The sequence below is a fragment of the Mercenaria mercenaria genome, chromosome 12, assembly GCF_021730395.1.
Source record: "Mercenaria mercenaria strain notata chromosome 12, MADL_Memer_1, whole genome shotgun sequence".
Classification (NCBI taxonomy): domain Eukaryota; kingdom Metazoa; phylum Mollusca; class Bivalvia; order Venerida; family Veneridae; genus Mercenaria; species Mercenaria mercenaria.
In genome coordinates, this window is record NC_069372.1 from 78,078,848 (window position 1) to 78,139,795 (window position 60,948).

Sequence of the window (60,948 nt, forward strand, 5' to 3'; positions counted from 1 at the left end):
TACAATATATGCAAAGGTGTGCATACAATGAGTGCTGACACTGTGGTCAGAAAAGTCATATCCATATAAGGTGCCCTCATTTACTAAACACAAATTGACAAGCAAGGCAAAAGACACAACCGCAGCAATACACACAAAATACGCAACAAACTACATCACCTTTAAACTAGCATGCTCCTCGTGCTATGAAGAAAGCTTGGGGAGCTCTGAACAACATAATTCAAAAATTACCTATCAAGTAAATATTGCAGGAAATCCAAATTCATGTTAAGTTAGTAAGTAAAGGCAAAAAACGCTTATTTTTAAACGAGTTTACGACTTGGTACCTTTTGAAACAAAATTATCTAGAAGATAAATATAAATTTGCAGTTAGTCAATGGAGGTCAATTAAAAGTTCTACGACAAGTAAACATTCCATTTTACCTTGGTGGAATAAAATTAAATAACACTTTCTATGTAGTAACTGATTATTTTAGGAAAAGACTGGATGTTTAAATTTTAGCGTTTGTATTTACTGCAACTTACACCCTCTCCGTATTGGTAAATTTTACGTGCCTCTAGAATCTAATATATATTCATTCAATTGCTAGGTTACACAAAAAGGTAACAGGCCAACCGTTCGGGTAAGGAAAATGTCCTGATCTACAATCCAAAATCGACGAAGGCTTCCGCTCCGGCACTGGGAAAGGATTATGTCAAATTAAATCCAGATGTGGAAGAGATGTGGAAGAGAAATGATATGATGTTTATAGGCCTGAAATATATACTGTACACAATGACATTTCAATTAATTTTGGAACATTACGTATATGTTAAATGAACTTGTATTATTATAAGTAGTGTATAAAATACCACAATCAAAACAGTTTGACCTAATTTAACTTTTAGTCCTTGGTCCGGACTGACCAATGCTGGACAATTAAAAAACATAGATTTTTAACTTTACTTTCGTTTTTCCGTATTTTCGTAAAACCTGGTTATAAATAACTGACATATTTACTTTACTTTTGGTTTCTCGTATTTTCGGAAAACCTGGTTATGAAAATGTTATATGGGATTTACGTGACATTTTCTGAAAAATGGTCATGAACGATTGTTATGCTACGTGTAAACAAATATAACGCATTTTGCAACACAAACCTAACTGATTAACACCAGAACCTTCTTTACTAGTATAAAAATCCGCATAGAAGCAAATAACTTTATACTGCTAACTTATAATACATACAACGATAGAACAGAAACAAGGAAAATGATTACAATGTAAGTTACTTTTTTAAACACATTCACGCCACTATGTACAAGCTTTAGCAGATCTTTGACGGATCTCATTCACTAACTTCAGAAATATTATTTTGTGTTTTTAGAGATAAATTTATTTTTACCTGCTTATACTTATGTAATTCTTTAAATTGTTTTTCTTTTTAAGAATTAAAAACACAACAACAGACCTTTTAAGAGATTTGACGAATTAACAACCCATTTAAAAGATAATTACAAAGAAGATTTCGTATGTCAAGAATGGGCTACAACATTCAGTTCAAAATATTACAAGAAATTGGTTGATGCATGTAAACCAACAAAGCGGCAAACAAGGAGTACGTTAAAAGAAAAACTTAAAGAAGAAATTACAAAATCATTCGGACAAGAGGAGGTTTTAGAAAATTTTAATGTGGATACTTCAAACGAGGACAAATGTTTTGAAAGCATTAAAAAATTAGACAAGCAGATATACAGGAACAGACGGAATATTGAAGTGTACCTTAAATATTGGAACTTTAATCAAAAACAGGAAACTAATCGAAGAAATATGTATAGAGTTGAATTGGTAACAAAATCAGCTTTTAACACTAGGAATCTATGTAAGGATTCCATGTATAATGTTCACGTTTATTTATAGTAACGTTTACGCTGTAAACACACGTCACTTCCATTCAAGTTTATTTTTAACATTAGTGGAATTTCCATGTACAATGTTCACATTTATTTATAGTAACGGTTACACTGTAAACGCACGTCACTTCCGTATACCATGTTCAATTTTATTTTTAACATTAGTGGAATTTCAATATATCTATACTTTTATTTACAGTAACGTTTACACTGTAAACGCACGTCACTTCCGTATATGCTTTTGGGAGTAGTATGGAATATAACGTTTATGAGTACATTTTTTGATAGTAGTAAAGAATATTGTGTTCTTAATACATTTTAACTCATTTTATTAAAATAATTTACAATTGTTTGTTCATTAGTAGTAATATATATAGCGTTTTTGAGCCAATTTGACCTCATTTGACCCCTTGCCCAATTTTATAAGACCTTTGGTCTTACCCTAAAGTTTCTGTCTTAAAATACTAACTTGGTACCCTTGGTACCCTGAAAATCTTTGGTCAACCAGGTGGTTTAGTGGTGGTAGAAACGCAGCTTATACGTTTATTTATTGATGGGCTCGCCAATGATTATCTAAAATTCAAGCGTTACAGGCAGCCGTTCAGTCGGCAAATCAAGAACAAAATTTAAGGAGGTTCTCGCTAAGATCTGGTAAAGATTATGGTCATATTGATAGGCGACCCTCACAAACGGCCCAAAGGCATGAAGAACCAATGGGAATTGATCATCAAAATTGCAAGGCAGAATATTGTCGAGTAAGAGCTCCGAGTAATACTGTTAACGCAGTACAATATATGCAAAGGTGTGCATACAATGAGTGCTGACACTGTGGTCAGAAAGGTCATATCCATATAAGGTGCCCTCATTTACTAAACACAAATTGACAAGCAAGGCAAAAGACACAACCGCAGCAATACACACAAAATACGCAACAAACTACATCACCTTTAAACTAGCATGCTCCTCGTGCTATGAAGAAAGCTTGGGGAGCTCTGAACAACATAATTCAAAAATTACCTATCAAGTAAATATTGCAGGAAATCCAAATTCATGTTAAGTTAGTAAGTAAAGGCAAAAAACGCTTATTTTTAAACGAGTTTACGACTTGGTACCTTTTGAAACAAAATTATCTAGAAGATAAATATAAATTTGCAGTTAGTCAATGGAGGTCAATTAAAAGTTCTAAGACAAGTAAACATTCCATTTTACCTTGGTGGAATAAAATTAAATAACACTTTCTATGTAGTAACTGATTATTTTAGGAAAAGACTGGATGTTTAAATTTTAGCGTTTGTATTTACTGCAACTTACACCCTCTCCGTATTGGTAAATTTTACGTGCCTCTAGAATCTAATATATATTCATTCAATTGCTAGGTTACACAAAAAGGTAACAGGCCAACCGTTCGGGTAAGGAAAATGTCCTGATCTACAATCCAAAATCGACGAAGGCTTCCGCTCCGGCACTGGGAAAGGATTATGTCAAATTAAATCCAGATGTGGAAGAGATGTGGAAGAGAAATGATATGATGTTTATAGGCCTGAAATATATACTGTACCCTGTATACTGTTAAACCAAACGAAAACCTCCGATTTAACCAAATGAAAACGTTTGATTTGATGGACGTCAGGTTGAAGGGTCAATTTGACCTCATTTAACCTTTAATCCTTGGTCTGGACTAACCAATGCCGGACAATAAAAAAAAACCATCTGGTTTTATGAACATAAGTGGGTTGAAACGTCATCTACCCACACAATTAAAAACCCCTGCAAGTTTAAATCCATCGAAAAAACATATATTTTATATAAAATATATTTCATTTAAAACACTGAGAAACAATTTTCAATAGTAGTGTCCTTATTGGTAAACACAACGCATTAGATTTTTACTACGTTTATTCATTCATAAAACGCAGTAAATATTGATCAGGTCGGCATGACGCTGCATGTATTTTTAAAAACCAACCAATGAAAACGCATTTGATTTTCACTTCCGCACCTAGAACATTCCTTTAACGCCCGGATGAATGTGTATGACATTGTACGTAAATAAACAAATAAGTTTGTATTGTTGGATATACAACGGAAACAAGTGGAATTAAACATCTAAAATGTAAGTTTAACTTGTTTTAGATGTGTCTAACTATTTACCCACCGCTTGAATATTTTATACATTGCATAATACAGTCCGTTTACTAGGTCATGCGTGTTTTCTACTTTTTGATTATGTTTTGTTTTAGCTTGAGTTCACGTTTTTCTTTTATAAGACACGCTAAAATATAAAACCCTGAGTTAAGATTATTAATAACAAACATGATGTTTACTAAAACGAACTGTACATGAGTTGAGATGATTTTTTAAAAGTTATTTTCTTTATTTTATTTCAGGAGTATTCAAGAATTCTTGCGTGCTATTGATCACATTACTAAATATTTGAGTAACACTTACCCCGGCGACCCCGAAATAAAGAAATGGAACGAACTATACTGTAAAAATTATCATCAGCTTATTCAACAGCATATCAAACTTCAGGAAGACAACGAACGTTTAGAACAAAATATATTAGCATTACAACTTCAACTGACAACACTTCAAGAAGAGAACAATGAACCAAAACAAAATACATCGAACACAACAAAGAAAGCACACAGATATCAGGAAATAAAAACAAAAATTGAAAAATCATTTTCAGAAGATAGAAGAATAACCGGAGAAATTACTCCTGGCGAACTGCCAACCGTGGATAAATGTGTCGAAACTTTAACAAACATAGATAAATTAATCAGCTCAGACAAGAGAAACATAATTTTTAATTCTTGCAACAAAGGATACGCCTTGAAAAAGTTAAAAGTGCTGGCAAAAGAAAGAAGAAAAGGGCTTATGGAGACACTAAAGAACTACGACTTCAATTATCCACTGTCGCACTGTAACTTTTTAATACGTTTCTATGTTTTTACAATGGAACATAATATCTTAAAATGTGCTCTTTCTGTTGAATATATTCGCCGCAATTTTACAATTATACAACAAGTGTTTAACGATAAAGGTTGGTAAACAAAACAACCAAATCACTCAAGCGTAGGATTGTCTCACAATTTTCTGCAGGATATTGATCTGTGAAACTAGACTTGTTCACCCAAGCGTAGGATTGTCTCACAATTTTCGGCAGGATAATGATCTATCAATTAATGAGACTTGTTCACTCAAGCGTAGGATTGTTTTACAATTTTCTGCAGATATGTTAATGGGACATGAAATAGGAAGTGATTGTTTGTTCATTTTGTTTTATATTGTTAACTTTTAGTGTTTTTTTTGGATTTAACGTCGCACCGACACATGATAGGTCATATGGCGACTTTCCAGCTTTAATGGTGGAGGAAGACCCCAGGTGCCCATCCGTGCATTATTTCATCACAAGCGGGCACCTGGGTAGAACCACCGACCTTCCGTAAGCCAGCTGGATGGCTTCCTCACATGAAGAATTCAACGCCCCGAGTGAGGCTGGAACTTTTAGTATTTTATACAATAACTCATAAATATTTATACCATCTTGTAACATTTTAATGAAAAATAAACAATAATAACCACAGAGTGTACTTGTTTTATCCTGATATTGTATGTTATTATACTTTACCTTAGGGATATAATCAATTACTTCTTTTGGTGGATTTATTTATTTATTTTGTTGGGTTTAACGTCGCACCGACACAATTTTAGGTCATATGGCGACTTTCCAGCTTTAATGGTGGAGGAAGACCCCAGATGCCCCTCCGTGCACTATTTCATCACGAGCGGGCACCTGGGTAGAACCACCGACCTTCCGTAAGCCAGCTGGATGGCTTCCTCACGTGAAGAATTCTACGCCCCAAATGAGGTTTCGAACCCACATCGATGAGGGGCAAATGGTTTGAAGTCAACGACTCTAACCACTCGGCCACGGAGGCCCCTCTTTTGGTGGAGGAAGTCCAAATGGATCCAAGTACAAAGTATTTAAGTAACAAACCCAATGTGTTCCAGGTCCAACAGAGTCGTCCATATTTATAATTTCACATTCATTATTCAACTTTGTTTTCGGTAAATTATTTTTACTAAATACACCCCTAAAGTTTTTAGTATCAAGTTGTTTAACTCATTGTTCAATTTCAAAGTTAGAAATTGGTTTGTTTATAATTTTTTTTTTTTTTACTATAGGAATTCGTCTGTAAGGCCTCCTCTGAGAATCAACCTGTATACCCCGACCATGTCCCTTACCACTTAACAAAAATGTAATCAAAGGTATCCCTAGACTAGCGAAAAGTGTACCCAGGAACCCACCGTTTTGTTTTTGTTTTTGTGTTAATTTAATTACTCCAGTTCCCCTTAATTGTTTTCTTTGATTAGGTGTAAGATATGGTGATATCATATTTCTCTTATCATTAGCTATGAAATCATACCATTTCCAAGTAACTTACTGACACCAGTACTGGCGAGCCCCGACAAAGCGCCGATGCCTAGAGGAGCTAATATTTTTGGAGCTATTTTTGCTGCCATTGGAAGAATTGTTTTTCCTATTAAACCAGTCAAAGCTCCTAAAAATCCACCATTTTGACCTTGACTGGACATTTGTTTTTTGGAAATTGTAATTTCTAATCCCTTATTATTTCTAATAGACTTTTCAATTTGATTAATTTGTGTTTTTGTTAAAAGTAAAGGGAAGTTTCCACGTAATTGTTCATGTTTTAATCTAAAAGTATATGGAATTTTATTATTATAAGCTTGTGCTAAATTTTTTTTCTGTCCACCTGTAAGGTTAACCTTATATTCAATATAATTTGATGACTTTATATACTTTATATTTATTTTAATTTTTACTTTTATTTTAATTTTATTTTATTTAAACAAAAACAAGTTCATTTCCAATAGTATTTATTTCAACTGTTTCTTCATACAATACAATTGCGTAAACACGAATATTAGCTGCTGGTTGAACATTTAATTTAGCTGTTAATGTAATATGCTTAGGATCTTCTGTTATTACTTCCTTTTTATATTCCATGTTAAAATGAACAATTCCAAAATAATTATAACAAGAGGGCCAAGATGGCCCTAGGTCGCTCACCTAAGAAACACTCCATAACAGTGTAAAACATGTTTGACCTAGTGATTTCATGGAAACAAATATTCTGACCAATTTTCATTAAGATTGGACCAAAAAATTGTGGGTCTCTTGCGATCAAACAAGCATTTTCTTAGATATGACCTAGTTTTTGACCCTAGATGACCCATGTTCAAACTCGACCTAGATTTTATCAAAGCAATCATTCTGACCAAAATTCATGAAGATCAACTGAAAAATACAGCCTCTATCACACACAGAAGTTTTTTCTTTGATTTGACCAAGTGACCTAGTTTTTGACCTCAGATGACCCATATGCAAATTCGACCTAGATTTCATTAAGGCAATCAACCTGACCAAATTTCATAAAAATCAATTGAAAAAAACAGTCTCTATCGCATACACAAGATTTTTCTTAAATTTGACCTAGTGACCTAGTTTTTGACCTCAGATAACCCATATTCAAAATCGACCTAGAGTTCATCAAGGCAATCACTCTGACCAAATTTCATGAAGATCAATTGAAAAATACATCCTATATTGCATACACAATGTTTTTATTCGATTTGACCTAGTGACCTAGTTTTTGACCCCAGATGACCCATTTTCGAACTCGGCCTAGATTTTATCAAGGTAATCATTCTGGCTAAATTTCATGAAGATCAGTTGAAAAATACAGCCTCTATTGCATACACAATGTTTTTCTTTGATTTGACCTAGTGACCTAGTTTTTGACCCCAGATGACCCATTTTCGAATTTGGTCTAAATATCATCAAGGTAATTATTCTGACCAAAATTCATGAAGATCAATTGAAAATTACAGCCTCTATCGCATACACAAGGTTTTTACGTGATATGACCTAGTGACCTAGTTTTTGACCCCAGATGACCCATTTTCGATCTTGGCCTAGATTTCATCAAGGTAATCATTCTGACCAAAATTCATGAAGATCAACTGAAAAATACAGCCTCTATCGCATACACAAGGTTTTTCTTTGATTTGACCTAGTGACCTAGTTTTTGACCCGAGATGACCCATTTTCGAACTCGGCTTAGATTTCATCAAGGTTATCATTCTGACCAATATTCATGAAGATTAATTGAAAAATACCGCCTCTATCGCATACACAAGGTTTTTCTTTGATTTGACCTAGTGACCTAGTTTTTGACCCGAGATGACCCATTTTCGAACTCGGCCTAGATTTCATCAAGGTTAACATTCTGACCAATACTCATGAAGATTAATTGAAAAATACAGCCTCTATCGCATACACACGCTAAATGTTGACAGACGACAGACGACGGACGCCGGACATCGAGCGATCAGAAAAACTCACCTGAGCATTGCTCAGGTGAGCTTAAAATTTGATCTATTTAGCAGACTTTCAGTAGTCTTATTATTTTGTTTATAATAATAATTAATTACATCGTCATATATTCTTGATATACTTGTGTATTCTGTTTCTGGATAAAAAACACCATTACCAACTTCAAGACGACAGGAGCTCAAAGTGCAATTATCATTTGCTGCATTAACTTTAAATGTATCTAATAAATGTGGGTTATGTTCTTGTGAATTACTTTTGTCAGGTCGTTGTAAATAAACAAACACATGTTGTGGTTTTGTTATACCAGCTGTTATTCTAAAGGTTATATTATTTTGTTGTGTATCAGTTGATTGTGTCACCATTTCCCGAAGGTATGACCATCTTGCTTTTGTAAATCTTTCAGCAATTAGATTAAGTCCAAATTCATTGAAAATTAAACGCGGAACCCATAGAATTAATTTTGTTACAATTACTCTACCAGCATCAGCAGCATTAGCTCTAAAAATTCATTCATCATCATCCGTCAGCTGCAGTGTTATTTGAATTTGACTTGGGGGTAAAATATTAGTTTCTAAACCCTGAAAAAATGAATAATTATTTAATGGAATTTTAACATTTGTTTCTTTACCACCTTGGATTAATTTCTTTCTAATAGCAAACCCTTTAGTATATCCAGCTTGATCATCCCTACTTTCAGCAACAGCATCAGTATCTAAAGAGATAAATTCATTTGTTCCAGTTGTTTCTGCATAATCCTTAGACAATTCAACCAAATTCTTTACATTTACTACCTTATATAAATTATTACAATCATATACAATTTTTCCATTTTGTATAACCACTAACTGATCAATTAATGAAGCCAACTATTAAATTTTTCACTATAACCTTTCCATTTTACTAAAGCTTGTTTTTTCTTATAGTCTCGTCTATTCTAAAAACCTCTTGTTTAGTATGCAAAAGTTCTTTTTCATAAAATGAACCCTGAATTATTTCATTATTTAAATCTTTTATGGGGTATGTTCTGGGATTTGTATTATTAATTTTATAAATTATAAATATTTCCTCTGTCCAGTTTGGTGTATATCCTTTTTCAAAATGCCGTTTAAGTTTACTTAAGCGAACTCTATCACCAATTTTAAATTTTGCTTTACTCTTTGGTATCTTTAAATTACCGTATAAATTAAAGTAAACAGTACCTTTATTTAAGTTTTTACTGGCTTCGGTTGGTGTCATTTTTATACTAGAATGTTTTGTTTTGTTATATTTATCAACCATATCCTGCAAATTATCTAAATAAGTATAAGTAATATTTGTTGTAAAATATTTCCACATTATTCTTTTTAAACTTCTATTAAATCTTTCTATTACTACAGCCTTTCTTTCATTATATGTATGATACATGTTAATCTTATTTTCATTCAAAAATTATTCTTTTTATTATAAAATTCTTTTCCTTCATCTACCCATACATTTGTAGGTGTTCTACCTTCTGAAACTATTTTATTAAATGCTTCAGTAACAGATTCTCCAGTTTTATTCTTTAATGGAATAACCCAAGCATATTTACTGAATATATCAATAACGGTTAACAAATACTTTACTCCTTTATTATATTTTGAAAAAGATTGCATATAAACTAAATCAGCAGACCAAGTATCATCAATGTCATGGACAATCACTCTTCGTTTCCTAATTTTTCTTTTAATTGGTTTGTGTAATTCTTCTGCTAATTCATCACTCCATGTTATTCCAGGGGTATACTCTACCCCCTTTTCCCGTTTTTTGACTTTCGTTTTTGTCCTAGTGAGCTTCCAGCTCCCGGGGACTTATGTCCCTGCCCAAGTTTGTATTTCGTTTTAGTTATAGGTTTCACAACTAAATGTTTTGCAATCTTTTCCCCGAATGTTTTTGATTTAGTGTTATTTAAATTGGAAAGCGTTTGCTTATCACATGTACCCTTTTTTACACCGCTGTCATAGCAAAAGTCATGGTCCGTACATACTGCATCCAGTTCATTGACGGGGGGTCCATTATCTAAAGGATTTCCTGGCCCACAATAGTTATATCCTGGAAGTGTTAAACCTTTTTTAGGTAATAAAGGTAACATTGCTTTATGGATATCTAAATTACCCCCTGTACTTTTAACAAACTTTGATTTCATTTTTCCACAAGATGAACAGGTAGCCATTATCATTCTTTTCCCGTTTTTTTGCTGTAACATAATGAGGATTTATATTATCAGTAAATCTTTCTTTCAAACAATATATTTTATTCTGTAAACTCATCTATATCATATGTATTTAAAACTTTTTAGTGGGTTTGAAACCTGTGAGTTTTAAATTGTCCAGCATTGGTCAGTTTGGACCAAGAACTAAAGGTTAAATGAGGTCAAACTGTTTTGATTGCGGTATTTTATACACTACTATTATATGATTTGAATTACTTTAACAAGTGAAATACTTCTACATTTATATAATGGACATGCCATGTAAATAACGTTAGTTGGCGATGTCTAATTATGAAGCATGGCGAACATGTATCCCTCTCTTGCAGTTTACCTTATTTTCAACGAAGTGCGTTTTCATCATACGACGTTATCTGGAATGTGGACAATATATGCAAGTTGTATTTACATAGCTCTAATTTTATTAGCTTTAAAACGATAACATCTCCAAGCAGACACAAATTACTATTGAACTTTGGTTAACTTTTTTTATAAGATGTCTCCATGCAAACATGTTATGACGATATGTTATAACACCAAAAATAGTTCGTTATACACAATATAACTACGGTGCGAGTATTTTAAACCCTTGTGACGGATATATGGCAGAATCGCCAGAGCATAATCCCGTAGTTCTGGTCAGGTTTAAGCTCAAACTGATCACCGCTAAACCTAGTCGCCGCTTCAACTGGTCACCACTATCAAGACGGAACAGGGATACAGATGAAAAAAAAAACAAAAAAAAACGTGAGGATTATTTTGTAAAATGAATAAAAAGTAACTCGCGCGGATTGTACTTTTATTCAAATACTCTCATTTTTTGTAAGCTTAACAGTATTATTTATTAGCATAGATATTTAAGCATATTTCAATCTTGATAATCAACCCCCGGCAAAACTTTGTCGAAAAGTACTGTTAAATATTCTCTTTCCGCTTTAATTGCAATATGCGCACTGAGTGTTAAGATTTCCTTAGACCAACATGTGTTCATGACTTAAGGAAAATTCTTTTATGTTTACTGTTTGTTTATTTTTGTTGTTATTGTTTTAGCATTTAAATTTTTGATCTGATTTTTATTGTTCTCCGCAATTTAAGTTAAAAGTATTAAATCAAGTAAATATGATTTAATCCTTTCTCTAGAAAGAGGCGAGTGCTATACTAAAGTGGTTAGCCCTAATCGCTATGGTAACTAGCCTTCCAACTTCCATGTATTATTTTGTACAATTTAGTTTATACATGAAATACCTTAACCGGTCAAACATGTATACATGCACCATCGCGTGACATGTAGTTGACCCGATCAAAGGAAAATTACTTTGAGGAAAAACAATGGGTTATATTCCCAATTCCTTATTAATTCAAAAACAAACACAACGGAAAGTTATCTCATGATCAACGGATACTCTGAGTTCTGCTTTACAGCCCATCGACACAAAGATGTGAACAAGTGAGAGTGGTACTCAAAAACATTACTGAACAAATCACAGAAAGAAGTGATGTTGGTTTTCATGTGTTACAGTTTGCACAGCGATATCCGCCAGTTTATAAACAGAAAAGATATTCCAGACACCATAAAGGAGGATGTGCCTTGCATGCCAGCCATGATACTATATCGTTGTCATACATGTCACCTCGCTAGCATGTATGACATATGTCTCTGATGGCGGCAATATTCTCTGATGGCGGCAATATACAACCTTGGTCATACTAAAACGACATTTCCGTACCTGCTCCATCGATCTGGAAATACAACGATCTAGGGTAGGAACTGTTCCAGTCCATTGACTCAAACTCATATACACCAATGCAGAACAGTGATGCTGGTTTCGAGGAAGTGGAATAAAAGACCAAAGAACTTTAATTACGGGAAATACTGACGTACATTCTTTTACTCAACTTTCGACATTTTTTTTTTAATTCAGTTTGAAAATGAAAGTATGTTCTTTTTTTCAGACGGGGCAACTATTTCAACCAGAACCGAGTCAGTATCAATGCCACCTATGTGAAGGCACTTAAGTCTGTTGTTGACAAAATCGCCAACAGAATTGAAAACCTGTAAAAGAGGCTTCCGAGGTTATCAAACAAGACGGCCATGAAGGCCCTGTACCGCTCACCTGACCTACTGACCTAAAGATCATCAAGATTAACATTCTGACTAACCTTCATTAAGATATAGTCATAAATGTGGCCTCTACAGTGTTAACAAGCTTTTCCTTTGATCTGACCTTGTGACTTAGTTTTTGACCCCAATGACCCAATATCGATTTCGTCCACGATTTTATTGAATGTAACATTCTGACCAAGTTTCATTAAGATTGGGTCAAAATTGTGACTTCTAGAATGTTAACAAGTTTTTCCTTTGATTTGACCTGGTGACCTAGTTTTTGACCCAAGATAACCTTAATATGGAACCCGTCCAAGATTTTATTGAGAGTAACATTCTGACCAAGTTTCATTAAGATTGGACCAAAATTGTGACCTCTGGAATGTTAACAAGCTTTTCCTTTGATCTGACCTGCTGACCTAGTTTTTGATTCCAGATGAACCAATATCAAATTCGTCCTAGACTTTAAGGGTAACCAAGTTTCATAAAGTTTCGGCTAAAATTGTGACCTCTAGAGAGTAAACAACCTTTTCCTTTGACTTGACCTTGTGACCTACTTTTTGATCCCAGATGACCCAATATCAAACTCGTCCAAGACTTTATTGAGGGTAACATTCTGACCAAATCTTTAAGAGTGTGAACAAGCTTTTCCTTTGATTCGTTATTATTATTATTATACCAGATTTATACAGCGCCCTTTTCATGATCAATTTCACGTTCAAAGGCGCTTTACATAGTTCAAATGCAGCCACAAAGGGCGCATAATTCATCCTCTACTAGTACAGACACAGAGCGATCTGACCAGAGGGACAGAGTGAGACAAAGCCCCCACGACAGAGAGATCAGAAATCAGATACAGGCTTGTCCGGCTAACTTAGCCTAGCTCGTTGCGAATAGACAGCCTGGTTCTTTAACGTGCCCAGTGTATAGCACTGATACACGCAAGGATTGCCTGGGTTCCTGACCAGTACACCTCTAGTTGGGTGGGAAACACTGAAAAGCGTTTCTGAAAATTCCCAAGTAGCTGCCGGGGATCAAACCCCCGACCTCAGGATTGGAAGGCCAGTGTGCAAACCACTTTGCACCTGGTGACCTAGTTTTTGACCCCAAAGAACCCAATATCGAACTCGTCAGGTATTTTATTGAGGGTAACATTCTGACGAGGTTTCATTAAGACTGGGCCAAAATTGTGACCTCAAGAATGTTAACAGTCAAATTGTTGACGACGACAGACGGACGACGGACACAGGGCAATCACAAAAGCTCACCTTTGAGCACTTCGTGCTCAGGTGAGCTAAAAAGCAGGTATGTGCTTATTGGAAAAGATATCGAACTACTACAAAGTTTCCAAAAAAAACATTCTGTGAGGGATGCAAAATAAACCATCCCTATCTAAAGGAGCACATGCTCCTGAATGTTTGCATGTAAGAAGACCCCCCTCACTGGGAAGAACTGCCACTTTTTTTTTCACTGAGGCATGTGAGGGAATTAGCTTCAGCGAATGGAAGAGCTTGCGGAGAAGTATGTAAACAAGAGGGCCATGAAGGCCCTGTATCGCTCACCTGACCTATTGACCTAAAGATCATCAAGATTAACATTCTGACAAAGTTTCATTAAGATATGGTCATAAATGTGGCCTCTAGAGTGTTAACTAGCTTTTCCTTTGACCCGGTGACCTAGTTTTTGACCCCACATGACCCAGATTCAAACTTGACCTTAAAATTATCAAGGTTGACATTCTGACCAAGTTTCATGAAGATATAGTCTTTAATGTGGCTTCCAGAGTGTTAACAAACTTTTTCTTTGATTTGACCTGGTGACCTAGTTTTTGACCCCACCTGACCTAGATTTAAACATGACCTAAAGATCATCAACATTAACATTCTGACCAAGTTTCATTAAGATACGGTCATAAATGTGGCTTATACAGTGTTAACTTGTTTTTCCTTTAATTTGACCTGGTGCCCTACTTTTTGGCCAGATTTGACCTAGATTCAAACTTGACCTAAAGATCATCAAGATTAACATTCTGACTAAGATTTATGAAAATAAAGTCATAAATGTGGCCTCTAGAGTGTTAACAAGCTTTTCCTTTGATTTGACCAAGTGACCTAGTTTTTGACCCCATCTGACCCAGATTTGAACTTGACCTAAAATTCATCAAGATTAACATTCTGACCAAGTTTCATTAAGATATGGTCATAAATGTGACCTCTAGAGTGTTAACTAGCTTTTCCTTTGATTTGACCTGGTGACCTAGTTTTTGACCCCAGATGAACCAATATCAAGCTCGTCCAAGATTTTATTGAGGGCAACATTCTGACGAAGTTTCATTAAGATTGGACCAAAATTGTGACCTCTAGAGTGTTAACAGTCAAATTGTTGACGACGGACACAGGGCGATCACAAAAGCTCACCTTGAGCACTTCGTGAAATTCAAGTTGTGCATTAATGTACTATTTACCTTTTTATTTTATTACCCATTGTATTTACTGTTGTATTTACTCTCTCAAACATATTAATGTATGTGTGTTTTAGTATTTTTTATTTGGTTTTGATCTACCCCTCCCCCGTTCACTGATTGATTGTATGATTCATTGATTAATACAGCTTGGAAGGTGCTACTTGTCCTTAGTTCCAAATAAGGTACCAATGATTATAAAAGGTTTTGCACCAAGAAAAAACGTTGCAGAAACTATATGCATATATCACTTTCAGTTCTTTGTCAGTAAAAAGTCCTTTTTGTGACTAATCGGATGAAAGGCAATAGTTGCTTTATAATAAGGTAAGATGGAAGTGTTAGCTAAATCATATACTATATTAGAACAAGAGGGCCATGATGGCCCTATATCGCTCACCTGTTATCATTGCACTTGAGGACAAGAAGTTCCTACGAAAAAATATCCAAAGGACAGGAACAACAAAGGGAAGAAATTAAACCAAAAGGAAAAAAAAATTCTTATAAGGTACAGATATGTCAAAATACACCTAAAAATTGGAGGTACCATCCATGTTGTACCACAGAAAAGTGGTCTCGATTTTTCCGTACGGCCAATAATAAAAAGGTTCTAAAACCAAGCTTTTTATAGTAACATAAAAGGGAAGTAATTAAAAAAAAATGATTGTAAGTTAACAAAAGAAGGATCTGCCAAATAAATCTGTTGACATAAATGAAATTTCAGATCAGTATCTTCATTAGTTATGGAGATATACCCATTTTAATTTGAAATAAAGGGAGGTAATTTGACACAAAGTCAGTCCATAGTTATCTACCCTCATTGGCTCAGTCCAACTACTGACAATAATAAAATTTCAAATAAGTCCTATAAGTACTTACTGATATAAATCCATTTTGATTACAATCAGGGGAGGTAATCATATATAAAATAACTCTGGAACCTACGAATGGATCTGATTTGTCATGGAATCCAAGATTTATTGTGGCTGCAGATATTTTGGAAGTTTGTATCAAATAAAACCATAAATGAAGGCTATATGGCTGCAAAAGCCGAAATAGCCAATTTTGGACCTTTAAGGGGCCATAACTCGCAAACCCATGATGGAATCTGGCCAGTTCAAGAAAGGAACCAAGATCTTGTGGTGATACAAGTTTTATGCAAGTTTGGTTAAAATCAAATCATAAATGAAGCTGCTATTGTGCAAACAAGGTCAAAATAGCTAATTTTGGCCCTTTCAGGGGCCATAACTCTGAATTCAATTATGGGATCTGGCTGGTTCAAGAAAGGAACCGAGATCTTATGGTGACACAAGTTTTGTGCAAGTTTGATTAAATTCAAATCATAAATGAAGCTGCTATTGTGCAGACAAGGTCAAAACAGCTAATTTTGGCCCTTTCAAGGGCCATCACTCTGGAACCCATAATGGAATCTGGCCAGTTCAAGAAAGGAACCAAGATCATATGGTGATACAAGTTGTGTGCAAGTTTGGTTAAAATAAAATCATAAATGAAGCTGCTATTGTGCAGACAAGGTCAAAATAGCTAATTCTGGCCCTTTCAGGGGCCATAACTCTGGAACCCATAATGGAATCTGACCAGTTCAAGAAAGGAACCAAGATCTTATGGTGATACAAGTTGTGTGCCAGTTTGGTTAAAATAAAATTATAAAAAAAGCTGCTATTGTGCAGACAAGGTCAAAATAGCTAATTTTGGCCCTTTCAGGGGCCATTACTCTGGAACCTGTAATGGGATCTGGCCAGTTCAAGAAAGGAATCGAGATCTTATGGTGATACAAGTTGTGTGCAAGTTTGGTTAAAATAAAATCATAAATGAAACCACTATCGTGTAGACAAGAAATTGTTGACGCACGAGATGCACGGACGGACTGACAACGGACGATGGACAAAGGGTGATCACAAAAGCTCACCTTGTCACTATGTGACAGGTGAGCTAAAAATGACACATTTTGATACTTTTAGATAAGGACAAAGTTTTCCTGCAAGTTTAATTTGGTCAGAGGGGCTGTATCAACAGCAGTCTTTCACAATCAACAAGTGACATCCTAATTTCTTTGAAGACATCAAGGATAGGAAGCAAACAAAAATTGGAAACTTGAAAACTTTCTTCCTAAGAAAGTCAACAAGAATGTCAGAAAAAAAATAGGAAAAGCTGCAATGTAAACAAGAGGGCCATGATAGCCCTATATCGCTCACCTGTTATCATTGCACTTGAGGACAAGAAGGTCCTCAGAAAAAATATCTAAGTCCAAAGGACAGGAACAACAAAGGGAAGAAATTTAACCAAAAAGAAAAAAAAATTCTTACAAGGTACAGATATGTCAAAATACACCTAAAAATTGGAGGTAACATCCATGTTGTACCACAGAAAAGTGGTCTCGGTTTTTCCCTACGGCCCATAATAAAAAAGTTACTAAAAATAAACTATTTATAGTAATGTAAAAGGGAAGTAATTAAAAAAAAATGATTGTAAGTGAACAAAAGAAGGATCTGCCCAATAAATCTGTTGACATAAATGAAATTTCAGATCAGTATCTTCATTAGTTATGGAGATATACCCATTTTAATTTGAAATAAAGGGAGGTAATTTGCAATAAAATCAGTCCATAGTTATCTACCCTGATTGGCTCAGTCCAACTAAAGACAATAATTAAATTTCAAATAAGTCCTATAAGTACTTACTGATATAAATCCATTTTGATAACAATCAGGGGAGGTAATCAGATATAAAATAACTCTGGAACCTACGATTGGATCTGATTTGTCATGGAATCCAAGATTTATTGTTGTTAAGATATTTTGGAAGTTTGTATATGGCTGCAAAAGCCGAAATAGCCAATTTTGGACCTTTAAGGTGCCATAACTTGCGAACCCATGATGGAATCTGGCCAGTTCAAGAAAGGAACCAAGATCTTTTGGTAATACAAGTTGTGTGCAAGTTTGGTTAAAATCAAATCAAAAATGAAGCTGCTATTGTGCAGACAAGGTCAAAATAGCTAATTTTGGCCCTTTCAGGGGCCATAACTCTGGAACCCATTAAGGGATCTTGCCGGTTTAAAAAAGGAACCAAGATCTTATGGTGACAAGTTTTGTGCAAGTTTGATTAAATTCAAATCATAAATGAAGCTGCTATTGTGCAGACAAGGTCAAAATAGCTAATTCTGGCCCTTTCAGGGGCCATAACTCTGAAACCCATAATGGAATTTCGCCAGTTGAAGAAAGGAACCAAGATCTTATGGTGATACAAGTTGTGTGCAAGTTTGGTTAAAATAAAATCATAAATGAAGCTGCTATTGTGCAGACAAGGTCAAAATAGCTAATTCCGGCCCTTTCAAGGGGCCATAACTCTGGAACCCATATAGGAATCTGGCCAGTTCAAGAAAGCAATCAAGATCTTATGGTGATACAAATTGTGTGCCAGTTTTGTAAAAATCAATTTATAAATAAAGCTGCTATTGTGCAGACAAGGTCAAAATAGCTGATTTTGGCCCTTTCAGGGGCCATAACTCTGGAACCCATAATGGGATCTGGCCAGTTCAAGAAAGGAACCGAGATCTTATGGTGATACAAGTTGTGTGCAAGTTTGGTTAAAATAAAATCATAAATGAAACCACTATCGTGCAGACAAGAAATTGTTGACGCACGGACGGACGGACTGACGGCGGACGACGGATGAAGGGTGATCATAAAAGCTCACCTTGTCACTATGTGACAGGTGAGCTAATAAAATCATAAATGAAGCTGCTATTGTGCAGACAAGGTCAAAATAGCTAATTCTGGCCCTTTTAAGGGGCCATAACTCTGGAACCCATATTGGAATCTGGCCAGTTCAAGAAAGGAACCGAGATCTTATGGTGATACAAGTTGTGTGCAAGTTTGGTTAAAATAAAATCATAAATGAAACTACTATCGTGCAGACAAGAAATTGTTGATGCACGAACGGATGGACTGACGACTGACGACGGACGAAGGGTGAGCACAAAAGCTCACCTACAGGTGAGCTAAAAAAAAGCACAAAGTGACGGATAAAAATCTTGGCTGAAAGATGTGACACATAAAAATTATCACTGCAAACATAATGAACTTCTTGTGAAAATGGGAAAACTTTGTCCTTAAATATAACAGCTTCTACTATGTCTGAACACGTAAAATAAGGTATTTTTCCATTTTGCAATATTTTACCAGTGACCTGAACTTTCTTTCTTAGACTTCCCATCCAACATCTCTTGAATATCCATCAATGTGAGGAGTTTTCCAGTCTGTATCAGGGTATTTTTCTTTCCTTCGATGTACATTGTCATAAAAAATTGAACAAAGCTTTCACCGAAGCAGCAGTCACAGCTGTATAATTCTTTCCATAAAGCCATGACACCAGAGTCTGCTTGTAAAATCCAGCTGTCTAGGGGACGTTTTCATTGTCTTCTTGCTCAATCACTGTCTAGCAAGTTTTTCTGCAACCTACCTAGACACAAGCCTGAATTTCTTGTACAGAGTTAAATGATTGTACTCAAGTCAAATACATGTTGTCTACCCATGTAAAAACACCACGTCAAAAGCCATTTTTAAGACATGAGCCTTGAGCAGTAGCACACTATTTCACAATAAATGTATTTTAAGTCACTATGTCAGTAACTTAGGGTATCATAAGGCACTGCTAAGGATATGTTGTATTTAGAAGCATCCGGCTGATCATAGGAGGATAAGCAAATCTCCGGAACATCTTTGGTAGTGAGATCTTCAAGGAAGTTGTATACATTCAATGTGCCTCTGAACCTGCAATATGTAAAAGGTTTAACTCTTACCCTGCTGAATTTCTATAATGAACTTGTACACCTTTCAATTTGGACAGTACCACTGACTGTCAAAATGGGTGATTACCAAACAGATACTGACTGAATGGTGAGTAGTGCAGATCTTGATCAGACTGCACAGACATGCTGGCTGATCAAGATCTACACTGGTCACAAAGACAGATTTTGTCGTGTCCAGCATGATAAGTGTTAAATTCACAAACCTCACCAATAGGAAACTATCCTCTTAACAGTAATTATAAACTAAAAGACAAATCACTTAATGATACATAGAGGATATTACATGAGTGTCTTTTCATATTGAATTTATTAAACGAGTTGAATAAAATTATAAAATGCGAGGCTCTGCCGAGCATTTTAACAATTTTATTCAACGAGTTTAATGAATTTAATATGGAAAGTCACAAATGTAATATTCTTTTTATCACATGTTAACCTTTGTTAACAAAACATAAAAAAAATAGACTTTCTTTTACTATATAAACAAGACAATTTGACCGACGTCGCCATTACTATAAATGACGTCGACGTCAAAGCTTTATTACACTAGTGTATTATCATTTTTATTTAATGGCTTAATACACTCCCGCAACATCAAACATGTGATAAATGTCTATGACTTAGGGTTAAATTGTGACAAAGGTTCTTTTAAAATCCCATATTATATACTGCTGATTTTGTGCAGTCTTATAAGACAATAAGTTGTTGGCAGAAACCATTTTGAATCTCTGGAGTCATCATCATGACCATATTATACTTATATTTGATTTGTGTTTGCAATGACAAACCTTAATGATGTGTATATAAAACCTTAATGATGTGTATATACATGTATATTTACAATAGCCAATGAACATACATGGGTATGGTGTTAAAACGCAATATCTAGGGATTTTTCTAGACCTCTAAAAAGGGCAGGGTGCTGCTAAAAAGGGGCAGGGTGCATTTTGCGCGTTGCGTACCTTTGTCTACGAAAATCATAAGGTAGATTTCCTTGGTTTTTGTTGTAATGTCTACATTGTAAGGTACTACAGAAAGATTTGCAATGAATCTGAATGTCTGGAAAAACATTAATACCTGTATGTCTATATAACATGCTTATCATTTATAAATACAGCAGTTTGTTTTATGTTTGCATACATTATTTTTGTCTTGATTAGAAATATACCATAAAGATACTATTGAATAATTCTGGTGCAAATCTGTCTTTATACATTCATACTCGTGTATAAATGCACAGTTTTTTTGGACCCCGCCCCCCTCAACCCCGAATTGTGGGTGCATATTATACAAAAGTGTAGACAATTTTCCAACTACAAATTTAACAAAATAACTCTGTTTACGATTTTCGCCATTTTGGTAAAGGGAAACTACTCTACGCGCTGACTGTCTAAGTTAAATTCTGAGATTGCCGTTACGTTCTGTAAAAGATCGAGTGGTTTATTTTCTTTTAAAAAAAATTAATATCATAGAAATTTAATAGTATTTTGATGAAATAAATATAACAAAATCATATACATTCTGATAGGGAGTGATACTAATTAAAGATCGACTGTTACCTTCAACCGAGATCAAACTGTGAACAACAAAATTGACACAAGGTGCCACGCTAATTGCAGATAATTACTGGCCATTTATCGGCATTTAATAAGCAGCAGACTTTGTTTTAAGATGTTTTTTCTCCTTTTTTAATCTGTTTTGCAGTTTGCTTTAATTGCTGACCTATCTAACTGTTGTTTGTTACGATTCGGTCGGTCGTCGTCGTCTGCATACCGATACTGCATACATGCCACGGGCAAATACACAGCACCTGTGTATAGTCGGTGCGTGTCATGACTTCGTATCGATTGACAATTATCTGGGATAGTATTTTGACAGATGATTGATTGGCAGTTCATTTAGAAATACTTAATTAATGGTCAAAGGGGCGGTGCTAAAAGGGCAAAGGGGCGCTGAAGAAAGGCAAAAGGGCGGCGCTAAAAATGGGCAGGGCGCTGAAAATCCCTAAATATCATTTACTTTGATTAATCACAACAGATGGACTCGAGATATATATGTGTAACCATTCATTATGCCACAATATAGGTGGACGGATAGCTCAGTGGTTTGCACACTGGCCTTCCAATCCTGAGGTCTAGGTTCGATCCCCGGCAGCTACTCGGGAATTTTCAGAAACGCTTTTCAGTGTTTCCCACCCAGCTAGAGGTGTACTGGTCAGGAACCCAGGCAATCCTTGCGTGTATCAGTGCTATACACTGGGCACGTTAAAGAACCAGGCTGTCTATTCGCAACGAGCTAGGCTAAGTTAGCCGGACAAGCCTGTATCTGATTTCTGATCTCTCTGTGGGGGCTTTGTCTCACTCTGTCCCTCTGGTCAGATCGCTCTGTGTCTGTACTAGTAGAGGATGATTTCGCGCCCTGTGTGGCTGCAGTTGCTGTAAAGCGCCTTTGAACGTGTTTATCATGAAAAGGGCGCTATATAAATCTGGTATAATATAATAATATTAAGACTGTCTGCTCTTCCAGAGCTACTCATGAAATTTTTAAAGAAATAAATTTACCTCCGATGCGTCATGTTGTCAAAATCATCCACCTCTGGGAACTTATTGGAGGAAATATTGGCAACAATGAGTGTCTTGTCATTGAAATGACTATACCTAACAGGGTGTCTGAAAGAATATAAGCTCATAATTAATAAAAGTTTCTATTTTTGTTTCTTTCAAATCTGTATTTTGCATGTATATTAAACCAGTTTTACAATTATTGTGTTTTGTAAATTCAGAATTTTTTTTTTAAGGATTTGTTTTCATGACTTTTATCTAATTGTTCATCTGCGTGAAAATTATGTCATGTGAATAGTCCCATATAGTAAACAAGCTGGCTATACAACACAGGCCATAATAGCACACTCAAAACCTTTGCAAAACTATCTGAGTTTATGGCAGCAGGACAGCAGGCTCTCAACTCGTATCTATGTCAAGTTTGTTCACTTTAAACACTTTTGATAATGACAAATCAAACAGTAGTATTAAGTATGTGATGTTTAAGCTGTGTGTATGTGTCACTGTCTTGCACTATAGACTGTAGTTTGAACAATAAAAATCCCATGAATAAGTAGTTGCTTCACATTTCCAAGAAATGTCCATGACTTGACATGATTATGACAGCATAAATTATAAATATATTTTTGTGTTTAACGTCTTTTTCAAAACAATTCCAGACATATAAACATCGGCATCTACTTGTACCAGTGAGCACATTACCCAACTATATTGCTGCCTCACTGGAATATCATGCCATAGACATGTGACATGATACAGCACCCCGTCACATTATACTGACATAGGACTACTGTAGCACTATCCTCTTAATGCTGAGCGTCATGCCAGGGTGTTTTTAACTTAATAATGCAATAACCGTATTCATAATTTCTAAAACTCATAAAAAACTCTTCAGTAAGAGAAAACGACATGCTGTTTGTTTTAAGTTTACCAAAATCATACCAAAAATTGACCTGAAAGAAGTTATTGAAGATTTTATAACGTAAACAAACCACACTAACATTTTTCTATTAATATCTTAAGTCTGCTTACATTGATTACAACAATAAATAAAACATCTCATAGTTTAAGGTAGTGCACCCGTGACAAAAATTATCAACAATTTTTATTTTTTTGCTGAAAGCAATGATAGCATTCAGCTATAATTACATCCAGAGAATGTCAAACTGCTTACAAAAACATGTAAATATATGTAAATAATTACACAGAAATTTCAGAGCATCATTACAGATCCATTACCTAAAATTGTTATATGTAATTACATTTGATGACAGTGACTTTTTGTGTTACACTGTTTGAAGGAAAGTACTCCTGAACAGTCAAAGAAATGCTTCAAAATGAGTGCATGAAGTAGAGTGGTGATCTAGTGGTTAAGGTGTTGGCTGCTCAACCCGGGGGTCATGGGTTCACGCAGCACGGGGTCTAGACTGTGATATCTCGTATGATTTTCTAGGAAGTGGACTCAAGTGTGGTTCAGATCCGCTTTAAATCTTTCATCACAATCAAGCTAAAATAAATTAGTATAAACTAAATGAGTAAAACATCAGAAACACTTTCAAAATGATAACTAATAAAACAACAGTTTACCAATGTTGTGACACATAATTATGTGATACCATAAACTAGCAGATTTAGTAGTGCATCAAAATAAAAAACAAGAGGACCATGATGGTCCTGAATCGCTCACCTCTTCCCACATGACCCAGTTTTGAGTATGACATCGTTTTTTTCTATTATTTGACATAGTGACCTAGTTTTTGAGCTCATGTGACCCAGTTCTGAACCTAACCTAGATATTATCAAGATAAAAATTCTGACCAATTTTCATGAAAATCCATTGAAAAATATGGTCTCTAGAGAGGTCGCAAGGTTTTTCTATTATTTGACCTATTGACCTAGTTTTCGAAGGTACGTGACCCTGTTTTGAATTTTATCTAGATATCATCAAGGTGAACATTCTCACTAATTTTCATGAAGATCTCATGAAAAATATGGCCTCGAGAGAGGTCACAAGGTTTTTCTATTTTAATACCTACTGGCCTAGTTTTTGACCGCACGTGACCCAGTTTTGAAAATGACCTAGATATCATCAAGGTGAACATTCAGATCAATTTTCATGAAGATCCATTGAAAAATATGGCCTCTAGAGAGGTCAAAAGATTTTAATAATTTTAGACCTACTGACCTAGTTTTTGACCGCAGTTGACCCAGTTTCGAACTTGACCTAGATATCATCAAGACGAACATTCAGACCAACTTTCATACAGATCCCATGAAAAGTATGGCCTCAAGAGAGGTCACAAGGTTTTTTTATTATTTGATCTACTGATCTAGTTTTTTTAAGGCACGTGACCCAGTTTCAAACTTGACCTAGATATCATCAAGGTGAACATTCTGACCAATTTTTATGGAGATCCATTCATAAGTATGGCCTCTAGAGAGGTCACAAGGTTTTTCTATTTTTAGACCTACTGACCTAGTTTTTGATCGCACATGACCCTGTTTCGAACTTGACCTAGATATCATCAAGATGAACATTCAGACCAATTTTCATACAGATCCCATGAAAAATATGGCCTTCAGAGAGGTCACAAGGTTTTTCTATTATTTGACCTACTGACCTAGTTTTTGAAGGCACGTGACCCACTTTCGAACTTGACCTAGATATCATCAAGATGAACATTCAGACCAACTTTCATACAGATCCCATGAAAAATATGGCCTCTAGAGAGGTCACAAGGTTTTTCTATTATTTGACCTACTGACCTAGTTTTTGAAAGCACATGACCCATTTTCGAACTTGACCTAGATATCATCAAGGTGACCATTCTGACCAATTTTCATGAAGATCTCATGAAATATATGGCCTCTAGAGAGGTCACAAGGTTTTTCTATTTTTAGACCTACTGACCTAGTTTTTGACCGCACGTGACCCAGTATCAAACTTGACCTAGATATCATCAAGATGAACATTCAGACCAACTTTCATACAGATCCCATGAAAAATATGGCCTTTAGAGAGGTCACAAGGTTTTTCTATTATTTGACCTCCTGACCTAGTTTTTGAAGGCATGTGACCCACTTTCGAACTTGACCTAGATATCATCAAGGTGAACGTTTTGACCAATTTTCATGAAGATCTTATGAAATATATGGCCTCTAGAGAGGTCACAAGGTTTTTCTATTTTTAGACCTACTGACCTAGTTTTTGATGGCACGTGACCCAGTTTCAAACTTGGCCTAGATATCATCAAGGTGAACATTCTGACCAATTTTCATGAAGATCTTGTGAAATATATGGCCTCTAGAGAGGTCACAAGGTTTTTCTATTTTTAGACCTACTGACCTAGTTTTTGATGGCACGTGACCCAGTTTCGAACTTGACCTAGATATCATCAAGATGAACATTCTGACCAACTTTCATAAAGATCCCATGAAAAATGTGACCTCTAGAGTGGTCACAAGCAAAAGTTAACGGACGGACGCACGGACTGACTGACGGACGGACGACGGACACCGCGCATCACAAAAGCTCACCTTGTCACTTTGTGACAGGTGAGCTAAAAAACAAGTAATGCAAATCTGTTCAAGAAATTGTGCAAATACAGTTGAACTTCAATGGCTCGAACTCGGATCTTTCGAACACCCAGGATCTCTCGAACTCTCGCCCGGTCCCAAATTTATTCCTTCTTTATTCTTTGTAGTTCTACCTCGGATCACTCGAACTTCGAAAATTCGAACTCTCGAACTCATTTGGTGGTTCCCTCAGCTTAATTACAGTGATAATTACACATATTCAGTCGAACAGACAATTTGTCGCCGGAATGTCTTGTATAAACAAAGTTTTTCACAGCTCTGCCTGACATTCGCCAAGCTGCACTTTTAACCGGCGCGTACGTAATTATCACACGCTTACATAATTAGCATCGGTATACGACAAACAAACTAAGGCGACTTCTTTCACTGCAATGCTTTAATGGGCTTTGATTAATACGAATAAAATTATTTATTTATTTATTTATTTTGTTGGGTTTAACGTCGCACCGACACAGTTATAGGCCATATGGCGACTTTCCAGCTTTGATGGTGGAGGAAGACCCCAGGTGCCCCTCCGTGCATTATTTCATCACGAGCGGGCACCTGGGTAGAACCACCGACCTTCCGTAAGCCAGCTGGATGGCTTCCTCACATGAAGAATTCAACGCCCCGAGTGAGGCTCGAACCCACATCGATGAGGGGCAAGTGATTTGAAGTCAGCGACCTTAACCACTCGGCCACAGAGGCCCCTAATAAAATTATTTAAAACAATTGAGCAATGTCTGTATTTATTTTCGTGCATAAAAACGGGATATCCGATGTCAACTTGCATACAGCTTTAGCATGGCTGAACAACTTAGTAAAGGACCCGGAAACTGGGGAATAGCTAAGTCGGCTACTGGAAAGCAATATTATATAATGTTTGATAATATTTGTACTGGACTATGATTCATAAAGGTTTGCTATTTACGACTTTCTATTTGGTGCTGTCTTCACCACATTCTTATAATTATATAAGTGTTTTATCTGTGTTTTTCTTGTTTCATATCTAAGTCATGTTTGAAGACAGATAATAAAGCATATTTCAGCGTTCGTTTTTTATTTATCATTGTATCGTACACACATTTAGGTACAATATGACAATATATTATGAGTAAGGTTTTTAACACATCATGCCCTCGAATTCCAAAATTCAAAATGGCCGCCATTTGGATGGCTCGAACAACGGAACACTCGAATTAATTTCCACGGGACCCTCGAGTTTGAGACATCAAAGTTCAACTGTAGTGTAACATAAAAAGTCACTGTTATTAAATGTAAAACCATGGAAATCTACCTTATGATTTTTGTAGACAAAGGTGTGCAACATACAAAATGCACCCTGCCTCTTTTTAGCAGCAGCCTGCCCTTTTTTGACAATGTATATATTGACAGACATATATAACATAATCTAAGAATTATTCAATGTTCATCTACACATTTTTTTAACCATCCATTGACAAACTTATATAAATGAAGAGAGTTATACAGGTAGTTACCTGTTATGTAGTTCCCAGAGTTTAGCTTTCATTCTTCTGTCCCAAACACGCAGGAATCCATCATCTGAACCTGAGACAACCTTCCAATTGTCCATCTGTATGCAAGATACTCTAAATGAGTTTCCTATCAAAATCTGCTCCGGCTGGCTACTTCTAAAGTCATAGATCCTTATCCTAAAATAAATTACAACATCTTTATAGAAACTGGTACAGACACACAGACTTACTGCCTTTACCAAAAATATTGTTGCAAAGTTTGAAACAAACAATTTAAACTTTTCCCTTTATCTATAATGTTAGATAGTTTGCCAGCTACAGTAATATGGAGAATTTCTAGCCTGAACAATAAAGAAACCCAAAGACTGTCCCGTTGAATTTGGGTGGTTTTCTCAATGAAAATCTGTTGGTTTATTTGTGGGTTTAACATAACAAGAGGGCCATGATGGCCCTATATCGCTCACCTGGTTAAATGGTTGCTATGAAGATTTGCATTTAAGCTGGACCCCGGGGTCATGATTTGAAAAAAACTTGGTAGAGATCCACTAGGCAATGCTACACATCAAATGTCTAAGCTCTAGGCCTTCTACTTTATTTCTAGACATTTTTTGGAAGATATTCCTATGTACAATCAAGTAACCCCTGGGACGGGGCCATTTTGATCCCGGGGTCATGATCTGAATAATTTTTGTAGAGGTCCTCTAGGCAATGCTACACATCAAATACCTAAGCTCTAGGTCTTCTGGTTTACTTTCAGAAATTTTTTGAAGATTTTCCGATGTACAATTAAGTTACTGCTGGGGCGGGGTCAATTTTATCTCGAGGGTCATGATTTGAACAAATTTTACAGAAGTCTACTAGGCAATGTTACAGGTCAAATATCTAGGATCTAGGCTTTCTGGTTTATTTTTAGAAATTTTTTTGAAGATTTTCTTATGTAAAATCAAGTGACCCCTGTGGAGGGGTCAATTTTGACCCCGGGGGTCAAGATTTGAACAATTTTGTAGAGGTCCACTAGGCAACGCTACATGTTAAATATCTAAGTTCTAGGCTGTCTGGTTTATTTTTAGAAAATTTTTGAAGATTTTCCTATCTAAAATCAAGTGACTCCTGGGGCGGGGTCAATTCTGACCCTGGGGCACAGTCAATTTTGAAACTGTGGGTCATGATTTGAACAAATTTTATAGAGGTTCACTAGGCAATACCACACGTCAAATAAATTAGCTCTAGGCCTTCTTGTTTATTTTTTTTTTTTTTTGAAGATTTCCTATGTAAAATCAAGTGACCCCTGGGGCGGGGTCTATTTTGACCCCGGGGTCATGATTTGAACAACTTTAGTAGAGGTCCACTAGGCACTGCTACATGTCAAATATCTAAGCTCTAGGCTTCTGGTTTTTAGAAGAAGATTTTTTTAGATTTTCTTATGTAAAATCATATGACCCCTCGGGCGAGGTCAATTTTGACCAAGGGGTCATGATTTGAACAAATTTGGTAGAGGTCCACTAGGCAATGCTTCACACCAAATATCTAAGCTCTAGGGCTTCTGGTTTTTGAGAAGAAGATTTTTAAAGTTTTTCCTTTCGGTTGCCATGGCAACCAGAGTTCTGCATGGAATTCAATTCTTTGAAAAAATTTTGTACAGCTTCATCCAAGGAACATTCCTGTGAAGTTTGGATGAAACTGGCCTAGCGGTTTATGAGAAGATGTCGTTTAAAGTAAAAGTTTACGGACACAGGATGGTGAGTGATCACAATAGCTCACCCTGAGCCTTTGGCTCAGGTGAGCTAAAAGCAATGCAATAATAATTTATGGCAACGTTACAGTATTAAATATAGAAGGCAGACTCCAGGTGCCCAACACATTTGTGAGCAGGCATCTAGGTAGAATCACCGACCTTCCGAAAGCCAGCTGAATGGCTTCTCCACTTGAAGATTTCAAGGCCCTGCATGAGGATTGGACCCACATCAGCGAGGAGAAAGATATTTGAAGTCAGGAACCGTAACCACTTGGCCATCGGCCCCTCAATGAAAATAACGACAGAACAGATGATCAGTGGCAACTCTACTAAACAGCATTAAAACAGTTCTTTACTTTCTATCGCCTGAGCCAGTAACTAACTGATGTGGTGGGCTGTCCTGAAGGTTCATACATGTAATCTTCCAAGTGTGACCCTCTAAGGTTTGTAACAGTCTTGCTGTCGTAATGTCATACACTTTCACCTGATGAAGAGAATGACAATGTTGAACAATAGCTTTATTACAAGTCAATCCACACAATTAAACCAAAATGTCCAAAGAGATAAAATAGCCATTCAATTATCATCAATGTTTAAAATCTACAATGTCAAACATAAACATAAACAAGGCATTTTTGGTCAAAAACCTAAAAATTTAAGCCTAACGTTTTAAATAGTCTAACAAAAAGACTTTAGATCAAGGCCTTCATCGTTTTCATACATACTAAATATCTCAAATTGAACGTCAGTCATCACAGGCATATTTTCATCATTATAAATAGCAGTACTTTTTAGACTTCAATTAATATTTTGTAATGCATTTATTAATAAATTGAATTTAACATGTGCATCCTGACAAAATACTTGAAAAAACTGTCTCATATTTAAACTTTACCCAAGCATTTAAATATGCCATGAGGCAATTGTTATTAAAGCCTCAATAGCATAGTGGTAGAGTGTCCACTTTAAGTGCTTGTGGTCTGGGGTTCCATCCCTGGCAGCGACATACCAGTGACGTGACAAATGGAACTGGTAGCTCCCTTGCTACCAGAAGGTAAAACAAGCACAGGGTCCCTGGACTGGATACCTAGTTTGTCACACAAAAACTTTGTAGCTGGTGTTGTGTGCTGGACTATATGCAATTTTAAATAAAGCTTGCCTTACCTTTATCTTTTATTACTGTATGCAAGGATTTTTCTTTCTAACATAAATATGGTATCTATGTAACACAGAAATGCACTTGTATTTCAAAACCTTGAAATCGATGTGGTGAAAGAAAATGCAACTGAATTACCTTGTAGCCATCCATTAATCCACTATAAGAACCAAGTGCAACTCCTAGCACTGATTGGTCAGTTTTATAATCTACAATATCCACTGGAGCACCAATCATATTGTGTATCTCAGTCATACATTCAGTCACATGACTATCATGACTGGTTCCCAGTAACTGCGGCTGATACAAATGTACTGAGAATGCTTTAGAGAATATCACAGCAGGAATATCACAGTCTCCATTATACAACATCATATTGTTGATCTATATAAAACAAAAGAAGCAAACAATGACATTGGTTTTAATATCAAAACTGTCAACTGTGTAATAGTTAAGTATTATATACAGGGTTCTAGCCAGGATTTTCTGAAGGCATGTTGCAGAAGGATATTTTTTGACGAGCAAAGGGGTGGGTGCGGGAAGGGTGTCCCCTCCTGCATGGGGGGGTATGGGGATCACCCCAGAAAATTTTGTGTTACTACAACTCATTTTGGTGCATTCTGGTGCATTTCAGAGTGAAAAACATAGTGGTATTTTCAGTGATTAATAAGCATCATTTACATGTACGACAAGAAAAGATATCAGGTCATAAAAATCCTATGGAGTTACTTGCTGAATGACAATTAAAAGTTCATCAATTTTAAGTTGCTAAAAATGTTCATTTACTATTTATTGTACTTAAAACAACACAATTTTAGCACTGCCACAGATCTATTTGTATTTTTTATGTCTTCTATTTCTGCGGAGTTTATTTGCTGAAAACTTATCCTTTTTAAGTTTTGAAAATGTCAACTTTTTTGTTGTACATACATGTAAAACAACACAATCTGAGACTGTCATCCAGGGAAACGCTGGTTTCCATTTTGGTTCAATGGCCATTTGGCGTGGCTGGGAGGGATTCTGAAATTGTGACCGGGGCCTTCGTGGCCGAGTGGTTAAGGTCGCTGGCTTCAAATCACTTGCCCCTCATCGATGTGGGTTCGAGCCTCACTCGGGGCGTTGAATTCTACATGTGAGGTTCTTCATGTGAGGAAGCCATCCAGCTGGCTTACGGAAGGTCGGTGGTTCTACCAAGTGTCCGTTCGTGTTGAAATAATGCACGGAGGGTATTTCAAACTTTTCTCTACAAGTTCTATTTTGAAAGTGACGACAGAAAACATTAATTCTTGCATTGTCTTTTCGATATTCCGCCCGAGAAAACACATTTCATACATGTGAAAAACATTAATATTATGGCGATAATTCTTCAAAAGCATTTTACCGTGTTGCACAATTTTTGACTTAATTCCTTACATTGTCTTTCCTTGATTGCGAAAACATTCAGACGATAATTGTTGAATCATCTGTCATTATATCTAATAACATGTATAATCTTAAAACTTGCGAAACAGTCACTTTCATGTACACATCACAAGATGCCGCCTGTCAAAGGATTTAAAGGCGGAGCTACGATGAAATTTACGTCACACGTTCCACATATAGGAAGCTGTCATTGGTTTATCGGTTATCTTAACTGGCATCGCTTTACCTAAACTATCGGGTAGCACGTGGAAGCTTTTCGAATACACTATCGAATTAATCGGGGTGTTTATTGGGATGATTTTATGACATGTCGCTTCGGCAATTAAGGGATGACGGGGGAAATAAGGGATGTCGAATATACAACTCAAAGTCTGAAGGCATGTCGCACGCGACAGGCGATAATAGCCTGGCGAGAACCCTGATATAAATAATTCTACCCCCCTCCCCCTTCCATACATCCACCTGAGAATATACAATTGGCTAGGTCTGACCTATAGTAGCTGGCATTTTACTTATTGTTTCCTGTATTGTCATCAGATCAAAACTATTTTACTGACAATATCTTTGAACAAGCAATATACTGTGCAATCATTAAAAAATAAAAGTTTTGTTGCAATAGAATTACACAGACAGCTTTTTCATGGGACGTAAGTTTGAGATTTTGAAGAAAAAATGAATTGAAATTTTATAAGTTTGTTCACAATCTACACAACCATGGAAGCCATAAAAGTTAGCACCCTCCACCACCCCCACCCCCTATAGACAACAGCTCATTGAAAATGAAATGCCCCGCTGGATGCATTCAGTAATTGCACATGGAACAGAAATTATTTGGTCACTGTGTACAAAAATTCTACTGTTCTTGGTCAGTGACCTTGATCTTTGACCTATTGACCTCAAAATCAAAAGGGGTCATCTGCAGGTCACCATAAGCTTTACTAGTAAGTTTCTTGATCCTAGGCCCAAGCATTCTCAAGTTATTGTCCGGATAAACTGTTTCAGGTCACTGTGACCTTGACCTTTGACCTACTGACCTCAAAATCAATATGGTCATCTGCTGGTCATGATCAACCTCCCTGTTAAGTTTTGTTATCCTAGGCCCAAGCGTTCTCAAGTTATCATCCAGAAACAGTTTTTACTGTTCTGGGTCACTGTGTCCTTGACCATTGGTCTACTGACCTCAAAATCAATAGGGGTCATCTGCTGGTCATGACCAACCTCCCTATCAACTTTCGTGACCCTAGGCCCAAGCATTCTTGAGCTATCATCTGGAAACTGTTAAACTGTACCTGGTCACTGTGACCTTGACCTTTGACATACTGATCTCAAAATCAATAGTGGTCATCTGCTAGTCATGACCAACCTCCCTATCAACTTTTATGATCCTAGGCCCAAACATTCTTTAGTTATCATCTGGAAACCATTTAACTGTTCTGGGTCACTGTGACCTTGACCTTTGACCTACTGACATCAAAATCAATAGGGGTCATCTGTTGGTCATGACCAACCATCCTATCAACTTTCATGATCCTAGGCCCAAGCGTTCTTGAGTTATCATCCGGAAACGGATTGGTCTACATAACGACGGACAGACCGACCGACTGACAGACATCTGCAAAACAATATACCCCTCCTTCTTCCAAGGGGGGCATAATAAATAAATTTCACAGGAAACATGTGACCGAGTATTACAAAGGCAATAAAAAGTTCCTACCAGTGAATAAAACAATCTTATTTTACCTTCTATAGTGACCATGACCTTTAACTGACAACGATGGGTCATGTGCGCAACACATAGTCATGGGGAACGTTTCTGTGTATTACTGAAATAATCCTTCAATGCAATTTAAAGTAATGGAGCAGAAACAAGCTTTTACTTTACCTTTAACAGTGACCTTGACCTTTAACCAACAGGCATAGATCATGCGTTGACACATTGTCTCATTTTGGGGAACATTTGTGTGTAGAGCTAAGATAATCCATCAATGCATATAACAGTTATGAAGCAAAAACAATCTTTACCTGACCTTAAATAGTGACCTTGACATCTGACCTACAAACCAAATGTAAAATGTGTTTGTGCATATCTACAAACTGCCTTCTATTCACATATCAAGTTTAATGAACCCAGCTTGAATACTTTTCGAATTTAACAGATCCAGATTTGCAGACAGAGGAATGGAAGGGCATTCCTTAAGTCCCCTACACCAATAGGGGAATTATAACTGTGTGTAAATGAACATACTGTGTTGCCACAATCCAAATGCTGCATAAGGTTAAATTCTTCCTCCTTCTCCTCCCGATGAAGAACATCAATGTACGGGCCATAAGAAGCAGCAATAGCAGTCCCATCAGCAGACAGAGAAATACTTGGGCTATACTGGTTCCCAGTTGTTGGGGTATATGTCTGAAACGGCTGGGTACCTAAGTGCAAGCTCCAGATATCCACATTACCTATGATGAGAAAATAAAATACATATTTAGAATTAAAATCATTGGTCTAAATGCCTAATACATGTGTTTGAAAAAAAATTTACAAATCATAAATGTCTAGTGCCTCTTTCCACATGAAAACATACTGTTAAAGACTTATTCGGTATTATTCCTGAAGAAAAAAATAACATCTTCCACAAAAATATCAAAAATATGAGGATGGGTGGGTGTTTGATCACCTCTCTCAATTAATTACGGACATTTTCCTTTCTTTTTAACTAAAAGTCGCTATTTTACTGACCTTGATACACAGAATGCAATTTTGACATCTCAGATAAAGAAATATGATTTTTTTTTTTATTTCTGTTCATTAAATATTTCATTTTTTCCTGTCTCGTTCCTCAGTGTCCTTAATCGCTGAAGTATGTCAGTCAACATTTCCCGACGTAACAGAATCGTGTCATGGATTGTATACTGCATCTCGCACTTGTGTAGAAGTAAAGTCCGTGAAGACTGACTGATACTTCATTTTTCATGCCTTTCATTTGCACTAATTCCGATTGACACGTGGCGCATATAAATAAATGTTTATCATGTCATGTACTGTCATATACTAGTTATGGCTGTTTCGCAAATGCACCAAAAACTGAACAGGGAAAAGAAACAGAATGTAGCTAAATGAAATCGAGACAGGCCAAAACTAAAACGAGTGAATGGAGTAAAACTTCTTTGCATCAAGATCCATTTTCCCTAATATTAGTCGAATTTTTCCATGCTATACAAATATTTAAAACAGGCGTACAGTCCACAAATAAATCAAGTCATTCAAGGGTTATTGATGCTAGACGAAACGGTCCCGACGGACGGATGAACAGACAGGACAATCGCTATATGCCTCCCGCATCAGTAGATGCCGGGGGTGTTAAATCAAGATATTATTATGTTGTGTGCAAGTTTGTTTAAAGTTGATTGCAAAATGTGGTTTCTTTTAATGTTCACAAGCCAAAAAAAGCAAATTTTGGCCCTTTTTAAAACTCTGGACCCCATGATTGGATCTGGCCAGTTTTCAAAAGGAACTGAGATAATATTATTATGCCAATAGAAGTTGTCTGCAAGTTTGATTAAAGCTGATAGCAAAATGTGGTCTCTATCATGTTTACAAGCCAAAAATATCAAAACTTGGCCCTTTAAGGGACCATAACTCTAGAACCCATGATGGGATTTGGCCAGTTTTCAAAAGGAACCAAGATATTATGCCAATACAAGTTGTTTGCAAGTCTGATTAAAACTGACTGCAAAATGTGGTCTCTGTTGTGTTCACAAGAAATTGTGGACAGACGGATGTTGGAAAGACGGATGGCGGACGAAGGGCGATCACAAAAGATCACCCACCCTGTCAATATGTGAGCTTAAAATCCAACAGGATATTATAAGCACTGCTGTTACACTGAATGTTAAGATTTCTTTTCATTTCTTCTTATCTAGAATACCAGTAACTGTTTTTAAATTCAATGCTTGGTAAGAAACTGAAATGATTTTAAGTTGTTTTAAAAATGACTCTTAAAATATTGTTCTTAACCACCATACCCTGACTATATGCAGCTACAGTAATGTCTTCCGAGGTATAAACTTGGTTGACAATGTTCTGCTGAAGTCCATCTGCATTGACATCAAGAATTAAAGAGGTAGATGAGGGCTGAAAAATGCAACTACCCCCATCAGACAGGTTCCAAAGCTTTACCTCACCTGATGTGTACCTGTTGGTGAATAATGTAAGAAATATTAAGAGTACTGATCACTTCTGTGAAGTTTCCTCGAAATCCTGCCAGCAGTTTGACCTGTGAAAGCTGGACAATGTTTTCTATCTTTAGATCTGGCTGTCTTTTTGTGCAGCGAAGTGGAACATGTCAGAGATATGCACAACTAGAGTTGGTACTGATCACTCCTGTGAAGTTTGTCGAAATCTGACCAGCAGTTTGAACTGTGAAAGCCGGACAAGCTTACTGCAGACAGACAGATGGTGAAAGCAAAATCAACATGTCTCCTCAAACACAATTATAGAACAAGAGGGTCATGATGACCCTATATCGCTCACCTGTTAAACTTGGAATAGGAATCATCAAGATAAACATTCTGAACAATTTTCATGAAGATAGGGTCATAAATGTGGCCTCTACAGTGTTAACAAGCTTTTCATCAAGGTGAACATTCACACCAATTTTTATGAGGATCCATTGAGAAATATGGCCTCTAGGAAGGTCACAAGGTTTTTCTATTTTTAGACCTATTGACCTACTTTTTGACTGCAGTTGACCCAGTTTCGAACTTGACCTGGATATCATAAAGATGAATATTCAGACAAACTTTCATACAGATCCCATGAAAAATATGGCCTCTAGAGAGGTCACAAGGTTTTTCTATTATCTGACCTGCTGACCTAGTTTTTGACCGCAGTTGACCCAGTTTCGAACTTGACCTAGATATCATCAAGATGAATATTCAGACCAACTTTCATACAGATCCCATGAAAAATATGGCCTCTAGAAAGGTCACAAGGTTTTTCTATTTTTAGACCTACTGACCTACTTTTTGACCGCAGTTGACCCAGTTTCGAACTTGACCTGGATATCATCAAGATGAATATTCAGACAAACTTCCATACAGATCCCATGAAAAATATGGCCTCTAGAAAGGTCACAAGGTTTTTCTATTTTTAGATCTACTGACCTAGTTTTTGAAAGCACGTGACCCACTTTCGAACTTGACCTAGATATCATCAAGATGAACATTCTGACCAATTTTCATGAAGATCTTGTGAAAAATATGGCCTCTAGAGAGGTCACAAGGTTTTTCTATTTTTAGACCTACTGACCTAGTTTTTGACCGCACGTGACCCAGTTTCGAACTTGACCTAGATATCATCAAGGTGAACATTCTGACCAATTTTCATAAAGATCCCATGAAAAATATGGCCTCTAGAAAGGTCACAAGGTTTTTCTATTATTTGACCTACTGACCTAGTTTTTGACGGCACGTGACCCAGTTTCGAACTTGACCTAGATATCATCAAGTTGGACATTCTGACCAATTTTCATGAAGATCTTGTGAAATATATGGCCTCTAGAGAGGTCACAAGGTTTTTCTATTTTTATACTGACTGACCTAGTTTTTGAAGGCACGTGACCCAGTTTCGAACTTGACCTAGATATCATCAAGGTGAACATTCTGACCAACTTTCATAAAGATCCCATGAAAAATATGGCCTCTAGAGAGGTCACAAGGTTTTTCTATTATTTGACCTACTGACCTAGTTTTTGATGGCACGTGACCCAGTTTCAAACTTGACCTAGATATCATCAAGGTGAACATTCTGACCAATTTTCATGAATACCTTTTGAAATATATGGCCTCTAGAGAGGTCACAAGGTTTTTCTATTTTTAGACCTACTGACCTAGATTTTGACCGCACGTGACCCAGTTTCGAACTTGACCTAGATATCATCAAAGTGAACATTCTGACCAACTTTCATAAAGATCCCATGAAAAATGTGACCTCTAGAGTGGTCACAAGCAAAAGTTTACGCACGCACTGACGGACGCACGCACGGACGGACGGACGACGGACGCTGCGCGATCACAAAAGCTCACCTTGTCACTTTGTGACAGGTGAGCTAAAAAGGGATGTATTTCTGTATGTTTAAAGACAAAATTTTAATGCCGTATTTTCCCTTGAACTATTTTACAAAATGTTTAGATGTTAACAACACTCAGGAAACTAAAATTGAAATAGTAACATTTATCTAGCACATATTTCTTTCACCTGTGGGTTGAATAGTTTAACCCGCAGGTATGGTGATATTGTTGTTTTTAGGACTAATACAAATAAAGTACACAACTGAGCAAATTCATGTTTGGGCGAGGACTTGGTTTGTTTGTTTGTTTAGGGTTTAATGCCGTTTTTCAACAGTATTTCTGTCATGAAATGGTGGGCAATTAACCAAACCAGTGTACCTGGATTCTGTACCAGTACAAACCTGTTCTCCACAAGTAACTGCCAACTTCCCCACATGAATCAGAGGTGGAGGATTTGTTGTGTTGTAGAACTATCAACAAACCAGTGTCCTCACAGTATTTAAGCTTCGATGGGGGAAGAAACGGGATGCTCTGATTACTGGTACTCATGGCTTAAACAAATCATCAAAATTATGGTTCCACAAGTCTTTGTTGTAGAAACTTTCACCATCAACAAATTCTGCAGCCATTACAATGTCCGAAATTAAACCATAGTCTACTGTTTTAATATATCCATTATGTTGACAAGATCATCATTCAAACAATATTCATGTTAACTGTCATTTGTTGAAACAAAAATAATATTTATATTGATCAGTCATGGACAATACGATTAACATAAGTTAAAACAGAAGAGCTATTTCTTTGGCCAATAATGCAAAAAGAAGAGCTCATTATGACTGTGAAAGCTTACTTCAATTCCTTGTAAGGAAGATCTAAAACCAGTATATTTTTGTTGTGTTACAAACTTACCCTGCAACCACGATATCACCATGTGAATGAACAGCACTAAGAATCTTCCCCTTTACATACTCCAGGGGCAGCAATTTGCCGGTCCTATTCTGAAATTATAGGAATGATAATGTATATTCACAAACCAAAACTTGTTGAACCATATTTTGCTTTAATAAGCTTCTTTAGTTGACAATGTAGGGATAATGCATGTTTTTTTCATGTTATAATATCTGCAAAAACCCGAGGGATTGGTTAGTGCCCGAACCCTTAAGTTATTAACTGACTTAATTGTTGATTTCAAAATGTCTTTAATCAGAGATCGTTTTGAAATGCCTTTGTTCAAAGCGAGAAAATCTCAGTTTTCTAATTTCAAGAATTTGACAAGAACGGAAATGTGTTGAAATATTACCAGTCAGGGGTGTAACTGTTTTAGGTTATGTAACCTATTTCAGTTACTTTTTCAAGAATTTTATAACCTGTATTAGTTATAAAATAAGGATAACCCAGGTAAGTTATTCAAAAAAAGCCTTTTTACTGTTCTCACAAAGTGAGCTTTAAAATGCAATTAGTAGCAAACTGTGGTTAATCAAATTCTCTTTTAGTCTGATAATGACCTGATGAGCATAATGGGATGTTAAGAGTTTTATAGCTTAAAAACCATTTGCGTAAGACTTTATCAGCCTTGCGTAAAATAATTTACTGCACAGCTGGAAAGATAAAAGGCCAAGGATTCAGGAAATGATTGCATTAGTCACATTCAAAATGAGGAATTGACACAGGAGGGCTTTGTAATATTTTATGATAACTGAAACAAGTTATGAAAGTAAACGCAGTAACTCAAATGGGTTATAAAATGTGATAACTTGAAACAGTTACACCCCTGACTGATTACAGGCTAGATAGTTTTAATACTTTAATTTTGTTATGCCAGGACAAAGAGCTATAAAAATCTTATACAACTAGAGCTATCACTGAAGGTAATGAATGTACCCCCCGTATGCACCAGCTGGTATGCACTGACACAGTACACTGCAATTTGACGCATAATAATGTGGACTGTAAGTATAAAGACTATGTATAAAGTATAGTAACAAACAAGAGGACCATGATGGTCCTGAATCGCTCACCTATCCCCACATGACCCAGTGTTGAACTAAGTATGACGTCATTATTTCTATTATTTGACATAGTGACCTAGTTTTTGAGCACATGTGACCTAGATATCATCAAGATAAAAAATTCTGACCAATTTTCATGAAGATCCATTGAAAAATATGGCCTCTAGAGAGGTCACAAGGTTTTTCTATTATTTGACCTAATGGCCTAGTTTTTGAAGGCACGTGACCCACTTTTAAACTTGACCTAGATATCATCAAGGTGAACATTCTCACCAATTTTCATGAAGATCTCGTGAAAAATATGGCCTCTAGAGAGGTCACAAGGTTTTTCTATTTTTCGACCTACTGACCTAGTTTTGACCGCACATGACCCAGTTACAAACCTGATCTAGATATCATCAAGGTGAACATTCTCACCAATTTTCATGAAGATCCATTGAGAAATATGGCCTCTAGAGAGGTCACAAGGTTTTTTTTCTATTTTTAGACCTACTGACCTAGTTTTTAACCCCACGTGACCCAGTTTCGAACTTGACTTAGATATCATCAAGGTGAACATTCTGACCAATAATCATGAAGATCTCATGAAAAATATGGCCTCTAGAGAGGTCACAAGGTTTTTCTATTTTTAGATCTACTGACCTAGTTTTTAACCCCACGTGACCCAGTTTCGAACTTGACCTAGATATCTTCAAGGTAAACACTCTGACCAATTTTCATGAAGATCCATTGAAAAATATCGCCTCTAGAGAGGTCACAAGGTTTTCCTATTTTTAGACCTACTGACCTAGTTTTTGACCGCACGTGACCCAGTTTCGAACTTGACCTAGATATCATCAAGGTGAACATTCTGACCAATTTTCATGAAGATCCATTGAGAAATATGGCCTCTAGAGAGGTCACAAGGTTTTTCTATTTTTAGATCTACTGACCTAGTTTTTGACCCCACATGAACCAGTTTCGAACTTGACCTAGATATCATCAAGGTGAACATTCTGACCAATATTCATGAAGATCTCATGAAAAATATGGCCTCTAGAGAGGTCACAAGGTTTTTCTATTTTTAGATCTACTGACCTAGTTTTTAACCCCACGTGACCCAGTTTCGAACTTGACCTAGATATCTTCAAGGTGAACATTCTGACCAATTTTCATGAAGATCCATTGAGAAATATGGCCTCTAGAGAGGTCACAAGGTTTTTCTATTTTTAGACCTAATGACCTAGTTTTTGACCCTACGTGACCCAGTTTCGAACTTGACCTAGATATCATCAAGGTAAACATTCTGACCAATATTCATAAAGATATCATGAAAAATATGGCCTCTAGAGAGGTCACAAGGTTTTTCTATTTTTAGACCTACTGACCTAGTTTTTGAACCCACGTGACCCAGTTTCGAACTTGACCTAGATATCATCAAGGTGAACATTCTGACCAATTTTCATGAAGATCTTATGAAATATATGGCCTCTAGAGAGGTCACAAGGTTTTTCTATTTTTAGACCTACTGACCTAGTTTTGGATCGCACGTGACCCAGTTTCGAACTTGACCTAGATATCATCAAGATGAACATTCTGACCAACTTTCATAAAGATCCCATGAAAAATGTGACCTCTAGAGTGGTCACAAGCAAAAGTTTACGGACGCACGACGGACGACGGACACCGCGCGATCACAAAAGCTCACCTTGTCACTTTGTGACAGGTGAGCTAAAAACAAAGTCCCATAACTCTGCAGAATATTTATCTAAAAGAACGTAACATGCACCATGCACAATTAGGGTTGGTACTGATCACTTGTGTGAAGTTTCATTAAGGTTTCGATGGAGGCCTTGAGAAACAAAAATCAAACAACACCAAATCATAGAAAGAAAGAGTTGTTTGACATGAAAATTGAACAGCATGTAAAACATGTATATTATTTTACGAAACAAGTGTCAGTATACTGATATAAACATTGAATTCCAGAAAAGGGCTGCCTAAAGGGGCTCCACTTCCGGACAGTTAAACGCCTTTAAAAACTCACCATTTTCAAAGAACAGTTACACATGTTCGTTTTGATGCATTTGCAATAGCGTGCGAGTGGTGAAATTTCGCATAACAAGGTGGAACACAGTTTTCAGCAATTGTTTATCTTTTTTTCTTTACAAATGGCATTCATTTTCAAAGGGAGACAACTGTTCCCGACTATTTTAAGTACAAATGGCATTCGTTTTCAAAGGGAAACAACTTTTTCCGATTATTTTAAGTAATCTTTGAGAAAAAGTTGTCTCCCTTTGAAAATGAATGCCATTTGTAAAGAAAAAAAGATAAACAATTGCTGAAAACTATGTTCCACCTTGTTACGTGAAATTTCACCACTCGCACGCTATTGCAAATGCATCAAAACAAACATGTGTAACAGTTCTTTGAAAATGGTGAGTTTTTAAAGGCGTTTAACTGTCCGGAAGTGGAGCCCCTTTAGGCAGCCCTTTTCCGGAATTCAATGTTTATATCAGTATACTGACACTTGTTTCATAAAGTAATATACATGTTTTACATGCTGTTCAATTTTCATGTCAAACAACTCTTTCTTTCTATGATTTGGTGTTGTTTGATTTTTGTTTCTCAAGGCCTCCATCGAAACCTTAAATTGTGTGCAAGGGTTCGGGAGATTAGGTGCACACAAAATTGCATATGCAGACTGTATGTATATAGTATAGTAACAAAAGTCAAAGTCCCGTAACTCTGCAATTTTTTTTTCCTGAAAGAACCTAATGTGCATCATGCACAACTACTGCTGTTACTGATCACTTTTGTGAAGTTTCATTAAATTGTGCCAAGGGGATGAGGAGAGTTGGTGCGCACAAGATTGTGTCTACGGACAGATGGATGGACGGACAGACAGACAACCTGAAACCAGTATACCCCCCCTTACAACTTTGTTGTCGGGGGGTACAATAACTTCTTTTGCCAAGACAATGGCATAATAAATGTCTGATGTTGGGAAACACAACTTGTTCCTGTTTTTAGTAACGTGACCAATACGTGCAAGTAGCTTGAAGCTAAAAAATCATCACTTTTGCTTGCACACTTCCATAACCGTTGTAAAAAAACCTTCTTAAGCATCAAACACTTGTTGAAAATAAGCTGTAATTCAATAGTGTGTTTAGATGCCAAATATCGCGTATTTTCGCAACTATACTGTTTTGTACTTTTAAGCGCAGATGTAGTGAAAACAATCATGAAAACACTTTTAATATATAAAGAAAAGTATAGACATGAAAGATACTCAAAGACTTGGTGAATTTTGCCTTATGTGCAAATTAAGTCTATGCCCATATTGTGTGTGCATGAATAGGGCTAGGGGTTTATATATTACAAGCATACATTTAACAGATCATCTTCAGAGATTATCTACAAGCAATAGGTATTAATAAGTAGACTTTATTACTGAGAAAACAAACATTTAAAAAGAACTAAAATATAATAAAATTATTCACCTACCTACCCACTGTAAAAATACTGGGCCGATAAAGGTCAAACAAACTTTATTTTAATTTAGGCCTTAAATAAAAAAAGAGGGCCATGATGGCCCTATATCGCTCACCTGGTTAAATGGTTACTATGAAGATTTGCATTTAAGCTTGATCCCAGGGTCATGATTCGAACAAACTTGGTAGAGATCCACTAGGCAATGCTACACACCAAATATCTAAGCTCTAGGCCTTCTAGTTTATTTCTAGACATTTTTTGGAAGATTTTCCTATATGTACAATCAAGTATTAGCCCTGAGGCGGGGCCAATTTGACGCCGGGGGTCATGAATTGAACAAATTTTGTAGAGGTCGTCCTCTAGGCAATGCTACATGTCAAATATCTAAGCTCTAGGCCTTCTGGTTTATTTTTAGAATTTTTATGAAGATTTTCCGATGTACAATTCAGTTACCGCTGGGGCGGGGTCAATTTTACCCCAGGGGTCATGATTTGAACAAAGTTTGTTGAAGTCTACTAGGCAATGTTACAAATAAATATCTAAGATCTAGGCCTTCTGGTTTATTTTTAGCAAATTTATGAAGATTTCCCTATGTACAATCAAGTAACTCCTGGGGTTGGGTCAATTTGACCCTGGGGGGGTCAAGATTTGAACAAATTTTGTAGAGGTCCATTAGACAATGCCACATGTCAAATATCTAAGCTCAAGACCTTCTGGTTTATTTTTAGAAAATTCTGAAGATTTTTCTATGTACTACCAAGTAACCCTATGAGGCGGGGTCAATTTGACCCCCGGGGATCATGATTTGAACATATTTTGTAGAAGTTTACTAGGCAATGCTACATGTCAAATATCTATGATCTAGGCCTTCTGGTTTATTTTTAGACATTTTTTGAAGATTTTCCTATGTAAAATCAAGTGACCCCATGGGCATGGTCAATTTTGACCCCAGGGGTCATTATTTGAACAAATTTTGTTTAGGTCCACTAGGAAATGTTACATGTTAAATATCTAAGCTCTAGGCCTTCTGGTTTATTTTAAGAAAATTTTTGAAGATTTTCCTATGTAAAATAAAGTGATCCCTGGGGCATGGTCAATTTTGACCCCAGGGGTCATGATTTGAACAAATTTTGTAGATGTCCACTAGGCAATGCTACATGTCAAATATCTAAGCTCTAGGCCTTCTGTTGTTTTTTTAAACATTTTTGAAGATTTTCCTATAGAAATTAATGTAAAAATCAAGTGATCCCTGGGGCAGGGTCAATTTCGACCCCGGGGACATGATTTGAACATATTTAGTAGAGGTCCACTAGGCAATGCTACATGTCAAATATCTAAGCTCTAGGATTCTGGTTTTTGAGAAGAAGATTTTTTAAGATTTTCCTATGGAAAATCATATGACCCCAGGTCATGATTTGAACAAACTTGGTAGAGGTCCACTAGGGAAAGCTTCAACACCAAATATCTAAGCTCTAGGGCTTCTGGTTTTTGAGAATAAGATTTTTAAAGTTTTTCCTTTCAGTTACCATGGCAACCAGAGTTCTGCATGGAATTTAATTCTTTGAACAATTTTTGTAGAGCTTCATCCAAAGAACATTCCTGTGAAGTTTGATGAAATTGGCCAGGCGGTTTATGAGGAGATGTCGTTAAAAGTAAGTTTACAGACGGACGACAGACAACGGATGGTGAGTGATCACAATAGCTCACCCTCAGCGTTTGGCTCAGGTGAGCTAAAAATACTTGCAAAACTTTAAAAATTGCAACTGCTTTTAGCGAAAATCGGGATTATTCTTACCCCAAACTGCAGGGTATTTCGGACGACACACATTCGGATAAGTCAATACAAAGTGTCAGAGAAGGTAGAAAGCATCAAAAAATTTATTATAATTATAACTTTTGGATTAAATGTTCTTTCAATAAATCAGCTGCAGACTCAATATTGGTAGGTTTAAAAGATAGATTGTTTGACACTGAAGGACCATAAATTATGTCTCAACATTATTTCCTTACAAAATTGATACGTTTCTGTAATAACTTAATTAATGCAAGAAAAAGATCACAATGAATATTTTCTTTCAAATCAACTTCAAAGAAAATAAAGTAGGAAATATTAAATATGATTTCCGCATGACTTATTTACTAAAACAACTTTTGTCTGTGCATGGTATGATGACATTATCACTGAGTCTGATGTCAGTATTAAACTATTAATATTATAGTTTCTAGAACCATAATTTAAATAGAGTTGGAAATCTGACTTAATTTTTTCCCACGCACTTTACCACACAGGCTTTGGCTATTAGTTTTATTCCTGAAAATCTGATGGCTATAATTTCAAAGTGCATGCCCAGAGCTAGCACTGCCAGTGCAATATTGTATGTTTTATGAAGTATCTGCATTTTATTCTTATTTACTTAATTTCAGAAATGCTTTAACAGTCGGTGAAGGAAATGTCCTTTATAATAAAAAGGAATGTGGTGACATGCTTTTTCAGCTCTTATTTGTCTTGAAAACTAATGTTCTTCAAGCTCACAAAGTACAAAAAAAAAAATTCTGTATTAAAGAAAAAATTTGATCATAAATTATATTCTTGAAACAATATTAGTACGCACATACCTTCCAGTTTGATATTAGAGTCCTCTGCCTCTCCACATTATGTCTGACAATCTGCTTCCAGTTATCCTTCTCTTGTGTCGTGAAAATTTTCTCGTGTCCAAGTCTGTGACACAGTCTACACCACAATAACTCATCTTCAGCTAGGCTACACCAGCTCTTACTCACCTAAATATTTAAAGAATAATTTGCCTTATTAAATAGTTAATTTAAAGATTAACTTGCCTTATAAAATAGTTAATACTAGTACAAAATGATAGCTTCCAGTGTATTTGATCACTCTGTGTCTACTTCCTATACATAACTAGTGTGTACATTCACACATGACTGATCTATACTTTCAACCAATGGACCACCACTACCCAATTAGCCCGAAGGACAATTATTTAATGATAGTCAAAAATTGTAAAGAAATTATGTTGTAAAACTTTCCACCGTCAATAAATTAAGATAAAATCTGAACAGCTGCTGTGCAATGTAATCCCTAAGGCAAGTGAATAACAGTCAAGCTGATATTTCAGGCATTTCAAGTTTAATCATGTTAAATAAATGTACAATTTTAAAATTTTAATGTATAGCGTTCTTTAAATGTTGTTAAACTTCAAGCTTTCAAAGACTAACAAGCAACCAATAATATTATTGTTTATGCCTTGAAATTACGAGGAAGTTACAATTAGTGTTGTGTAATCAAGCTTCTTTTAGGGCAAGTAACTAGACAATGTCACCTGCAAGCATGGCAAGTCTAGTGTGCACACAACTAAAGAGTTAAAAGACATATTAAGTTCTTTAATAAATTAAAAAATATACCTGAGCACAGCTGCATAAATCCTTTATACTGAGGTATTGGAAGATCTTGACAGCAACTTCTCTCGGTAAGCTGATGTCAAAGAATGGAATCTCGGTAATTTCATCCTGGAATGATGGAATAAAACTATGAAACATTTATTCATTTTTTACATCTATCAAATACCAGTAGAATTCCAATATATTATTTTCAGACTGGAGATGGTACTGGGTCTGGCAAAATGAGGAAAAAGTGTAGGAAATGCCCTGTTTCTGTAAAAGAAACTCTTTATATTTTTCCCAATAATAGAATTTCTTCAAACTTTAGATATTGAAGGACAAAATTACGATGGTTTTAATTTCTTTACCTTTCAGTTTCGATTTGCTGTCAGTATGTATTTGATGTTAAACAAAGTAAGCATTGATTGATGACATTCTTACACAGTGTGTGGACTGTTTGCAGATTTTGATTATGAAACACAGTAACTACCAGTATGCACGCACAAGATATTTGATGGAAAAAACATGTTTCAATTTGTACTACACAAGCTAACTGGTAGTGTTATTGAGGACAGAGCCTTACAGTACATGGAAAAAAAAACGGCTGAACAAATTGTGACTATTTTTAGTTGATAAATTGCTAGTTGAATTTTTTTGTACTCACAAAAATGTGCAAGAGCAAAAAACTCTTAAATACTAACCCTGTAAGATGCAGTGAAGTATATCATTTTTTTTTCACAACAAAGGCATTTAGGACATATTCATGTGTTTATGATTTACCCTTGTTAAACTGCCCCTGATGTTTTTGTCACTTATTTCAGATAGAAAAATTATCTTGTAACAATCCAATAACAAAAGTAAGCTAAAGAGAAGATACTACAGTTTTGCTTGCAGACCTGGGGTAATTAAAAATGTAATTGTAATTAATTGCAATTAAATTACATTTCCCAAGTAATTGAATGTAATTTGTAATTGGGTCATTTATCAATTACATGTAATTGTAATTTAATTAATTACAGAACAGTTCTAGGGTGTAATTGACAATTACATTTCAATTACTTTCCAATTACATGGCACATGCTAATCAAGTTTGTTGAACAAATGGTATATATAATTTGTTCAACAAACTGGATTATTATTTTATGTTTATTACCGGTGACACTTCACTTTAACATGCTAATATGCATTTCATAGCTGTGAAAAATAACAATAGAATATTATGGTAGGTGTTAACCCCTTGGACATAGCTCCTTTGTTCTGATATTTGTTTCATTAGAACCAACTGGTAATCTTTGATGATGTTTGTCACTATGTTTTTGGAGAAAATGATCAAATTAGGATTTGAAATTGTTATTTGCATAATTATTATTTAGATTTTTATCAGAGCAAAAATTGAAATGCTTAGCATTTAGTTTAATAATTTTTTATCTGTGATAAAATTTGTTGTATTAAATGATATAAACAACATAGCATTTCACAGTTCTAACAAGATAAAAAATTTAATTATTATTGTAGACACTGAGTATTCTACAGTTTTAGTGACATAATTATTCTAGGATGACTCATGAATGTTTTACAACTTATTTTCAATGTGGTCCTTTGGATAACTTGTAGTGTCAAGGATAAAAACTTAAAATATATGTTTAAAATGTAAATTATTAAATACTGAACTAGACTAGTTAAATTTGAAACATATTGCAGAACCATGATCCTATAAACTTCAGAGAAATTCAGACCTCAGAGAAATACCTGACTTTACATGCATCTTCTCTAATCGAATTCTGCTAGATGATGTATTAACTATTAATTAGGGCCGACTTGTAGCTCCTTTTGTAATAATATTAAAGACAGAGTAATGTTCTCTCGCAAACACAGATTTTACTTTGAGCTTAAATTCAATTTTGAAATAACTGAAATCAGTTTACATGTGGATTATCATGTTTGTGTAGTACAAAGTAAAGAACTTTGCTACAGTGTTCGTGTAAGAAGCACCACATTTGGTATTGTAATTGAATGTAATTAATTACAATTTCCAATGTAATTGTAATTTAATTAATTACATTGCTAATTTTCATGTAATGGTAATTGTAATTTAATCGGACATTTCTCAATGTAATTGTAATTTAATTAATTACATTTTAAAGTAATTGACCCCAGGTCTGTTTGCTTGTATCAAAGTTTTTAATTTATGAACAGGTATTGTAATAAATAACAGACAGAATTAATAAAGGTGTAATTGTATTGATCGAAATTACCTATGCCTACAATATGTTGACCAGAGCTATTGAAACATGATGTCAGATGTGTAATTATTTGTCCTTGCCCACTGGCGCCAGAACAGAAAGAAAATGCCTCTGTACATGTTATACCCTACCCCTAGGTATTCTGTAAGAACCATGGTCATGAACGGGAAAATATACTAACCCGTTTCAAGCATACATTTCTCAACTTAAACGTGCAGTTCGGTGCATGGGTACCTAGTATATTGAACAAGCGATAATTTATCTTCCATCGTGCACCAGTCATATTTTCTCAGCATTCCATATTTCTGAGATAATCAACATATTTTACGCCTTCGTCCACGTTACAGAAAAAACTTGCGTGACCTTCCCTAATGAACATCCGGTCTAGAGGTCACGGCGGTGTGCACATGTTAGGCGAAATGTAAACAAACAAAATCAGAATTTAAAATATTCACAATTTTACACTTAAACTCGATATAATGAATGAAATTCATCTTGTATATATATGATATTTAATTTGAAATGATACACTGGTCTACATCTGTTCTGTTTATTTTATTCATTTTCCACATTTATGCTGCATTTTCACATTTTAGCGAACACGTGTAGTAAAATGACGAATGACATACATTTTCACAACAGCCAATCAGAATGGTTTTGTAATCTAGAACGGAAATTCACCTGGGAAGTTCAAGCAAGTTTTTTGTGAAACTTTGAAAAAACTATAAACTACGCGTTGTTTTTCTAAGGCAAGAAGTATTGAAGAAATGTGACCGGTACACAATGGAAGATAAATTACCACTTGTTTGATATCCATAGTACACTTTTACCGAAATGCGTGTTTTAGGTATGAAATGTGCGATTGAAACGGGTTAGTATATTTTCCCCTTCATGACCATGGTTCTTATAGAATACCTAGGGGTAGGGTATAACATGTACAGAGGCATTTTTCTGGTCTGACGCCAGTGTCCTTGCCATGATATTAATGGAGTGCAAAATTTTTATTTCAATGGTACTTGGTAAAGCAGGTGTATTATTACATATGATATATATCCGGTAAGTGGTGTTGATTTGTCATTGTAGTATTTTTAACTCCAAAATACGAAGCGTTATTCCATAAGGGTGGTTTTCAAAATAATGAAGCAAAAGTGTGACATAGGGGTTGAAAATTCAAACTTATTTCTTAGGGTGGTCACCTATTTTTTATGATAGCAAATACTTCAAATTTGAAGGAAATAACTCTCAGAAAGTGTTGAGAAATGCCAATAAGAAAATATTTCAGCCTTTAATTCGAAAGTTCAGTGAATTTCCCGAAAGATGGGTGATAAATGTTGCAGTGTTTTATGACAAGGAAATATGTATAACAGTAATTTTTTCAACATAAATGATAAGTAATGGGTGTATGTGTATGGTTTGAAACTTATTTAATCAAATGTTTGTGGACATTGGTTTTTAAAATCACCCTTTCTGCACAAATCTGACATGAAAATAAAACTTTACCTAGAAAAGTTGTTGCTGAATGCAAAATAACTAACATATAATTATAAAACCTATTTTTTTCTCTCACTTTGCATGTTTATAAACCACATGCCAAATTTCAAGAATGTCCAGTAATTCTAATTTCTAGAATTGTCAACTCAAAATTGAGTTATTTTTCAGATGCACAGGGGACACATACTGAAGATCAGTGTAATATTCATCCATTATTAGTTTTCTATTCATAAAAAAACTAATGGTAATCAACTTTAGACAAGTACTATTAAAAAATTAGTTTATTCCACAAAATAACTACAAAATTGAAAATTTTCACTACAAAAACATGAAAATTCAACAGAATGTAATGCTTTAAATGAAAAAATAAGTGACTTTATACATAACTAACACACTGAAATCATTTAGTTTACATGCAATGCTTATTCATAGTAGAAAAATGACAAAATGCCATGTATGATAAAATGGAATAGTAAAATTCATACATACTTTATAATGTTACTAAAAAGGGTGCACAGGGGACAAATTGTATCAAAATATTTATTCATAGAATATGTTCATGGTAAGTAAAATTCTTTCAACTACACATTATTCACTAGTGAACATTTACATATTTAGGTAAACTTAAGAGCTTAAGAAGCAATAAAATTGATGTTTCCACTTTTAAACTTGAAAATTGGCAACTTCAGAAAAAAATGCAAACAATGAATTTTAAATTGTCCAGGGCTTCTTATATAATGCTAAATTATCAAGTAATGCCTAAATTTTGCATTCACACTGCTAAGAATATAGAACTGCCTCCACAAATTACAGTAATGCTATGATAATTGATATATGTCAAAAAAGGGTGCACAGGGGACATCACTTTTGGCTCTGTGAATGTTTAACAGTCAGTAATATGTGAAGTTGAACGCTGCTTTTGTATCTGTTGTAACTCCCTTTCAAGGAAAATAAAGTAAAATCCCATTTTATTTAAAGAATAAAAGAAATCTGACACTTAACAACTGAAAAGGTGCACAGGGGACATTTTTAGGTGTATAGACATCCATCAGGTTTCTGAGAAAGTTGATTTATTAAAGAAAAAAATCATACTGTGTCTTCACAGTTGAAAGGATAAAGATTTTAGAAAAACATTAAGACTTTAGAAAAGTAATAGGGTTATGAAATTGTTGTGTTCAACATTTAAATCTAGTATTTTTTTCACTATTTTTTGTGAAGGGGGTTCCATCACAAGATGTGAAATATTGGTAACAATAAGATGTAGGTAATGAAAAGAAGTATTTTATTTAAATGTGCAGAGTTTAAGTTACACGAAAAAGCCAAAGCTGTAACAAAAAAGCATGGTTTTAAAAAGTAAGCCACAGTTGAAAACTATACTTCATGTAAAATGTCACACTTTTTTGGGTGCACAGGGGACAAAATTAGCTATATAATTTAATATAACTTTAAAACTGTTTGAGTCATTAAGCTGAAATTGCACACATTTATTGACTACATTGATTTGGATATAATTTGCCCCAAAATACATTCTAAAACTAAACTGAATTAAAGTAAGGTGAGAGAAAAGAAAAAGCTTCATTATTTTGAAAACCACCCATAACAGATATCTGTAGTCTAGTGGATAGTTCGTCAAACCTCTATTCTTTTATGTTTGTATGATGTAGGTTCGAGCCCTCCTTTTTTAAATGATTTTTACTGATTCTATTTTAAAAATGGAGTATTTTTGCAAGTCTTTTTTATATATCGTTTTTTTGATATGTTTAAACATAACATTTTATTAACCTACATAATGCTTTTAACGATCACAACTTTGGTTTCATTTTCCTTGCAAGAGTTTTCTTTATTCATTTTGCAAAGTTAACAGATTCAATGTCTATTCTAATATGAGATCCTCTGAAAAATGTCAATAAGTACTCGGTATAAGTGAATGAGAAAATCATGATACAAATAGTTTTCCATGGTAAAAACATACTGGAAAATAAAAAAAGTAGCTTGTCCTGTATTTGAACCAGCGCCATAAGCTTACAAATCATATGTGTTTACAAGGTGTTAACCACTAGATCACGCTGCTACTTTCACTGGTTTTGCGATATAAGATATTTGTCATATAATGTGTCCACCTTATTCCCTAATTCATTGTTATGGGTTGATCTGGTATTATAGATCAACTGTATGCATGGAGGTATGTCTGCAGTTTGATCTCATGACAATACTGCGGTAAACGCCAAGGAGAGTGGATAAGTCATGCCTTTCTAATTGTTGTTGAGTTATAGTAAATAAAGGCCACAGTTATCACGTTTTGTTATTTGTACAATTTATTTAACCTGTCAAAACTTGATCCCGGCTTTCATTAATATTCTGTTCACACTTAAATAAGATTAACATGAAAGCCAGAAACATGTCTGGACAGGTCAACATAATAGTACTATAATAACAACAGAATCAGATAACAAAGACAAGGGACATCATTCTGTCAACATGTGTTACCTGTCCTGTTGGTTAGGATCTGGAAATACTTCAATGAATATCCCTGGGGGCAATAATAAATGATTCTATTTTGGTAATGCATTGTACCAGTTCACTTCAATCAGTTTCAAATACTTCAGTTAAAAGACTAAAGGACCTCATTCATTTTCCTATTCAAATTGCCTACATCAAATTCAGTAAAATCTGACCTAGGGCTAGACTTCTAAAATAGCATAATAAAGATAGTTAATCATTAAATTTTATTGGTATAATCAACTAAATTGTACAAAGTTGTGAACGAAAAAGAGGACTTTGTAGACATTTCTCATTCTCATTTCTATTAAAATATGAACATTAATCAATTTTCCGTTTTAAATTTCTTCCCCCCCCCCCCCCCACCCAGTGACGCAACAAAATATTTTACATTCCATTGTAAATAATTATTATACATGTGTATGTATGCTGTAAAAATGTATACCTGTCAAGACACATGCATTGCGCATGTGTTACAAGCATTTTCTGCCATAGATTACGCTCACATGCCTTCTATTCCAAGTCACACGCATTATAGAAAAAAAAAAACAATCAAACTTTTATTCGAAGAAAATCATTGAATCAAACTTGCCTGGAGATGTTACCAGGATGCTTTCATACCATTTCATACCGTATAAAACAGCTTTTACATTCACCTGTGTAACATGTATTTTCTACTGCATGATTAAACACCAAAAAAGGAAATATATATGGAGGGAGACGATTAAAAATCAGGTCTATTTATAATTTTGTGTTGACAAAACTAAATTTTCCATGTGAAGGCAACTCCGGCTTTTAGGGGACTTTGCCTCTCAGAAAACCCACAACGGTCAACTACCCCTTCGAACCCCGATCACACTTGTGGCCTTTGTAGAGCCTTGACAGCTATGAAAATGGCAATTAGTCACAGAGGGTGACATTGTTAAAAATTAAGTCATTTTACCGCCACCTGCCAAAGTGTACTTTTCGCTGTGCTTAATAATTATTGAGTGATCAAAGGATGGGACAGGTTAGTGCTTACACCGAGTTTATGCTTTTCAATTTAAATACTAGCACAACATGCAAAAAATCAAATAGATTTAGCTAAAATCATCGAGTTTATGTCAAAAATACATTTATTAGATAACTGCAATTAATACTGCCCTAAGAACTGACTGACATTCCTTTGTGATATTGTCAATGTCATGTTGCAATAATTAACAGGAGAAGAATTCCCAGTTTAAATACATGTAGTTTTAATCTAAATATGGACAATCCAGCAAGAGAATGACCTTCAATGTTATCTCTGCAAAGAAATGACTTAAAAATGTTTTGACATGATCGCTCTGCAATCTTTTGAGTATTGTACATGTATATGCTAAAACATGTCAAAACGACCAGAGTCCAGATGCAAAAGAATCAACACGTAAAAAGTAAAAACAAAGTATCTGGCTCAATCTTTCATAGAATTCTGAATTTCCTTGGATTAACTAAAGTGCTATATAAGTAATAATCATGCATTCTGTTACTGTTTAAAAAGGTTGGCGACTACCCGCCCAAGGCGGGCCCTAGGTATAAATCCGCCCGAGAAAACCTGATATTTCCCAGCCCGGTTGGGCAATACTCCTAAAAATGAATGAAGTGGGCAATACTAGGCAATAAGAAGTTTTTCTAATTGTTTTTTTACCAACACAATTGAGTTTCTATGTTATCAGATGTGAGCTAATTCTTACATTAAGTTTTACTTACTTTGAAACCATTGGTGAAGTAATAGGTAACGGATAGAACAGTTTCATTAACAAAATTATGGTTTATTTACGCAACAAAATATTTTTTATGTGACAGCAAACACCTTTCAACATTTAAAGTTAGATATCGCTAGGTCAAAACTAGATATTGCTTAACATATGATAGTCGACCAGCTAGTTCTTCTTTATCTAGAAGCATTCTGTAAGTGAACACAAGTTTTGCAGTTTTTTCAATCCCAAGTCTGCTTCCGAGTTTTGTCTGAATAATACCAAAATTTGAAAACACCCTTTCAAATGACTAACACGGTGTAACATTTCAGCCTTAGTATATGACCTTTCAGACACTCAATTTTGGCACTAACCACAGTGCAATTTTGGCATTAACCAAAGTGCCACAGTCTTTACATTTTGCAATCTTTTAAATCATCTACAGTAGCAAATTAACATTAAGGGTCCTTAGGTTTTATGGTTATAGGAGAGTGTTTGTATACAAATCTGTTGTATATTCTATTTTTAGAACTGAGACATAAGACGAAGATCGGATGGGCAGACGCAAAGCGTCCATGTTTTTTCTTTTTGTTAACAGTAAAGTTTTTCTAACAGCTGTAACTTTCTCAAAACACAAGTAAATGATATCAATATTTTTTTGATCAATGGAAAGAATATAAAACAAGCAATTTATAACCTTTAAGTTTTATTTCGAAATAAAATCAATTAATTATGAACACTTAACTTACAGTGTTGTTTTTTTTTTAGTTTGGAGCATCGCTATGCTGCTACTAAAATCATACGTCATTTAAAAGTTATTTGAATATAAAAATATGAAATCATAAGCCAGTGGTTCCACTAGACCCGAAAACCCAGAGTCCCAGGACCCTTGGGCCCAAATTTTGAAGGGTCCTTTTCCAAAATACAGGAGTCCAGGCTCCTGTCCCAACACGTCCATATAATTGACTATATTTTTTTATTCAGTAATACGTAGATCTTTACCTAAGAAAACAATAAACCCAAGATCATGTTACAGCATAATAAAAATGTCAGTTTCAGGTCATATAGTCTCATATTGTAAACTAAAACTTATCAAAATTCATGTTATTTTGATTAGGTTTGTCTTTAATATTTCATTTCATTTTTAATAACAGAACAGTGCTACTACACTCTATAACAAGAGCTGTCTGATGACAGCGCGCTCGACTATTCGAAGAATTGATTGAAGAATGGTGTCAAAATATTTCCACGGATATTCAGACAAAAGAAATAAATAGATTAGACAAACAATGTTCCTGTATTACTTTGATTTCGAGAAGTCTTGCACAAAATGGCAATATATGAGCCAATTTCAAAGTCCAAAAAGGGCCATAATTCAGTCAAAATAGTTATGTACTCTTGCCTACAGATGGAAATCATAATGATAAACAAGTGTTCAAAGTTTAAAAGCCATATGTCAAATGGTTTTGACAAAACATGGACTTGTATGGAAACAGAACCAATTTCAAAGTCCAAAATAGGCCATAATTCAGCCAAAATAGATGACAGAGTTATGTTCTCTTTCCTACAGATAGAGACTATTATACTAAACAAGTGATAAAAGTTTCAAAGCCATATGTCAAACACTTTACAAAAAGTATGAACTGGTACGAAAAACTTAACCAAGATTTCTCAGTCAAAAAGGGCCATAATTCAGCCAAAATCCTTGATGGAGTTATGTACTCTTGCCTATAACTGGACATGGTGATGGTAAACAGATGTTGAAAGTTTCAAAGCTTTATCTCAAAAGACTTTGTCAAAATATGAACTGGTACGAAATATTAACCCAGATTTCTAAGTCAAAAAGGGCCATAATTCAGCCAAAATCCTTGATGGAGTTATTTACTCTTGCCTATAACTGGACATGGTGATGGTAACCAAGTGTTGAAAGTTTCAAAGCTTTATCTCAAAAGACTTTGTCAAAATATGAACTGGTACGAAAAACTTAACCATGATTTCTAAGTCAAAAGGGGCCATAATTCAGTCAAAATCCTTGATGGAGTTATGTGCTCTTGCCTATAACTGGACATGGTGATGGTAAACAAGTGTTGAAAGTTTCAAAGCTTTATCTCAAAAGACTTTGTCAAGATGTGGACTGGTACGAAATATTAACCCAGATTTCTAAGTCAAAAAGGGCCATAATTCAGACAAAATCCTTGATGGAGTTATGTGCTCTTGCCTATAACTGGACAAGGTGATGGTAAACAAGTGTTGAAAGTTTCAAAGCTTTATCTCAAAAGACTTTGTCAAAATATGAACTGGTACGAAAAACTTAACCATGATTTCTAAGTCAAAAGGGGCCATAATTCAGTCAAAATCCTTGATGGAGTTATGTGCTCTTGGCTATAACTGACCATGATGATGGTAAACAAGTGTTGAAAGTTTCAAAGCTTTATCTCAAAAGACTTTGTCAAAATGTGGACTGGTACGAAAAACTTAACCCTAGGTGTGACGCCGACGCCGACGCCGTGGTGAGTAGGATAGCTCTACTTATTCTTCGAATAGTCGAGCTAAAAATGTATCCAAAATGTACTATCCGGATACTGGTACACTTTCAGAATGTCATCGGAAAGTAGTTTTTGCTCAGTTTACTTGGCAAACTAAGTTAAATCAGTGATAGTTCCTCAAATAATGATGCTACTTATCATTAAAAACTGCATTGAAAGTCAGTTTTTTAAGGAATTTTGGAAGTATGCATATGACATCAGGTGTAATTAGACCTGTGAACGGACATTCTAAACTTATTTTTGCTTTCAAAATTCATCAAAATTTGTGAACTTTCTTGTTGAAATTACAATATGATCACTAAACAATGGTCTAATTTAAAGTTGGCATGAAAAAACCTTGCAGGGCACTTTTCACATGCTCGGTAATCAGCTGCTTACGATAATTTAATAATTGGCGCCTTTTTTGACAGTACACAGGATTCGCTTTATCAAATAATTTCAACACTTCATTGATTCTTGTTACCTATGTGCACTCGCCGTGACGTAACTTGCTGATAAAAAAAATCAGCGAGGCATGTCTACAGGAGAAAGGGCGGGTTTTAGCAGAGATCAAAGGCTGAAAGGCAGGAGGGCATGACTGCGAGTGTTTATTTTGAATACATGTGTCTATCGTGGAAATAGTTTTACTGCAGGAAATTAATGATAAGAGAAAGGATTATCAAAGGAAAATGCCCCCGGGTCCCGAAGGACGCACAGGCAAGTATTCTGTCGAGTCCTTTGAGCGTCTTTTGAAAATCTCCCGGGTCCGGACCCGGGGTCCTGGGTCAAATGGAACCCCTTATAAGCATTTCAAAACTTTAGATTTTTATAGATTTTTTATAGATATTATAGCACTAGGCATGCAGGTGTCACTGCTATCACTATATGGGTTGTTAGTCAACTAAAGTATTGAAATATGTACTGAAGTTTGAACTGAAATATATACTGCCCAGTATTGACCACTACTGCCCAGTAAAACCCAGGTTTTCCCAGTATTACCCACTGGGCTGGGTAATATGCTTAAAACCCAGGTTTTTGCCAACCCTAATTCTGTACACAACAGTTGCCTCCACTCAATTCAATATAGGAAATCGATGATTCAAGCATTCTATAACCTGTTTAAGTTATAAAATATATATAAGTTAACTCGGGTAAGTTATTCAAAAAAGTCTTTTTGCTGTTCTCACCAAAGTGACTTATACAGTGAAATAAGTTGCAATCTGTGGTTAATCAAATTCTCTTTTAGTTTGATCATGACCTGATAAGCATAATAGGTTGCTAAGAGTTTTATAGCTTTAAACCTTCCACGTAAATCTTTATCAGCCTTGCGTAAACAATTTTACTGCACAGCTGGAAAAATAAGAGTTCAAGGATTCAGGAAATAATTGCATTAGTCACATTCAAAGAGGAATTGGCACAGGAGGTCTTTGTAATATTTTATGATAACTGAAACAAGTTATGAAAATAAAAGCAATAACTCAAATGGGTTATAAACTGCGTTAACTTGAAACAATTACATGACTGAATTAAATGACATTATAGAATTATTGAGTGCTCATTTTAACTGATTCATCAGTTAAATTGAGATAGGTTGATTCAGACAATAATTATTTTATACATTATGATTACCAATCACTTTAAAAATGATTTGTTTTCCAATCAGGTGGCACGGAATCCCATATAAAAATGTATATACCGAGTCAGACCATGCATACATGTCAGGGCTTTTTCTGGCCATTTTGGGAAAAAGGCCCCTGTGCTTTTTGGGAATTTTCGACTCGCGAATACTGTCAAATTGGGAAATATATGTATTGGTTAAACATCCAAATTAGGAAAGTATTTCCATGAAAATCAGTCTTTTTTTTTCCCCTTACGTATATTTCTGTGATTTCTACTGCTAATATTCATAAAAGGAAACTGCTTTATATTCAAATTCAAGCTGAAAATTCAATAAAATCTACAATATAATGGTTGCACCACTATAATTAAATTTGCAACAAAATAGGTCTTTTTTTTTTTTTTGCTTTGATTGGGAATTTTTGAACAGCTATTGGGAAAAAATATGCATATTTGCCATTGGGAATGGGGCCGAATTTCGGCCCCATGGGACACACTGAAAAAGCCCTGCATGTAGACCATGCAGTAGGGTGCACGTTACATAAATCGCCCATTGGCTATTCGTATCTATAAATTAAAAACACCACCTACTATATCTGAAATAAGCTTGTCCAGAAGTCTTTCATTTGGAACTTCACCATATGCCTTTTCAACAAATATATCTTCAAGCTTCGAAAGCTTTAACCTTTTATTATTCTTTCTTACTAGGGAGACGCGACAGTTTTTCATGTTATAATTTTCATTTGCACTGCCTTCACAGCATTTTGTTTTCTCATTACTGTCAACAATTCTGGATGAAAATTTATGTTGTTTATTTCTGTATTTTTCATTTTTGCATTGGTCCTTGCACGTTTCTAAGTTCGTGCAAGTCGGTGCTCGGCCATTTTCACTGTTTTGGAAAGACTTTTCCTTAGTTTTATCAGGTTCCAGCTCCTTCCTCCATTGCTTCCTGAATATCTCAAGTTGTTCTCCGTCAGTCATGATACTACGTTGGGTGAAAAACGTACAAAAAACGTCTAAATTCGCAAGATTTTGGCATATTCATAATTTTAACCTGCCAATCGATAATGTCGGGGTCAGCAGAGCGTTTGTAAAGGATTTTTTTTGGGCACAAACTAAACTGCTGACGACTTAGCTGACGATATAGAATATATAGGAAACTGCTGACCACAAAGGTAAAGAAGGGTATCGGAAACTGCTGACCATATAGACAAAGAAAGATAATAAAATCGATATTGTCTAGCCTAGTTTAATTCTACAGGTGTTTAAAGTGATGTTATTGTGAGCGCAGAATAGTTTATTTTGTATAAATATTTTAAATAAAATAGATCTTAACCATGATTTTTTACCGAGCTGTAATTCATATTCTTATATAATGCGAAAAAAAAAATCATTTATATTATTAACGTATTGTAGTGTGTGATCCAATTGTATATAATTATAGAAAATTAAGTTTGGTCAATGCGTGTAAATAATTAATTATTCTTAACTAATTTTGAAGTGAAAATAAATGCAATCACTTTATTATTTGAAGTATGCGGCAAATTGGCCAAACTGCAAACAATGTTACACATGTTTTATTTGTGCTTATTTAATGTTTTTAGTCTTTGAACTATTTAATTATATACAAACTGCAAACAGTGAAAATAAGATATTTTGTCGGCGGAATATTTAAGTTACACTTTTAATCTATTTCTAATTGTTATTAAATTGGCCTTTGATCGTATACTTTTTGTTTCACCACCTCGGACAAGCTGATACTTTTGAGTAGAAATGGTAAGTATATAAGTCATAGAAAATTAATGTTTGTATATTATATGTTCAATTCATATGAATATTTGACTGGAATACTATTACTGATTTGTGATATTATTTTCTAATTGTGTGAATTTGTGCTTTGTTGAAAAATCCATAATGGCTATGATAGTTGGACATTCTCAGACAAAATACTTGGACAATTTTGCTCGTTGTCCAGTTTTTTCTTACTCTGGATTTACTGTTCGTGATTTCATGGAAGGTACACTTGAATT

General features: G+C 35.3%; 2 protein-coding genes across 3 annotated transcripts; one reads left to right on the forward strand and one right to left on the reverse strand.

Annotated features, from left to right (window-relative positions):
- The first annotated feature begins 3,477 nt into the window (after positions 1-3,477).
- On the forward strand, positions 3,478-5,183 carry LOC128547478 (uncharacterized). The gene is made up of 2 exons (XM_053520400.1): positions 3,478-4,006; positions 4,281-5,183. Coding segments are annotated over exons 1-2 (669 nt in total). The 5' UTR covers positions 3,478-4,004; the 3' UTR covers positions 4,948-5,183.
- Positions 5,184-11,329: 6,146 nt separating this feature from the next.
- LOC123535126 (F-box/WD repeat-containing protein 8-like) lies at positions 11,330-59,985 on the reverse strand. 2 transcript variants are annotated; one of them, XM_045317671.2, is made up of 11 exons: positions 59,510-59,985; positions 46,853-46,957; positions 46,049-46,213; positions 38,859-38,947; positions 35,901-36,070; positions 34,126-34,334; positions 30,597-30,842; positions 29,659-29,786; positions 27,571-27,744; positions 22,496-22,603; positions 11,330-19,896 (listed from the first exon to the last, which is right to left on the reverse strand). In XM_045317671.2, the coding sequence occupies exons 1-11, from the start codon at positions 59,897-59,899 to the stop codon at positions 19,749-19,751; spliced, it is 1,932 nt and encodes a 643-aa protein (XP_045173606.2). In that variant the 5' UTR covers positions 59,900-59,985; the 3' UTR covers positions 11,330-19,748. The 2 variants fall into 2 exon arrangements, with proteins under 2 accessions (XP_045173606.2, XP_045173607.2); XM_045317672.2 differs by lacking the exon at positions 22,496-22,603.
- Positions 59,986-60,948: the final 963 nt, after the last annotated feature.

Bases quoted from the DNA above. Each gene is read 5' to 3' on its own strand.
- LOC123535126 (XM_045317671.2), bottom strand. From the start codon at position 59,899: ATGACTGACGGAGAACAACTTGAGATATTCAGGAAGCAATGGAGGAAG. The intron at 46,214-46,852 runs GTATATTTTTTA...TTAAATATTTAG, and splicing joins ATTTATGCAGCTGTGCTCAG to GTGAGTAAGAGCTGGTGTAG. The intron at 30,843-34,125 runs GTATGTTCATTT...TGTTTTATATAG, and splicing joins ATTTGGATTGTGGCAACACA to ATCAACAATATGATGTTGTA.